Here is a 70601-nt window from a genome sequence, read left to right as displayed (position 1 = left end):
GCTTCATCGGAAGGGCAACAGAGTTGATGTAGAAGCCCTCCGTGATCGAATTCCCCTCCGGCAAGGTGCCGAAAAAGGTCCCTAGATGGAATCTCATGGGTACAGAAGGTTGCGGCGGTGGAAAAGTGTTTTCTTGGATACTTCTGGTAGTTTGGGAATATTTGGGAATATATAGGTGTAACGCCCCGTGACCGATGTGCCAGGTGTCTTCCAGTTATTTGTTGTTGTTGCCTTGTCGCTTGCGTGTCATGCATTGCATATCATGTCATCATGTGCATTTCATTTGCATACATGTTCGTCCCATGCATCCGAGCCTTTTTCCCGTTGTCCGTTTTGCAATCCGGCGCTCCTATGTCACCCGGTGTCCCTTTCTACCTATTTTTGTGTGCGGGTGTTAAATGTTATCGGATTGGACCGAGACTTGTCATGCGGCCTTGGTTTACTACCGGTAGACCGCCTGTCAAGTTTCGTGCCATTTGGACTTCGTTTGATACTCCAACGGTTAACCGAGGGACCGAAAAGGCCTCGTGTGTGTTGCAGCCCAACACCCCTCCAAAGTGGCCCAAAACCCACCTAAACCTCCTCCATCATCTCGGTCGTTCGATCACGATCGCGTGGCCGCAAACCGCACCTCATTTGGACTCTCCTAGCTCCCTCTACCTATAAATATGTGCTCTCCTTCGAAATTCTCGCGCAGATGAAACCCTAATTTTTCCCCTCGCGCCGCCAGACATTTCATCTCGCGCCGCACCGGACATGTTCGCTCACCACCGCCACCTCACTCCGGCCTATCAAAGGAGGCCACATCATCGCGCCGCCGGCCTCGCCCAATCGCCAAGCGCCACCTCAGCCCGTGCGCCGCCCCTCCACCGCGCCTGGCCCGCCGGCCCATCTCCGGCCCTCGCCCGAGCCGCTCCGGGCCCGAGCGCACGCGGCTCCGCGCACCGCCGCCCGCGCTCTCCTCCTCGCCGTGCCGCCGCATCGCCTTCGCCGGGCCGCCGCGACCTCGCCGGCGTCCGCCGCCCGCCGCCATCGCCACCTCCTCTCGCCGGCGCCACCCCATCGTCGCTCGCCGCCTCGGCTGCCGCGCCGCCCGGGGCACCGTGGCCACCTCGCCGCGACCTCGCCGGCGTCCTCTCCTCCGGCTGGCGACTCCATCTCCGGCCAACACCGGCGTCAAGTCCGACTCCGGCCGCCGTCGTCTACTGTTCCGGCGATGTCCTCGGTTCACGCGCTGGATCCAAATCTGGATCGTGTGGGTTGACTTTCCACCGAAACCCTAATCTCAGTATTTTTTTGCATACTTTGACGCATCATAACTCATCAACCGTTGCTCTGATTCGTGCGTGTAGCATATCAGAATGTCCATCTCAAAGAGTACATTATTTCATCTCATTGCATCATTTTCATTTGAGCTCATCTTGATGCCCGAAATGCTGTTGGAAGAGGGCTATGTGAGTAATTTGTCAGATCTGTTTCATCAAATAGCTTTTTTCATTTTTGCAATGATTAATGTGTGCATGCTATGATCCTGAGCTCTACATGTGTTTTGTTATATGCCATGCCATCTTTACAGTGGTGCTTACCATGTATTTTTGTGATATGTGTGGTGACTAGCACAAGCTTGCAAAGTAGCGTAATCGGTAATGCTGATTTCAGGGACTTAGTTTTTCACTAAGTCCTTGCGGCCGAGGAATATAAACTCGAGCGCCCCTCCAAGAGTTACCCAAAATGCAGGTTGCTACCCCGACTGGAGGAAGAAGCATATGACGCGGCCGATCGGCCACCTCGTGGCTGCGATAGAGAGGCATTCCAGCCAAAAACTCAGCCCACACCCCGACGCCATTCAAATAAAAAGGCATGGGGAGATACGCCAGACCTGCGAGACATATTGGAGGACAAAGCAAAGCATGCAAGATCGATCTACGAATCACGGGAGCGCGCCACTATGCGAGACGATAAACGTCATGCTAGATACAGTAAAAGTAAATCCGGCCGGGCCGAACACAGCGGGCAAGACCCATTCGAGCTGCGTCGCGATATAGCCCAATACAGAGGCGCCGCACACCCCTTATGCTTCACAGACGAAGTAATGGATCATCAAATCCCAGAAGGTTTCAAACCTGTAAATATTGAATCATATGACGGCACAACAGATCTCGCAGTATGGATCGAGGATTTCCTCCTCCACATCCACATGGCCCATGGTGATGACTTACACGCCATCAAATACCTCCCACTAAAGCTCAAGGGACCAGCGCGGCATTGGCTTAACAGCTTGCCAGCAGAGTCCATCAGCTGTTGGGAAGATCTGGAAGCCGCATTCCTCAACAACTTTCAGGGCACTTATGTGCGGCCACCAGATGCCGATGACTTGAGCCACATAATTCAGCAGACAGAAGAATCGGCCAGGCAATTCTGGACTCGGTTCCTAACAAAGAAAAATCAAATTGTCGACTGTCCGGATGCAGAGGCCCTGGCGGCTTTCAAACACAACATCCGCGAGGAATGGCTAGCCCGGCACCTTGGTCAGGAAAAGCCGAAATATATGGCAGCCCTCACGACACTCATGACCCGCTTTTGTGTGGGAGTAGACAGCTGGCTGGCTCGCAGTAATAACATATCAAAGAACCATGGTACTTCGCATACCAAGGACGGCAATAGCAGGTCACGTCACAACAAACATAAGCGCGGCATTAACAGTGATAATAACGAGGATACGGCAGTCAATGCCGGATTCAAAGGCTCTAAACTCGGTCAGCGGAAAAAGCCATTCAAACAAAGTACGCCGGGTCCGTCCAGCTTGGATCGTATACTCGATCGCTCGTGTCAAATACACGGCACCCCAGAAAAGCCAGCCAATCACACCAACAGGGATTGTTGGGTGTTCAAGCAGGCCGGCAAGTTAATTGCCAAAAACAAGGACAAGGGGCCACATAGCGATGACGAGGAGGAGCCCCGACAGCCACACACCAGAGGACAGAAGAGGTTTCCCCCACAAGTGCGGACGGTGACCATGATATACGCAACCCACATCCCCAAGAGGGAGTGGAAGCATGCGCTCAGGGACGTATATGCGTTGGAGCCAGTCGCCCCAAAGTTCAACCCATGGTCCTCCTATCCGATCACTTTCGGTCGCAGGGACCATCCCACTAGTATCCGTCATGGCGGATTCGCCGCACTGGTTCTGGACCCAATCATTGACGGATTTCACCTCACTCGAGTCCTTATGGATGGCGGCAGCAGCCTGAACCTGCTTTATCAGGACACAGTGCGCAGAATGGGTATAGATCCCTCAAGGATCGAACCCACAAAAACGACCTTTAAAGGCGTCATTCCAGACGTAGAGGCCCATTGCACAGGCTCAATTACACTGGAAGTGGTCTTCGGATCCCCGGATAACTTCCGAAGCGAAGAGTTAAACTTCGATATAGTCCCGTTCCGTAGTGGTTATCATGCACTGCTCAGGCGAACCGCATTTGCAAGATTCAATGCGGTACCGCATTATGCATACCTCAAGCTCAAGATGCCAGGACCTCGCGGGGTTATTACAGTCAATGGAAACACAGAGCGCTCTCTCCGAACGGAGGAGCACACTGCGGCCTTCGCAGCAGAAGCGCAAAATAGCCTCTCAAGGCAATCCACCAGTTCGGCGTTTCAAGACCCGGACACCTTCAAGCACGCTTGGAGAAATCGGCAACTAGACCGCCTGGCGCGATCTGAGCTCGCGTAGCAATGCGGCCCCCACCCCAATCCCAGCCAAACAGTGAAACTCGTGCCACGCGTACATAATTACGCATTAAAAATACCATGGGCACAGGTGGGGAGGGGGGCACAACTGTGGCACACCCCAAGACGCGGCTTAAACCGCACTAGGGGCTTCCCATTTGGTTATTTTTCTATTTTTCAGGACCTTAATCTCTGGAAACCCTGTCCGGCAGCACTATCGCGGAACACATGATGCAGCAACCAAGGAGGCAGAAAGCTACATCACACCATGGAATTCCCAGTTGGATTATAATAACGAGCGAAATATTTGATTTAATATTGTTCCTCAGCTTGCCCTTGGAAGGGAGATAGTCCTACTCTTTGCTTATCGCACCATCTGTATCATTCTTCTTTAACGCACCTTTTTGAATAAACAATGCATAACATTATGACTATTATTGCATTCTTGTTATATATATGTGTGTTCATTAACGACGCCTTGCAACCTTACACTTTGGTACGGCCAATACACTAGGGGCTTACGTACCCCACAATATGGTGTGAAAAGTCCGAACACTTTCACAAGTACGGCACCCCGAACTTATAGCATTATATGCATCAGCTCCGAATCATGTCTTTGGTCAAATGTTGGGTTTGCCCGGCTCCTATGTTTTGGTACCTTACGTTCCGCTCTATCGGCTAAGGTAGTGCTAGGAGAACTACTGCGATTGTGCCCCGGTTCTACCGAGCTTAGCACCTCAGTAGAGAAAGCTAAAACTGACTGTCATGATAAGGCGAGAGACTGGTCGCTGTTCGGCAAGGTTTTCGAGTCCCTCAAGACTTATGCCGCTTAGGGCGAGGGGCCGGCCCTGTCCGGCTTAAAGGCGTGTATCGTGCCCCGAATTCGGCCTTCCGAATACCAGGGGCTTCGCCAAAATTTAAAATTATAGAATTCTATGGCTAAGTGAGAGTGATAAAGCATTATTAGTCCGGTTGCCTTGTTCATTGTGCTGAGCACCTCCCTCGAAGGACCCAAACAAGGGAACAAGAGTGCTCAGGTTTATCCCGAACACCCCAGCACTCGTGGCATGGGGGCAGAAGCCGAGGACTAGCCATCTCTCAGATTGGATAAATGACCAAACAGAAGGCAATATTTTAAATTCACACAAGCGTTGCATAGCGCATATGAAACAAGTTTTCATCATACAGGATCACACGAGCAAGTTTACTCAAATATTACATCCTTGGAACATTCGTCCACTACAAGACGGGCACCCTTCAGGACACCCTCATAATAAATTTCGGGAGCGCGATGCTCCTTGCCCTGCAGCGGCCCTTCCTTGATCAGCTTCACAGCGTCTAGCTTGGCCCACTGCACCTTCACACGGGCGAAAGCCCGGCGTGCACCTTCGATGCAGACGGACCGCTTGACGACCTCCAGCCATGGGAAGGCATCCACAAGCCGCCTCACTAGGCCGAAGTAGCTGTTCGGAAGGGCATCGCCAGGCCACAGCCGGACTATAAGGCCCTTCATGGCCTGTTCGGCCGCCTTGTGCAGCTCGACCAGCTACTTTAGCTGGTCGCTCAGAGGCATCAGGTGTTCGGTCTTAGTATACTGAGACCAGAACAGCTTCTCTGTTGAGCTTCCCTCCTCGGCCTGGTAAAACTGTGTGGCATCCGACACGCTGTGGGGCAAATCTGCGAATGCTCCTGGAGAGCTCCGAATTCGGGTAAGTAATCGGTAATTTACTTTTACATGCTTGCTTTGCATATAGAATGCCTTACTCGCCGCTATTTTCTTCATCGCATCAATATCCTGGAGGGCCTTTTGGGCTTCGGCCTTGGCACTTTTTGCGCTCTCGAGGGCTGCGGCAAGCTCAGACTCTCGCGTCTTCGAGTCAAGCTCCAACGCCTCGTGCTTCGTCACGAGAGCCTGGAGCTCTTGCTGCACCTCGCCCACACGAGCCTCTTGTTTTTCCCGCTCGGTGCGCTCCTTGGCCGCTTTACCTTCGGCCTTGGTTAGCGCTTGCTTCAGGGTTGCCACCTCGGTCGTGGCCCCTAGCAAATATACGATGATCCTGTCATTTTGCAATCGCGTCTTCTTTTATATATATATACATATCTATAGACAGGGTATTACTTACCCTTGTTCTCCTCAAGCTGCCTCTTGGCAAGGCCGAGCTCTTTCTTGGACCCCTTGAGGTCCTGCTTCAGTACGGCGACCTCCGCAGTCAGTGCGGCGGACGCCAGCAGTGAGGCCTGCATACGCATATTGACATACTTATATTAGACTCCTGCGATATTATTTGATCCTTTGTTCGGCTTTTCTTTGTGAACATCGAACAAAGCATCAGGGGCTACTGTCTATGCGGTAATATTTTTCCTATATTTTAAAACACTTACCTCAAAGCCTGTTAGAAGGCTGGCACAGGATTCAGTCAATCCGCTCTTGGCGGACTGAACCTTCTGGACCACCGCACTCATAATAGTATGGTGCTCCTTGTCGATGGAAGCGTTGCGAAGCGCTTCCAACAGATTGTCTGGCGCCTCTGGATGGACAGCGGTCACCGGCACAGGCGTCTTGCCCCTCCTAGAAGGAGGCCGCTTGCCCGAGCCCGGAACCGCTGGAGGTTCCGGCGCGGTGTTCGGCTGAGGGCCGAACTCGGAGCTCTCAGGGGCCTTGTCCCCCCGGCTCCCGGAGTCTGAGAGGCCGCCTTGAGGCGCCTCCGGGACTGTCTCCCCTCGACCCGGTGCCTCATGAGACAGCACCTCGGCGTTGTCCGCGGGATAGGGGGAGGTGGCGGTCGGGACTGGATCGCTATCCATGTCCAACGAGCCCAGGGAGCCGTCCGATGATACATCGATACGGGCTCAGGGCGGCCTGCATAATCATATTTCTGCGTTAGGTGAAGTAGTGTGGCAAAGGAATAATATGACTTACTCTGGTATCCGAATACTTACGACTTCCCCAGGGGCTTGGCCCTGGGTAGCCACTCGTCTTCGTCGTCGGCGGCGGTGGTAGAGTAGTCCGGAAGGAGAGTTCTCCCCTTCTTGGACCCTTCGGCCTCCCCAGTTGGGGCGGCCTTCCTTTTCTTGTCTCCCCCATCTGGAGGGGGAGCATCTTCTTCTGCCTCCTCGTCTTCGGGGGAGGATTGCGCCGTAGAGTCCTCGGACGGTGAGTCCGACGACGCCTGGCGTCGGGAACTCTTTCGGGTTCCTTGGCCTTCTTGGTCTTCTCCGGCACCGTATAAGGAGCCGGAGTCAACATCTTCGCCAGAAGAGCGTCTGCTGGGCCTTCGGGCAAAGAGCCGGACAGTCGATCTGTCCGGCCGTCTCCTGCCAGTCCTGTCAAAGGTACAGGAGTTTAGATCCGCATGGAGTCAATCTATAAAAAATAAGTATCCTGTGAAAGGTAAAGCAGCTTACCGCACTGGCTTGGCGCTTCACGCTGAATCCGCGATCCTTAGTAATGGGAGGGGGACCTCGACGCTTTTGAACAGCACCCTCCAGGCATCTTCGTGAGTTGTGTCGAAGAGCCTGTTTAGAGTTTGGTGCTGCGCCGGGTCGAACTCTCACAAGTTGAAGTCCCGTTGTTGGCACGGGAGGATCCGGCGGTGGAGCATGACCTAGACTACGTTGACGAGTTTGAGCTTCTTGTTCACCATGTTCTGAATACATGTTTGGAGTCCGGTCAGCTCTCCCGAACTATCCCAGGACAGGCTCTTCTCTTTCCAGGAGGTGAGCCGCGTGGGGATGACAGATCGGAACTTGGGGGCCGCTGCCCATGCAGGGTCGTGATGTAGAACCACCCCGATTGCCACCCCTTTATGGTTTCCACAAAGGAGCCCTCAAGCCATGTAACGTTGGGCATCTTGCCCACCATGGCGCCTCCACACTCTGCCTGGCAGCCGCCCACAACCTTCGGCTTGACATTAAAGGTCTTCAGCCATAAGCCGAAGTGGGGCTTGATGTGGAGGAAGGCCTCGCACACGACGATAAACGCCAAGATGTTGAGGATGAAGTTCGGGGCCAGATCGTGGAAATCCAGGCCGTAGTAGAACATGAGCCCCCGGACGAATGGGTGGAGAGGGAATCCCAGTCCGCGGAGGAAATGGGTAAGGAACACTACCCTCTCATGGGGCCCGGGGGTGGGGATGAGCTGCCCCTCATCTGGGAGCCGGTGCGCGATGTCGTCGGGCAGGTATCCAGCTCTCCTCAGCTTCTTGATGTCTCCCTCCGTGACGAAGGAGACCATCCACCTGCCTCCCGCTCCGGACATGGTTGGAGAAGGTTGAGGTGGGAAGTGCGGACTTGGGCGCTAGAGCTCGAGTGTGCGAAAAAGGATGAGCAAAGGAGGAAGAAGGTGTGGATGAAAAGGTGAATCATTATCCCTTTATATGGGCGGACGAAACTAAGCGTCCCCACTAGCCTGGTAAAACTCGCTTATCCCCCAAGCACCATAATCGATGGCGTGGTTGGGTTACCCACGCCCGTATTGATGAGAATCCCGTGATAAGGGGACACGATCTCTGCTTTGACAAGACGTGTCAAAAAACTGCCTCACGTTATGTGCGGGGCTAGTTGAAGGAAACGGTTCGAATAATCACCGGGCCATGGCATAATGTCGTGTTGCCAAAACAAGTTAGTAAATTAGATTTGCGGAAATATTATTCTCTCTACGGTGGTATGTGGAACTTATTTTGCAGGGTCGTACACTATCCTTGTATTCAAATTCTTTTGTGATGTATTCGGAGGAGGAACCCGCCTTGCAAAGACAATACTGCGCGCCGGACTCATCTTCATTGAAAGCCTGGTTCAGGGGCTACTGAGGGAGTCCTGGATTAGGGGGTCTTTGGTCAGCCGGATTATATCCTTTGGTCGGACTGTTGGACTATGAAGATACAAGATTGAAGACTTCGTCTCATGTCCGGATGGGACTCTACTTGGCGCGGAAGGCAAGCTAGGCAATATGGATATGGATATCTCCTCCTTTATAACCGACCTTGTGTAACCCTAACCCTCTCCGGTGTCTATATAAACCGGAGGGTTTTAGTCCGTAGGACAACAACAACTACAACATACAATCATACCATAGGCTAGCTTGTAGGGTTTAGCCTCTCTGATCTCATGGTAGATCTACTCTTGTACTACTCATATCATCAGTATTAATCAAGTAGGACGTAGGGTTTTACCTCCATCAAGAGGTCCCGAACCTGGGTAACACATTGTGTCCCCTGCCTCCTGTTACCATCCGCCTTAGACGCACAGTTTGGGACCCCCTACCCGAGATCCGCCGGTTTTGACACCGACAGGAGGCTTAAGTCAATGTTATATTCATGCCCCAATCATGAGCTCTCAAGAGAAATGATTATTCAAAAAATTTATGCTCGGCTTTCTAACAACAATCGCTCCATGCTCGATACTTCTTGTACTGGTTCCTTTATGATGAAGACTATTGAATAAAAATGGAATCTATTGGAGAGAATTAAACGCAACTCTGAAGATTGGGATCTTGACGAAGGTAAAGAGTCGGGTATAACACCTAAGTTTGATTGTGTTAAATCTTTTATGGATACCGATGTTTTCCGTAAATTTAGCACTAAGTATGGACTTGACTCTGAGATAGTAGCTTCTTTCTGTGAATCCTTTGCTACTCATGTTGATCTCCCTAAGGAGAAGTGGTTTAAATATAATCCTCCCATTGAAGTAAAAGTAGTTGCACCTATTAAAGTTGAATAAAATACTATCACTTATAATGATCCTATTGTTCCTACTGCTTATGTTGAGAAACCACCTTTCCCTGTTAGAATAAAGAATCATGCTAAAGCTTCACCCGTGGTCAACAAAAGTAATATTAAGACACCTAAACCACCTGAGCAAGTTAAATTTGAACCTAATGTTGCTATGGTTAAAGATCTCTTGGTCGATAATATTGATGGGCATGTTATTTACTTCTGTGATGAGACTTCTAGAATTGCTAAACCTGGTGATAAAGATAAACATAGACATGTCGTAGGCATGCCTGTTATTTCTATTAAAATAGGAGATCATTGTTATCATGGCTTGTGTGATATGGGCGCTAGTGCCAGTGCAATACCTATTTCCTTATACAACGAAATTATGCATGATATTGCACCAGCTGAAATAGAAGGTATTGATGGTACCATTAAGCTTGCTAATAGAGATACTATTTCACCAATTGGGATTGTTAGAGACGTTGAAGTCTTGCGTGGGAAGGCTAAATATCCTTCTGATTTTCTTGTTCTTGGTTCCCCTCAAGATAGTTTTTGTCCCATTATATTTGGTAGACCCTTCTTGAATATTGTCAATGCTAATATAGACTGCAATAAGGATATTGTTTCTGTTGGTTTAGGGGATATGTCTCATGAGTTTAATTTTGCTAAATTCCGTAGGCAACCCCATGATAAAGAATTGCCTAGTAAAGATGAAATTATTGGTCTTGCTTCTATTGTCGTGCCTCCTACTGATCCATTAGAACAATACTTGCTAGACCATGAAAATGATATGTTTATGAATGAAAGAAGGGAAATAGATGAAGTATACTTTAAACAGGGACCTATTCTGAAACACAACTTGCATGTTAAAATCCTAGGGGATCCTCCTCCACCCAAGGGAGACCCCGTGTTTGAGCTTAAACCATTACCTGATACTCTTAAATATGCTTATCTTGATGAAAAGAAAATATATCTTGTTATTATTAGTGCTAACCTTTCAGAGAAGGAGGAAGAGAAATTATTGAAAACTCTGAAGAAGCATTGTGTTGCTATTGGATATACTCTTGATGATCTTAAGGGCATTAGTCCCACTCTATGTCAACACAAAATAAATTTGGAGGAAGACGCCAAACCATTTATTGATCATCAACGACGGCTGAATCCTAAGATGAAAGAAGTGGTAAGAAAGGAAATACTAAAGCTCCTTGAGGCAGGTATAATTTATCCCGTTGCTAATAGTAAGTGGGTAAGTCCTGTTCATTGTGTCCCCAAGAAGGGAGGTATTACTGTTGTTCCTAATGATAAAGATGAATTGATCCCGCAAAGAATTATTATAGGTTATAGGATGGTAATTGATTTCTGCAAATTAAATAAGGCTACTAAAAAAGATCAATACCTTTTGCCTTTTAATGATCAAATTAATGCTAGAAATATTATCCAAACATACACATTTTTGCTTTCTAGATGGTTACTCTGGCTTCTCTCAAATACCTGTGTCAGCTGACGATCAATCAAAGACCACTTTCACTTGCCCTTTCGGTACTTTCTCTTATAGACGTATGCCTTTTGGTTTATTTAATGCACCTGCTACCTTTCAAAGATGCATGATGGCTATATTCTCTGACTTTTGTGAAAAGATATGTGAGGTTTTCATGGACGATTTCTCCGTTTATGGATCCTCTTTTGATGATTGCTTAAGCAACCTTGATCGAGTTTTGCAGAGATGTGAAGAAACTAATCTTGTCTTGAATTGCGAGAAATGCCACTTTTTTGTTAATGAAGGTATTGTCTTGGGACATAAAATTTCTGAAAGGGGTATTGAAGTAGACAAAGCTAAAGTTGATGCTATTGAAAATATGCCATGTCCCAAGGACATTAAAGGTATAAGAAGCTTCCTCGGTCACGCCAATTTTTATAGGAGGTTCATTAAGGACTTCGATGATGATTGTGTAGAAGCATTTGAAATACTTAAGAAAGCATTGACTTCTGCACCTATTGTTCGGCTACCTGATTGGAATTTACCCTTTGAAATTATGTGTGATGCTAGTGATTATGCTGTAGGTGATGTTCTAGGGCAAAGAGTTGATAAAAATTAAATGTTATTCAATATGCTAGTAAAACTCTAGACAATGCCCAGAGAAGTTATGCTACCACTGAAAAATAATTTTTAGCAGTTGTATTTGCTTGTGATAAGTTCAGACCTTATATTGTTGATCCTAAAGTAACTATTCACACTGATCATGCTGCCATTAAATACCTTATGGAAAAGAAAGATTCTAAACCTAGACTTATTAGATGGGTTCTTCTGCTACAATAATTTGATTTGCATATTATTAATAGAAAGGGAGCTAAGAACCCCGTTGCAGACAACTTGTCTAGGTTAGAGAATGTTCTTGATGACCCACTACCTATTGATGATAGCTTTCCTGATGAACAATTAAATGTCATAAATGCTTCTCGAACTGCTCCATGGTATGATGATTATGCTAATTATATTGTTGCTAAATTTATACCACCTAGTTTCACATACCAGCAAAAGAAAAAGTTCTTCTATGATTTAAGACATTACTTTTGGGATGACCCACATCTTTATAAACAAGGAGTAGATGGTGTTATTAGACATTGTGTACCTGAGCATGAACAGGAACAAATCCTACGCAAGTGTCACTTCGAGGCTTATGGAGGACACCATGCTGGAGATAGAACTGCACATAAGGTATTGCAATCCGGTTTTTATTGGCCTACTCTCTTCAAGGATGCCCGTAAGTTTGTCTTGTCTTGTGATGAATGTCCAAGAATTGGTAATATTAGTAGACATCAAGAAATGCCTATGATTATTCACTTGTTATTGAACCATTTGATGTTTGGGGCTTTGACTATATGGGACCTTTTGCTTCCTCTACTGGGTATACACATATTTTAGTTGTTGTTGATTATGTTACTAAGTGGGTAGAAGCTATTCCAACTAGTAGTGCTGATCATAACACCTCTATTAAGATGCTTAAAGAAGTTATTTTCTCGAGGTTTGGAGTCCCTAGATATTTAATGACTGATGGTGGTTCACATTTTATTCATGGTGCCTTTCGTAAAATGCTTGCTAAGTATGATGTTAATCATAGAATTGCATCTCCTTATCACCCACAGTATAGCGGTCAAGTAGAATTGAGTAACAGAGAGCTCAAATTAATTTTGTAAAAGACTGTTAATAGGTCCAGAAAGAATTGGTCCAAGAAACTTGATGATGCATTATGGGCCTATAGAATTGCATATAAAAATCCTATGGGTATGTCTCCGTATAAAATGGTTTATGGTAAAGCATGTCACTTACCTCTTAAACTAGAACATAAGGCATATTGGGCCATTAAAGAGCTCAATTATGATTTCAAACTTGCCGGTGAGAAGAGGTTATTTGACATTAGCTCACTTGATGAATGGAGAACCCAAGCTTATGAAAATGCCAAGCTGTTTAAAGAAAAAGTTAAAAGATGGCATGATAAAATCATACAAAAGCGTGAGTTCAATGTAGGTGATTATGTATTGCTATACAACTCTCGTTTAAGATTTTTTGGAGGCAAACTTCTCTCTAAATGGGAAGGTCCTTACGTTATCAAGGAGGTCTATCGTTCTGGTGCCATAAAAATCAACAACTTCGAAGGCACAAATCCGAGGGTGGTGAACGGTCAAAGAATCAAACACTATATCTCAGGTAATCCCATAAATGTTGAAACTAATATTATTGAAATCGTAACCCCGAAGGAATACATAAGGGACACTTTCCGGAACGTTTCAGACTCCGAAAAGGAATAGGTATGTGGTATGGTAAGTAAACCGACTCCAAAACAGTTCTAATAGCAATTTTTCTTCATTTTGGAATATTTAGAAAAATAGGAAAATAAGAAGCAGACTAGAAAGGACACGAGGCTTCCACGAGGATGGGAGGCACGCCCTACCCACCTGGGCGCGCCCCCTGCCTCGTGGGCACCTCGTGTGCTCTCCGGACTCCGTTTTCTTGCACAATACTTCTTTTGGTCAGTAAAAATTCATTATATAATCTCCCAAAGGTTTTGACCACCGTATCATACAAATATATCTTGTCTTTGTTTCGAGCTGTTTTTCTGACAGATCTAGGTCGTCATGTCGTTTTCAAGCCCCCCAAGGACAAGTTCTTTGAGAAGGTCATCAACCCCTACCTCGCGGAGGTGCTGCAACATCCTCAAACCATTGAGATGCGTGAGGGGTTGTTGCACATCTGTGATGTTGAGGGACCAAGGAGGACCGGAAGCACGGAGGCAAAGCTCGAGGCATTGGAGCAACAAGTTTTCAAGTGTCAGGAGCTGGTGGAGCATGGACTCGACTCCAATCACATTATGATCACGGAGTTCACCAACAAGTACAAGCTGGATGTCAAAGACATTGGGGAGGCCATCTTCAAGCTTCATGAGAAAATCGAGCACCTTCAAGCCCAGATCTATGACCTGCAAACCAAAACTGTGAGTATGAATATATATTCAAGAGGATGAGTTTGGCTGCAGATTTGAGGATTCAGGAGACTCGATCATCCTTCTATGATGGTGAGCCCATGCCTTGGAAGAGGGACGACAAGCCTACATCATCAACAAAACCATCACCTTCTTCACCAACAAAGAAGAACTGAGTATCTGGTATGGGCACTCCCCTTGGTAACTGCCAAGCTTGGGGGAGTGCCCTGGTATCGTATCACCATCACTTTTATCTTTACCGTTTTCCTTAGTTCGATCCTTTTGATAATATCTTGATCTAGTAGAATAAAGTTTTAGTATGATCTAGTTGTGAGTTTTGCTTTATGATCCTTCTATGTAATCGAGTCCATGAGCTATATATAATAAAGATTAGTGTTGAGTCAAGGGCTTGATTATTTTGCCATGATCTTGAGGGAATAAAATAAAAAGAGAAAGAATAAAAAGAAATAAATAGATCATATGGATCTTATGGAGAGTAATGACTTCACATATAAGAGTATGATGAATAAAAGTTGTTGAGAGTTGACAAACATAGTTTTGGTCATCGTTGCAATTAATAAGAAGTAATTCAGAAAGAGAGGTTCACATATAAATATACTATCTTGGACATCTTTTATGATTGTGAGCACTCATTAAAGTATGACACGCTAAGAGTTGATGTTGGACAAGGAAGACAACGTAATGGGTTATGTTTTCTTTCATCTGAGATAAATTATATTGTCATGGATCATCCAACATGTTGAGCTTGCCTTTCCCTCTCATGCTAGACAATTTCTTTGCACCAAGTAGAGTGATACATCTCCGTCGTATCTACTTTTCCAAACACTTTTGTCCTTGTTTTTGACTCTAACTTGCATGATTTGAATGAAACTAACCCGGATCGACGCTGTTTTCAGCAGAATTGCCATGGTGTTATTTATGTGCAGAAACAAAAGTTCTCGGAATGACCTGAAACTTCACGGAACATCTATTTGGAAATAATAATAAATCCTTGCAAAAGATGAAGACCAGGGGGCCCACACCCTAGCCACGAGGGTGGGGGCGTGCCTGCCCCCCTAGGGCGCGCCCTCCTACCTCGTGGGCCCCCTGGAGCTCCTCCGACCTCAACTCCAACTCTACATATTTGCTTTCGGGGAGAAAAAATCAGAGAGAAGGAATCATTGCATTTTACGATACGAAGCCGCCGCCAAGCCCTAAAACCTCTCGGGAGGGCTGATCTGGAGTCTGTTCGGGGCTCCGAAGAGGGGAATCCGTTGCCATCGTCATCATCAACCTTCCTCCATCACCAATTTCATGATGCTCACCGCCGTGTGTGAGTAATTCCATCGTAGGCTTGCTGGACGGTGATGGGTTGGATGAGATTTATCATGTAATCGAGTTAGTTTTGTTAGGGTTTGATCCCTAGTATCCACTATGTTCTGAGATTGATGTTGCTATGACTTTGCTATGCTTAATGCTTGTCACTAGGGCCCGAGTGCCATGATTTCAGATCTGAACCTATTATGTTTTCATCAATATATGAGAGTTCTTGATCCTATCTTGCAAGTCTATAGTCACCTATTATGAGTTATGATCTGTTAACCCCGAAGTGACAATAATCGGGATACTTACCGGTGATGACTGTAGTTTGAGGAGTTCATGTATTCACTATGTGTTAATGCTTTGGTCCGGTACTCTATTAAAAGGAGGCCTTAATATCCCTTAGTTTCCATTAGGACCCCGCTGCCATGGGAGGGTAGGACAAAAGATGTCATGCAAGTTCTTTTCCATAAGCACGTATGAATATATTCGGAATACATGCCTACATTACATTGATGAATTGGAGCTAGTTCTTTGTCACCCTAGGTTATGACTGTTACATGATGAACCGCATCCGGCATAATTCTCTATCACCGATCCATTGCCTCTGAGCTTTCCATATATTGTCCTTCGCTTATTTACTTTTCCGTTGCTATTGCTATCATCACTAAAAAATACCAAAAACATTACTTTTGCTACAGTTACCCTTTGCTATCTTTACCACTACTATCATATTACTTTGCTACTAAATACTTTGCTGCAGATATTAAGTTTCCAGGTGTGGTTGAATTGACAACTCATCTACTAATACTTGAGATATTCTTTGGATCCCCTTGTGTCGAATCAATAAATTTGGGTTGAATACTCTACCCTCGAAAACGGTTGCGATCGCCTATACTTGTGGGTTATCAAGACTATTTTCTGGCGCCGTTGCCGGGGAGCATAGCTCTATTCTTTGAGTCACTTGGGATTTATATCTGCTTATCATTATGAAGAACTTGAGAGATCCAAAAACCAAGATTTATCCCTCAACTACGAGGGGAGGTAAGGAACTGCCATCTAGCTCTGCACTTGATTCACCCTCTGTTTTGAGTAATCTTGCGACACCTAAACCTGCTTCTGCTATTCGTTCTGATATGTCGCATGTTATTGATGATGCCACTTCTGCTATGCATGATACTTATGATGAAACTACTTCTATGCTTGATACTACTGTGCCACTTGGTGAATTTATTGATGAACAACTTGCTAGGGTTAGAGAGAATGAAATTATTGAAACTGATAATATTGATGAAAGTGATGATGAAGACTCTTCCCCTAATAATGAATCGCCTGTTATTCCTGAGGGTTATGTTTTTGAAAAGGAAGCTGCTTTAGCTATTTTAGCTTGCAAAGATAGATACGAACTCAAGAGGTTATTAGCTAAATGGAAGCAGCAATCTCTTAATGCTAGAATGAAACCTGACCCTGCTTTTTCTACTTCACCTATCTGTGTTACCGATAAGGATTATGAATTCTCTGTTGATCCTGATATAATTACTTTAGTTGAATCTGATCCTTTTCATGGCTATGAATCTGAAACTGTTGTGGCACATCTTACTAAATTAAATGATATAGCCACCCTGCTCACTAATGATGAGAGAACTCGTTACTTTTATATCCTTAAAATATTTCCGTTCTCATTAAAGGGTGATGCTAAGATATGGTTTAATTCTCTTGATCCTGGTTGTGTGCGTAGTCCCCAGGATATGATTTATTACTTCTCTGCTAAATATTTCCCTGCTCATAAGAAACCAGCTGCTTTGAGGGATATATACAATTTTGTGAAAATTGAAGAAGAGAGTCTCCCACAAGCTTGGGGGAGGCTTCTCCAATTACTTAATGCTTTGCCTGATCATCCTCTTAAGAAAAATAAAATACTTGATATCTTTTATAATGGACTAACCGATGCTTCCAGAGATTACCTGGATAGTTGTGTTGGTTCTGTTTTCAGGGAAAGAACACCGGATGAAGCTGAAATTCTATTGAATAATATGTTGACAAATGAAAATAATTGGACACACTTCCTGAGCCAGCTCCTGAGCCTATTCCTAAACCAACTCCGAAGAAGAGGGGTATTCTATTTCTCAGTCCTGAAGATATGCAAGAGGCAAAGAAATCCATGAAAGAAAAGGGTATTAAAGCTGAAGATGTTAAGAATTTACCTCCTATTGAAGAAATACATGGTCTTAATTTACCACCTGTTGAAGAAACATATGATCTAGATCCACCACCTATTGAAGAAACTCGTGGTCTTGATAACCCGACACAGGTAGTAAAGGTAAATTCTCTCTATAGATTTGATGAGGGTGAAATCCCATTTACTAAGTTTGCTAGTCCATGCTTAGATGAGTTTGATAAATTTATGGTTAAGCAAGAAGACTTCAATGATTATTTTGGTAGACAATTGAAATATAATTCAAATATGCTTGAACACTTGGGTGATTATATGGCTAATGTCAAAGGTGAACTTAAACTTATTAGTAAACATGCTTCTATGGTTACCACTCAAGTAGAACAAGTACTTAAGGCTCAAAATGATTTGCTCAGTGAATTGAATAGTAAGAATAACGATAATGTCGTTAGAGTTATGACTAGAGGTGGTAGAATGACTCAGGAACCTTTGTATCCTGAAGGCCATCCTAAGAGAATTGAGCAAGATTCTCAGAGAAATAATATAGATGCACCTAATTCTTCTAAAAGGAAGAAAAAGAAAAATGATAGGACTTTGCATACTTCTAGTGAACCTATTGCTGAAACACCTGAGAATCCAAATGATATTTCTATTTCTGATGCTGAAACACAATCTAGTAATGAACCTGAAACTAGTGATAATGTTAATGAATGTTCATGATGATGCTCAACCTAGTAATGATAATGATATAGAAATTGAACCTGCAGTTGATCTTGATAACCCACAATCAAAGAATCAACGTTATGATAAGAGAGACTTTGTTGCTAGGAAAGATGGTAAAGAAAGAGAGCCTTGGGTTCAGAAACCCATGCCTTTTCCTCCCGAACCATCCAAGAAAAGGGATGATGAGGATTTTGAGCGCTTTGCTGAAATGATTAGACCTATCTTTTTGCGTATGTGATTAACTGATATGCTCAAAATGAATCCTTATGCTAAGTATATGAAAGAAATTGTTACTAATAAAAGAAAGATACCGGAAGCTGAAATTTCCACCATGCTTGGTAATTATACTTTTAAGGGTGGAATACCAAAGAAACTAGGAGATCCCGGAGTACCAACTATACCATGCTCCATTAAAAGGAATTATGTTAAAACTGCTTTATGTGATCTTGGAGCCGGTGTTAGTGTTATGCCTCTCTCTTTATATCGTAGACTTGATTTGAATAAGCTGATACCTACTAAAATATCTTTGCAAATGGCTGATAAATCAACTGCTATACCTGTCGGTATTTGTGCGGATGTGCCTGTTGTAGTTGCAAACGTTACTATTTTAACAGACTTTGTTATTCTTGATATTCCCGAGGACGATAGTATGTCTATTATTCTTGGAAGGCCCTTTTTGAATACTGCAGGGGCTGTTATTGATTGCACTAAAGGCAATGTCACTTTTCATGTTAATGGCAATGAGCATACGATACACTTTCTGAGGAAACAACCTCAAGTTCATAGTATCAACTCTATTGGAAAAATTCCATCGATTATATTTGGAGGTTTTGAATTTCCTCTTCCTGCTGTCAAGAAGAAATATGATATTCTTATTGTTGGGGATGTGCATATCCCCGTTGAGGTAACATAGTGTTATTCGAAATTTCTCCGGTTCCATGTTATTCGGAATGAGTTCGTTAACAAGACTTGATCAACCTTGTTAGTGGATTCCTTTTGATGAGCATGAGATGGATGAAACTAGAAGGCACAACCTTCTGTACCTTCCTTTTACTTTCTGTTATTTATATTAAATAAAATAAAAATAAGTATTTTCCGTCTGTTATCTGATTTATCCGTGCAATATAAAAATACCTCGAAAATAAAAGTTCTCCAAATGCCCTGAAATTTAAATATGATTTTTTCTGGAATATTTGAGAATATTTGGCGCCGAGAACACAGCAGGAGGGGCATCCACCTGGCCACGAGGGTGGAGGGCGCGCCCTACCCCCTGGACGCGCCCCCTGCCTCGTGGGCCCATGGTGGCCCTCCTCCACTTATTCCTGCACCCACACACTTCTTCTTCCTCCCACAAACACGAATATCCAGGTCAAGCACGAGTTCTAGATCATTTTGCTGCGATTTTCGATCTCCTTGCTCAAAGCACCTCTCACAAAACTGCTTGGGGAGATTGTTCCTTGGTATGTGACTCCTCCATTGGTCCAATTAGTTTTTGTTCTAGTGCTTTATTCATTGCAAATTTGTGCTGCCTAGGTGACCCTGTTCTTGAGCTTGCATGTCAAATTTATATGGTCCCAAGTAGTTCTAATGCATGATATAGGCTCTAGGCACTTGTAGGAGTTGTTGCTATCAATTTTGTTGAGCTTTGCTCACTTTTATTTTGAAGTTACTAAAAATTTCAGAATTTTTCAGAAAATAATGAAGAGATTTTTGAGGGGCTCATCGAGCCGAAGCTCAAAGGAAAAGCAAAATGAAGAAGCAAAGAAGCCCAAGTATAATCTGCCTCGCACCGTGGAGGTTAGGCCGTGTGAATGGCCTTCTGATGAGTTCTTGAGAGCAGTCGGGATTTATGATGATTTTTATGAATTGGCTAAGAATGCAGGCCTCACCGCCTTCCTCCGCGACCAATGCGCACAGTATCTCTTACTAACCAATATCTTTGTGCAAAACTTTCATTTCCATGCTAGGAGCTCACCACCTATGGTGGAGTTTTATTTATATGATGAGCATAAGAAGATATCACTTTATGATTTTTGTCGGGTTTGTTTGATCCCTTTCGAGGGCACGATAGAGGAACCACATCGTGGTGATGTGGATGGGTTTATTGATACCATCACTGTAGGGGAAAGGAGGAAGGTTTCCGATGCATGAATCACTAGCATACATTTTCCTGTTTTACGCTACTTTGCAATATTTGCTAGTCATTGCTTAATTGGTCGCGGAAACTGTGGAAACCTTAGTGTTCCTGATATTATTATTTTGTTCCATGGTTTATTCTATGATAACTCTGTTAGTATGGGCGGTATTACTGCTAAACGGTTAAGTCTGAACCGTACAAAGGGCCCCATCATTGGAGGCATCTATGCTTCACGCCTAGCTGCACATTTTAACATACCTATTAGGCATTATGAGAAGGAAGAAAAATTGCTGCCCACTATTTATCTAGATTATAAGAGTATGGTGGCACACGATTTTATTGTTAAGAATAGGAAAGGGGAGCTTAAATACAAATTGTTCTTTCATAAACATCATCCTGAGACTATTACCCTGCCTGCTCCTTCCTTGTTTGATTTATCTGCAGGCCAGTACCTTGTTCCGTTAGAGGCTATTCACGCCTACCGGAACCCTACATCAGCCCCAGAGCCAGAGTCGAAACCACAAGTTGATCCTCCACGATAGTCTAATTACCATTGGGATCCGGAAATGATTGCCAACCAGTGGCAGTCAGAGTATTCTTCTTCGCAGTACGACCCCAACTATTACTATGGATATTCGACAGGCCAGCCGTGGCCATAGACCAACTTAGGCCAAAAGCCTAAGCTTGGGGGAGTACGTATTTCTCACCGACATTACATTCATGTCCACACACTCATTGCTAGATGTCGGTGCTCATACTTTTTCATTGTATCATCCATGCTAGTTTATTTTTCCTTTTTATGCTTTCTTCTTGTGTGTTTAATAAACCTTAAGAAAAACCAAAAAAATAGTTGTAGCTTTTAATTAGTTTACTTTCCATGCTCGTAGTAGTAATTAAAAAGAAAACCCAAAAAGATTTCATGTTCTTCTTTTGCTTGTTGGGAGCTTTCCCGTGTAAATAGTTTTATTTCTTTTCTTTTCTTTGGGGGTCGATAGGAGAAGACCATGATTAAATTGTTGAAGTGGCTCTTATATGCATTATTGTTGAACTGACAAAAGAGCCCATATTGCCTTGTCTTCTCCTGTTTATTGAATGCTTGCAGATTCCAGCTTAGTCCAATGCACGTGCACTATTATTATTATTCACATCGTTCGGTCGTGCAAGTGAAAGGCAATTATGACGATATATGATGGACTGACTGAGATGAGAAAAGCTGGTATGAACTCGACCTCTCTTGTTTTTGTAAATATGATTAGTTCATCGTTCCTGATTCAGCCTATTATGAATAAACATGTTTGCAATGACAACTAGAGATCATAGTTTCTTGTGCCATGCTTAATTAGCTAGGAGCTTATAATGGTTTACCTTGCGTGCCAACATGCTATTAAAATGGTTGTGATGTGGTATGATAGGGTGGTATCCTCCTCTGAATGATTTAAGTGACTTAACTTGGCACATGTTCACGCATGTAGTTGAAACAAAATCAACATAGCCTTCACGATATTTATGTTCATGGTGGATTATATCCTACTCATGCTTGCATTCGGTGTTGATTAACTTTAATGCATGTTCATGACTGTTGTCGCTCTCTAGCTGGTCGCTTCCTAGTCTTTTGCTAGCCTTCACCTGTACTAAGCGGGAATACTGCTTGTGCATCCAACTCCATAAACCCCAAAGTTGTTCCATATGAGTCCACCATACCTACCTATATACGGTATCTACCTACCGTTCCAAGTAAATTTGTATGTGCCAAACTCTAAACCTTCAACTAAATATCCTGTTTTGTATGCTCGAATAGCTCATGTATCAACTAGGGATGTCTGTATCTTCCATGTTAGGTGGGTTATTCTCAAGAGGAGTGGACTCCGCTCCTCACTCACGAGAAAATGGATGGTCATCGGGATGCCCAGTCCCATGCTTTATGCAAATCAAATCAAAATAATTGCAAACAAAACTCCCCCTGGGACTCTTGTTAGTTGGAGGCACTCGTTGCTTCGAGCAAGCCATGGATTGATGCTTGTTGGTGGAGGGGGGGTATAAAATTTACCATTCTGTTTGGGAACCGCTTATAATGTGTGTAGCATGGAAGATATCGCCATCTCTTGGTTGTTATATTGACAATGAAAGTATACCGCTCAAAATATTATTCATCTCTATTTCAAAACCGAGCTCTGGCACCTCTACAAATCCCTGCTTCCCTCTGCGAAGGGCCTATCTATTTACTTCCATGATGAGTCATCATCCTCTTATTAAAAAGCACCAGTTGGAGAGCACCGCTGGCATTTGCATTCATTACTATTAGTTTACATTGAGTATGACTTGACTGTATCTCTTTTACCATGAATTACAATGTCTAGTCAGTCCTTGATCTTTAAAGGTGCTCTGCATTTATGTTTTGCGGTCTCAGAAAGGGCCATCGAGATACCATCTTGTTATATCATATTATGATTTTTTTGAGAAAGTATTGTCATCCGAGATTTATTATTATTGCTCGCTAGTTGATTATGCCATTGATATGAGTAAACATGAGACCTATGTGTTATTGTGAATATGGTTAGTTTATAATCTTTGCTGAAAACTTGAATGCTGGCTTTACATATTTACAACAACAAGAGCAAACAGAGTTTGTAAAAGTTTTTCTTTATCACTTTCAGTTTGTCAACTGAATTGCTTGAGGACAAGCAAAGGTTTAAGCTTGGGGGAGTTGATACGTCTCTGTCGTATCTACTTTTCCAAACACTTTTGCCCTTGTTTTGGACTCTAACTTGCATGATTTGAATGAAACTAACCCGGACTGACGCTGTTTTCAGCAGAATTGCCACGGTGTTATTTATGTGCAGAAACAAAAGTTCTCGGAATGACCTGAAACTTCACGGAACGTCTATTTGGAAATAATAAAAAAATCCTTGCAAAAGATGAAGACTAGGGGGCCCACACCCTAGCCATGAGGGTGGGGGTGTGCCTGCCCCCCTAGAGCGCGCCCCCTACCTCGTGGGCCCCCTGGAGCTCCTCCGACCTCAACTCCAACTCTATATATTTGCTTTCGGGGAGAAAAAAATCAGAGAGAAGGATTCATCATGTTTTATGGTATGGAGCCACCGCCAAGCCCTAAAACCTCTCGGGAGGGCTGATATGGAGTCCGTTCAGGGCTCCGGAGAGGGTAATCCGTCGCCATCGTCATCATCAACCTTCCTCCATCACTAATTTCATGATGCTCACCGCCGTGCGTGAGTAATTCCATCGTAGGCTTGCTGGACGGTGATGGGTTGGATGAGATTTATCATGTAATCGAGTTAGTTTTGTTAGGGTTTGATCCCTAGTATCCATTATGTTCTGAGATTGATGTTGCTATGACTTTGCTATGCTTAATGGTTGTCACTAGGGCCCGAGTGCCATGATTTCAGATCTGAACCTATTATGTTTTCATCAATATATGAGATTTCTTGATCCTATCTTGCAAGTCTATAGTCACCTATTATGAGTTATGATCCGTTAACCCCGAAGTGACAATAATCGGGATACTTACCGGTGATGACCGTAGTTTGAGGAGTTCATGTATTCCCTATGTGTTAATGCTTTGGTCTGGTACTCTACTAAAAGGATGCCTTAATATCCCTTAGTTTCCATTAGGACCCCGCTGCCACGGGAGGGTAGGACAAAAGATGTCATGCAAGTTCTTTTCCATAAGCACGTATGACTATATTCGGAATACATGCCTACATTACATTGATGAATTGGAGCTAGTTCTTTGTCACCCTAGGTTATGACGGTTACATGATGAACCACATCCGGCATAATTCTCTATCACCGATCCATTGCCTACGAGCTTTCCATATATTGTCCTTCGCTTATTTACTTTTCCGTTGCTATTGCTATCATCACTACAAAATACCAAAATAATTACTTTTGCTACCGTTACCCTTCGCTATTGTTACCACTACTATCATATTACTGTGCTACTAAATACTTTGTTGCAGATATTAAGTTTACAAGTGTGGTTGAATTGACAACTCAGCTGCTAATACTTGAGAATATTCTTTGGCTCCCCTTGTGTCGAATCAATAAATTTGGGTTGAATACTCTACCCTCGAAAACTGTTGCGATCCCCTATACTTGTGGGTTATCATAGAGATACTACATGTGCTTCCAAATATCCTTAAACCCAGTTTTGCCATGAGAGTCCACCATATCTACCTATGGATTGAGTAAGATCCTTCAAGTAAGTTGTCATCGGTGCAAGAAATAAAAATTGCTCTCTAAATATGTATGACTTATTAGTGCGGAGAAAATAAGCTTTATACGATCTTGTGATATGGAAGAAATAAAAGCGACGCACTGCATAATAAAGGTCCATATCACAAGTGGCAATATAAAGTGACGTTATTTTGCATTAAGATTTTGTGCATCAAACCATAAAAGCGCATGACAACCTCTGCTTCCGTCTGCGAAGGGCCTATCTTTCACTTTTATCTTCTACCTTACATTAGAGTCGTGGTGATCTTCACCTTTCCTTTTTACATTTTATCCTTTGGCAAGCACAATGTGTTGGAAAGATCCTAATATATATAGCTAATTGGATGTGAGTCTTCATGAACTATTATTGTTGACATTACCCTTGAGGTAAAACGTTGGGAGGCAAAACTACAAGCCCCTATCTTTCTCTGTGTCTGATTAAAACTTCATACCCATAAATATTGAGTGAGTGTTAGCAATTGTGAAAGACTAAAAGATGGTTGAGTATGTGGACTTGCTGAAAAGCTCTTATATTGACTCTTTCCTATGTTATGATAAATTGCAATTGCCTCAATGACTGAGATTAGAGTTTGTTGGTTCTCAATGAAGTTTATGATTCATACTTGAAAGTGTGATTGAATTGTTACTTTAGCATAAGAGATCATATGACAATATAAATATATGTTGTTGTTCTAAGAATGATCATGATTCCCTCATGTCCGTATTTTATTTTTATCGACACCTCTATCTCTAAACATGTGGACATATTTTTCGATTTCGGCTTTTGCTTGAGGACAAGCGAGGTCTAAGCTTGGGGGAGTTGATACGTCCATTTTGCATCATGCTTTTATATCGATATTTATTGCATTATGGGCTGTTATTACACATTATGTCACAATACTTATGCCTATTCTCTCTTATTTTACAAGGTTTACATAAAGAGGGAGAATACTGGCAGCTGGGATTCTGGGCTGGAAAAGGAGCAAATATTAGAGACCTATTTTGCACATCTCCAAAAGTCCTGAAACTCCACGGGAGCACTTTTCAGAATATATAAAAAATACTGAGCGCAAGAAATACCAAAGGGGGCCACACCCTGGCCACGAGGGTGGGGGCGCGCCCTACCCCCCTGGGCGCGCCCCCTGCCTCGTGGGCCCCCTGGTGGCCCTCCGATGCCCATCTTCTGCTATATGGAGTCTTTCGTTGAGAAAAAAATTATAAGCAAGCTTTCGGGACGAGACTCCGCCGCCACGAGGCGGAACCTTGACGGAACCAATCTAGGGCTCTGGCAGAGCTGTTCTGCCGGGGAAACTTCCCTCTGGGAGGGGGAAATCATCGCCATCGTCATCACCAACGATCCTCTCATTGGGAGGGGGTCAATCTCCATCAACATATTCACCAGCACCATCTCATCTCAAACCCTAGTTCATCTCTTGTATCCAATCTTTGTATCCAAACCTCAGATTGGTACCTGTGGGTTGCTAGTAGTGTTGATTACTCCTTGTAGTTGATGCTAGTTGGTTTACTTGGTGGAAGATCATATGTTCAGATCCATTATGCATATTAATACCCCTCTGATTATGAACATGAATATGCTTTGTGAGTAGTTATGTTTGTTCCTGAGGACATGGGAGAAGTCTTTCTATTAGTAGTCATGTGAATTTGGTATTCGTTTGATATTTTGATGAGATGTATGTTGTCATCCCTCTAGTGGTGTCATGTGAACGTCGACTACATGACACTTCACCATTGTTTGGGCCTAGAGGGAGGCATTGGAAAGTAATAAGTAGATGATGGGTTGCTAGAGTGACAGAAGCTTAAACCCTAGTTTATGCGTTGCTTCGTAAGGGGCTGATTTGGATCCATATGTTTCATGGTATGGTTAGGTTTACCTTAATACTTTTGTTTTAGTTGCGGATGCTTGCAATAGGAGTTAATCATAAGTGGGATGCTTGTCCAAGTAAGGACAGCACCCAAGCACCGGTCCACCCACATATCAAATTATCAAAGTACCGAACGTGAATCATATGATCGTGATGAAAACTAGCTTGATGATAATTCCCATGTGTCCTTGGGAGCGCTTTACATCGTATAAGAGTTTGTCCAGGCTTGTCCTTTGCTACAAAAAGGATTGGGCCATCTTGCTACACCTTATTTACTTTTATTACTTGCTACTCGTTACCAATGACCTTATCACAAAACTATCTGTTACCGATAATTTCAGTGATTGCAGAGAATACCTTGCTGAAAACTTCTTATCGTTTCCTTCTGCTCCTCGTTGGGTTCGACACTCTTACTTATCGAAAGGACTACGATAGATCCCCTATACTTGTGGGTCATCAGTGCCTTGCTACCCCTACTATCACTGGAAAAGGACACTGCAAGATTGAACCCAAAGCTAAGCACTTCTCCCATTGCAAGAAAAACCAACCTAGTTGGCCAAACCAAACCGATAATTCAAAGAGAATTACAACAATATCAAATCATGCATAAAAGAATTCAGAGAAGATTCAAATAATATTAATAGATAAGCTGATCATAAATCCAGAATTCATCAGATCTCGACAAACACACCGCAAAAGAAGATTACATCGGATAGATGTAGGATCAAAAGTAGGTCTAGAGGGGGGTGATTAGACTACTTGACCAAATAAAAATCTAGCCTTTTCCCAATTTTAAGTCTTAGCAGACTTTAACAACTTAGCACAAGTCAAGCAATCAACCTACACATGCAAGTCTAAGAGTATAGTAGCGGAATGTAAAACATTGCACATGAAGGTAAAGGGAGGAGTTTGGATGGAGAAAACGCAATGTAGACACGGAGATTTTTGGCATGGTTCCGATAGGTGGTGCTATCATACATCCACGTTGATGGAGACTTCAACCCATGAAGGGTAACGGTTGCGTGAGTCCACGAAGGGTCCACGAAGAAGCAACCTTGTCTATCCCACCATGGCCATCACCCACGAAGGACTTGCCTCACTAGGGTATATCTTCACAAAGTAGGCGATCTCCTTGCCCGTACAAACTCCTTGGTTCAACTCCACAATCTTGACGAAGGCTCCCAAGTGACACCTAACCAATCTAGGAGGCACCACTCTCCAAAAGGTAATAAATGGTGTGTTGATGATGAACTCCTTGCTGTTGTGCTTCTAATGATAGTCTCCCCAACACTCAACTCTCTCTCTCTCACTGATTTGGATTTGGTGGAAATATGATTTGAGTGGAAAGCAACTTGAGGATGGCTAGAGATCAAGATTCATATGGTTGGAATGGAATATCTTGGTCTCAACACATGAGTAGGTGGTTCTCTCTCAGAAAATGAATGTTGGAAGTGTAGGCATGTTCTGATGACTCTCTCCACGAGTGAAGAGTGGGTGGAGGGTTATTTATAGCCTCCACACAAAATCTAACCGTTACACACAATTCACTAAACTCGGTAGGACCGAATCAGAAAACTCGGTGGGACCGATTCAGTTCAAAATATGAACGTTAGGCTTTTTGGTGGGACCGACATGTCAACTCGGTGGGACTGATTTGATTAGGTTTAGGGCATAACATAATCTCGGTGAGACCAATTACACAAACTCGGTGGGACCGATTTTGGTAATAAGCTAACCAGAGAGTTGGTCAGGCAAACTCGGTGGGACCGAATCGCTCATTTCGGTGAGGCCGAAACGTTACGAAAGGGAAACAGAGAGTTTGCATTGCGAACTCGGTGGGACCGATCACTCATCTCGGTTGGACCAAAACGTTACAAAGGGAAACAGAGAGTTTGCATTGCGAACTCGGTGGGACCGATCGCTCATCTCGGTTGGACCAAAACGTTACAAAGGGAAACAGAGAGTTTGCAATCCCATCTCGATGAGACCGAGATCCCTATCGGTACGACCGATATGACTAGGGTTTCTGGCAGTGGCTATGTCAAGTGAACTCGGTGGCGCCGGATAGAACATTCCGGTGGGGCCGAGTTTGACTTTTTGGTTTGGGACATGTGTGGATATGAGAAAGTGGTTGAGGGTTTTTGGAGCATATCACTAAGCATTTTGAGCAAGTAAGCCATTAAGCAACACCTCATCCACTTTTAATAGTATTGGCTTTTCCTATGGACTCAATGTGATCTTGGATCACTAAAATGAAAAAGGTAGAGTCTTGAGAGCCAATATGTGTCCTTCGCATTTTGAGGGGTCCACATTCTTAATCCATGCCATGCCAATCATTGAACTTTCTGAAATGATCATCTTGAAATAGTATTAGTTCAATGAGCTATATGTTGTTAATAATTACCAAAACCACCCAGGGATAGTTGCACTTTCAATAGATCTCCAAGAACATCAAGGGGAACATGGTATTGAGAATCAAAGAGAGAGAAGAAGCCATCTAGCTACTAGCTATGGACCTGTAGGTCTGTAGTAAACTACTCACGCTTCATCGGAAGGGCAACAGAGTTGATGTAGAAGCCCTCCGTGATCGAATTCCCCTCTGGCAAGGTGCCAAAAAAGGTCCCTAGATGGAATCTCATGGGTACAGAAGGTTGCGGCGGTGGAAAAGTGTTTTCTTGGATACTTCTGGTAGTTTGGGAATATTTGGGAATATATAGGCGTAACGCCCCGTGACCGATGTGCCAGGTGTCTTCCAGTTATTCGTTGTTGTTGCCTTGTCATTGCTTGCGTGTCATGCATTGCATATCATGTCATCATGTGCATTTCATTTGCATACATGTTCGTCCCATGCATCCGAGCCTTTTTCCCGTTGTCCATTTTGCAATCCGGCGCTCCTATGTCACCCGGTGTCCCTTTCTACCTCTTTTCGTGTGCGGGTGTTAAATGTTATCGGATTGGACCGATACTTGTCATGCGGCCTTGGTTTACTACCGGTAGACCGCCTGTCAAGTTTCGTGCCATTTGGACTTCGTTTGATACTCCAACGGTTAACCGAGGGACCGAAAAGGCCTCGTGTGTGTTGCAGCCCAACACCCCTCCAAAGTGGCCCAAAACCCACCTAAACCTCCTCCATCATCTCGGTCGTTCGATCAGGATCGTGTGGCCGCAAACCGCACCTCATTTGGACTCTCCTAGCTCCCTCTACCTATAAATATGTGCTCTCCTTCGAAATTCTCGCGCAGATGAAACCCTAATTTTTCCCCTCGCGCCGCCGGACATTTCATCCCGCGCCGCGCCGGACATGTCCGCTCGCCACCGCCACCTCAGTCCGGCCTATGAAAGGAGGCCACGTCATCGCGTCGCCGGCCTCGCCCAATCGCCGAGCGCCACCTTAGCCCGCGCGCCGCCCCTCCACCGCGCCTAGCCCGCCGGCCCGTCTCCGGCCCTCACCCGAGCCGCTCCGTGCCCGAGCGCCCGCGGCTCCGCGCGCCGCCGCCCGCGCTCTCCTCCTCACCGCGCCGCCGCATCGCCTTCGCCAGGCCGCCGCCATCTCGCCCCGACCTCGTCGGCGTCCGCCGCCCGCCGCCATCGCCACCTCCTCTCGCCGGCGCCACCCCGTCGCCGCTCACCGCCTCGGCTGCCGCGCCGCACGGGGCACCGTGGCCACCTCGCCGCGACCTCGCCGGCGTCCTCTCCTCCGGACGACGACTCCATCTCCGGCCAACACCAGCGTCAAGTCCGACTCCGGCCGTCGTCGTCTACTGTTCCGGCGATGTCCTCGGTTCACGCGCTGGATCCAGATCTGGATCGTGTGGGTTGACTTTCCCCCGAAACCCTAATCTCAGTATTTTTTGCATACTTTGACGCATCATAACTCATCAACCGTTGCTCCGATTCGTGCGTGTAGCATATCAAAATGTCCGTCTCAACGAGTACATCATTTCATCTCATTGCATCATTTTCATTTGAGCTCATCTTGATGCCCGAAATGCTGTTGGAAGAGGGCTATGTGAGTAATTTGTCAGATCTGTTTCATCAAATAGCTTTTTTTCATTTTTGCCATGATTAATGTGTGCATGCTATGATCCTGAGCTCTACATGTGTTTTGTTATATGCCATGCCATCTTTACAGTGGTGCTTACCATGTATTTTGGTGATATGTGTGGTGACTAGCACAAGCTTGCAAAGTAGCGTAATCGGTAATGCTGATTTCAGGGACTTAGTTTTTCACTAAGTCCTTGTTCTGTTTTTGTCGGTATGCCATATGTTCATGTTGTTTACTAGTGATTTGTGTCTCTTTTGAGGATGATCAGTAAGGATGTTTTGTTAATATTGTGGTGCTCTACCCATCCATGTCTTTGTTTGCATTTATGGAGCACCCTAGCTTGAGTCAATCGAGCTCTACTTTTGCTATATCGTGAATCCTGGCAGATTGTTGACTTGTTAGCGATTTTGCCGAGGACGTTGCTATTGATCCGTGCATGCTATGTTGTTGTTCTTGCCATGTCTAGCTCCTATGCCATGTCTTCTTGTTGGGTGTATGCTTAGTTTGTCATTCCATGCTCTGTAGTGAGTGCATCGAGCTCGTAAACATGCCTACCCGTTAACTGTTTTGCATGCTCTAGTTTTTCTCTAATTCTGAGATCTGTTTATGTTTTTGCCATGTTCACATGCTTGCAATTGTATTTTCTGATCCCTTTTGGCTCAAGTTCACTAAGGGACTTTTGTTAAGTGCTTTGAGTAGCTTCATGACATGCCTTGACTTGCCATGATAAGTTCCTGTAGCATGTAGTTTTCATGCTCTAAAGTGTGCTTCCCGATGATAAATTTCAGACTTGTGTTAATTTCACTAAGTCTGTAACTTGTTATCATTTGCACTTTTGCCATGCTTGTTTGAACCTGTTTATGGATGTATTAGTCGTAGCTCAGTGTTCATCTTTTGTCAAGATTCATGAGTGGATCCCTGCCATGTATTTTGTTGCTATGTTTGAGTGCTGTAGCATATTTATCTTGATGCATTTAGATGGCTACTTGCTGATTATCGCAGACCGGTGCCATATTTGTTTTGCTTGCCATTTCCAAACCGTGCATTCGATTCCGGTGATCTTTATATCGATTTCAACCGAAATCACCTCACCTTTCTAGTGGCACTCTTGGATTTCCAAGTTGAGGCCAGGTTCAATCATTCCTTTGTAAATCATGCATATGCATCGCATACCGCATCCCGCATACCATACCATGTTCATGTGTTGGTTGTTTACTATGTTGTGTGCTTCTTTCCGGTGTTGCTTCTTCGGGTTGGTTCCGGTAACGTTGCGTTTGTGAGGACCCGTTCGACTACGTCCGTTTGTCTTCTTCATGGACTTGTTCTTCTTCCTTGCGGGATTTCAGGCAAGATGAACATACCCTCGAAATCACTTCTATCTTTGCTTGCTAGATGCTCGCTCTTTTGCTATGCCTATGTTGCGATACCTACCACTTGCTTATCATGCCTCCCATATTGTCGAATGAAGCCTCTAACCCACCTTGTCCTAGCAAATCGTTGTTTGGCTATGTTACCGCTTTGCTCAGCCCCTCTTATAGCGTTGTTAGTTGCAGGTGAAGATTGGAGCTTGTTCCATGTTTGGAACATGGATATCTTGTTGGGATATCACAATATCTCTTATTTAATTAATGCATCTATATACTTGGTAAAGGGTGGAAGGCTCGGCCTTATGCCTGGTGTTTTGTTCCACTCTTGCCGCCCTAGTTTCCGTCATATCGGTGTTATGCTCCCGGATTTTGCGTTCCTTACGCGGTTGGGTTATAATGGGAACCCCTTGACAGTTCGCTTTGAATAAAACTCCTCCAGCAAGGCCCAACCTTGGTTTTACCATTCGCCACCTAGCCTATTTTTCCCTTGGGTTAGGCTAGCCCAAGGGTCATCTTTATTTTAACCCACCCCCCGGGCCAATGCTTGTCTAAGTGTTGGTCCGAAATGGGCAGCCTGCGGGGCCACCTCGGGGAAACTTGAGGGCTGGTTTTACTCGTAGCTTGACCTATCCAGTGTTGCCCTGAGAACGAGATATGTGCAGCTCCCATCAGGATGTCGGCGCATCGGGCGGCTTTACTGGACTTGTTTTACCATTTTCGAGGATGTCTTGTAACCGGGATTCCGAGCCTGATCGGGTCTTCCCGCTAGAAGGAATATCCTTCATTGACCGTGAGAGCTTGTGATGGGCTAAGTTGGGACACCCCTGCAGGGTTTTGAACTTTCAAAAGTCGTGCCCGCGGTTATGGGCAGATGGGAATTTGTTAACGTCCGGTTGTAGAAAACCTGATGTTGACCTTAATTAAAATACATCAACCGCGTGTGTAACCGTGATGGTCTCTTTCCGGCGGAGTCCGGGAAGTGAACACGGTGTTGGAGTAATGCTTGACGTAGATTGTTCTAGGATCACTTCTTGATCATAGTTTCTCGATCGTGATTTGCCTTCTCTTCTCGCTCTCTTTTGCGAATAGGTTAGCCACCATATATGCTGGTCGCTTGCTGCAGCTCCACCTCATACCTTTTGCCCTCCCTATAAGCTTAAATAGTCTTGATCGCGAGGGTGTGAAATTGCTGAGTCCCCGTGGCTCACAGATACTTCCAAAACCAGCTTATAGGTGCCGTTGAACCGTGCAGATGACGCAACCAAGCTCAAGGAGGAGTTCGATGAAGATCTTGTCCTTTGTGTTGTTTCGTTCTAGTTGATCAGTAGTGGAGCCCAGTTGGGGTCGATCAGGGATCTGTGTAGCTTTTGGGGTAGTCTTCTTTTATTTGGGTTCCGTAGTCGGACCTTGATTGTATTTGGATGAATGTAATGCTTTATTCATGTATTTGTGTGAAGTGGCGATTGTAAGCCAACTATGTAACTCTTTCCCTTATGTATTACATGAGTTGTGTGAAGATTACCTCACTTGCGACATTGCTTTCAATGCGGTTATGCCTCTAAGTCCTGCTTCGACACGTGGGAGATATGGCCGCATCGAGGGTGTTACAATAGGATGAAGAATTAGGTTATGGGGGTCACGAGGGCCCCACAAGACAAGGGGCATGCCCTCCACCCTTGTGGCCACCACGTGGCTCCTCCAACTTGATCTCCAAGTCTTCTGAGTGTCTTCTGGTCCAAGAAAAATCATCGCGAAGGTTTCATTACGTTTGGACTCCATTTGGTATTCCTTTTCTACGAAACTCTAAAACAAGGAAAAAACAGGAACTGGCACTAGGCCCTAGGTAAATAGGTTAGTCCCAAAAATAATATAAAATAGCATATTAATGCATATAAAACATCCAAAACAGATAATATAATAGCATGGAACAATCAAAAATTATAGATACGTTGGAGACGTATCAGATGTCATTATGATCACCATGTGACAAGTGACGTTTGAGCAACCCCAAAGCTCACCGTATGGTAAGAAGTGACTATGATACTCTCGTGGTCTAAGGAGAAAATCACACATTAACACTTTGTGTTATTACAATTGATTATAGACAATATTGCTCAATTCATAATAGACAAATTTGGGTCGATTCAATATGATCGTTCTTTCGACATCATAATCTCAGTGTTGTTTTAGGACTATCTTTTAACACTTAAACAATATTCTAAGATCCGGAAAACATGATCACCAACAACACTTGAGCTTGCCCTAGAGGCAAGACTAGGAATCTTTTATTTAACCGTTTATCATTCCACACATGCATATGAATTTTTCACTGAATCACATATTCGAGGATCATAACTGTTATAGCATGAAATATAAACTTTTAATTATGAACATGAAAAATATAATAATACTATATTATTGTCTCTAGGACATATTTCCAACAAGTTGTAGGACCACACATGATGATGGTGTCCCAGCTAGGGGCCTCTCACCATGACGATTCCCGACCTAATGGGCCGGGTCGAGGACCCCTGTGTCAGTCCGTCCTGGGCCACTTCGGGCAGCCCATGACAATTACAAGGAAGATCCAAAAGGCTTCACACATACTCCAAGATGTTGGATCCGTGAGGAACCCTGTCTCCTTGTACATAGCCGACTAGGATCCTATAGCCCTAGGACCCCCGGTACCTATATAAACCGATGGGCCAGGCTCGTAGAATACACATTACAATCTCCTGGTAGATACATGTACTCTATACAAAGGAGGTAACAAGAGCTCCGGAGGTTCTAAATGGAGGTGTCTAGGAGGTTCGATTAACTAGGGTTTTACAATGGCTATCTTTTGATCGAGTTCGAAGGATCAAAGTGGAAGAGCTCAGAGGCTCCAGGCAGTGGGAAAACATAGACATAGTGAAAAAAAACAAAAAACCTTTTTAAGGCTTAGAGATCAGTCTTTAATCACATGAGAAAGAAGTTCATGTTAGAAACTTTGATCCCATTTTGATACTATATGCATACCTATGGACTCAGTGTGATCTTGCATCACTAAAATGAAAAGGCTAAGTCCTTGGGTTGGCCAGAGTTTGTTGTTTAAGAAAACGAGGGTTCTTGACTCATTTATATTGTTGCACTTTGGGGGAGCTAATCTTCAATGGACTTGGTAATCATTAGTCCCTTAAGATATGTTTACATTAATTACCAAAACCCATGTACGTAGGGGATTAGGTTGCTCTTTCACGCATATTATTTCACCATATTGTGTTAAGTATATTTATATGACAGCTGAGAGAAACCACATAGGTAGATCATTGAGATTTTCCTGACGCGTGCACAAACGGTGGCAACGACGACGGCTAGAGTTTTCGTTCAAGCCATCCGTGAAGCGATGTGGGGGAGATACGGGTATGGTAAGTAATAGGTAGTAGTTGTACATGGACCATTGGGACTTCTTTAATGTGCCATCAGACATGAAATGTGTCACATGTCTACAAAGCGCATATCTCAATGTGAGGGTAAATGCACAAACAAGCAGGAGAGCGCTAGCACCTGTAGACACTTGCAATAGAGCTTTTACCCTTTAGGCTTCACGTCACAAGCGTCACATAATGCATCCCTCACCTACCATATCGTTCATCAGTACCAATTTATTTCTTCTTGGTATATACATATCCCGATATCACAAATTAATGAAGCAGGTAACAGTTATGCGTGGAACATTGGAACTTCTTCAATGTATATGAATGTATCACAACATCTATAAAGCTCATATCTCAATGTTCAGATATATGCGTAGACAAGGTGGAGCGTCAACACCCGTCGATACTTGACAAAGAAGAGCTTTCGACCCTTCAGACTTTAACATCACAAAAGTCGTATACCACATCCCCTACCTACCACATCGTTTATCTCCCATTTTGTTTCTTCTTTCTATATAAGTATCATTGCATTGCGTATTGGCATAGATTTAAATGGATCATATCCTAGTTGTGTATAGAACATTGGAACTTTTTAATGCATCATTAGATCGAGGAATGTGTCACAACGTCTACAAAGTTCATCAGGGTCAAAAAATGTCTACAAAACTCTAAAAAACGTCTACAAAGCTCATATCTCAATGTTAGGATATATGTGCGCAGGGGCGGAGACAGGCCACAGGCCCCCAGGGCCTGGGCCCGGGGCGTGAGGCCCTACTCCTTTGGTGACTGGAGCATTACTAAGACGTGAGGCCCAAATCCAATAACAGTTCTTCAACGCAGCCCAAGGCCTGCTACTGGCCTGGCTCCACCCATGTATTGTGCGGACAAGGGGCGAGCGTCGTGACCCACCGACGCTTGCTAGAAGAGCTTTGACCATTTGGGGTTCATCATCACAAGCGTCAAGTAACGCATCCCTCACCTACCATATCATTTACTGCCCTAATTTATTCTTGTCGCTATATACATGTTACCGCTCACAAATTGCCTAGGTTTAATGGATGAAATACAAGTTATGCATGGAACGTTGGTACTCCTTCAATGCACCATCAGAGATGAACGCGCCACAGGTCTACAAAGCTCATTCCTAACGTTAGGATATAATGTAGGCGTGACAAAAGGGGGAGCGTCAGCGCTGACAGGCACTTGCAAGAAGAGGTTTGACCCGTTAGACCTTAGCATGCATGACAAGTGTCGTATAACAAATCCCCCACGTATCACGTCGTTAATTGCTTCCAATTTATTTTCTTGCTATATAAGTAAGTACCGTCGTATTGCAAATCGCAAGACACTTGAAAGTACTCACATTTCAAAGAGAAGAAGAAGGAAGAACAAGGTCGATGGAGCCCATTCCTCTCATGACTCCCTACCAAATGGGCCCATTCGAGTTTTCCCACAGGTGAGTAACACGGCAAACTTCCCAAGCATCAATTCGCATCTGATTTGTCTCAAAAAATAAATAAATCAATTCGCATCTGAAAGTAGCAGTGAACATCATGGACCCAGATCTTGGTAATTTCTTCTTCTTCTTTTTTGAATGTTAGCAGAAAAAACTGCTAAATTCGTTGAATAGATAGAAGGTTGGTCTAGTTTATAAGAGAAACCGGACGGAAAAAACTGCTAAATTCGTTGAAGATCTCGCTAATTTCACTTCCTTCATTCAGGGTCGTGCTGGCGCCGATGACGAGGTCGAGATCGTACGGCAACTTCCCGCAGCCGCACGCCATGCAGTACTACGCGCAGAGGGCCACGGAGGGTGGGCTCCTCATCTCGGAGGCCACCGGCGTGTCGGCCGACGCGCAGGGGATGAGCGCCATCCCGCACACCCCTGGGATCTGGACCAAGGATCAGGTCCAGGCATGGAGGCCCATCGTGGACACCGTGCACGCCAAGGGCGGCATTTTCTTCTGCCAGATCTGGCACGTTGGGCGAGCGTCCGACATGCGTAAGATTTCTGTTGTCGCTGTCCATTGCACTGTAGCTGCTGCTGTCAGTTTCTTTTTCTTTTTTTTGCGGTTGAGCTGCTGCTATCAGTAAAAAGAAATAGTTTAGCATGTTCTCAGCTCTGATCTTCTGTCTGTGTTGACCGTCAGAGCAAGAACCCATCTCCAGCACCGATAAGCCGATAGAGAGGACTCCAGAGAACTACTCCATGGACTTCTCCACCCCCAGGAGCCTAACCGAGGAAGAGATTCCCGATATCGTCAATCAGTTCAGAATTGCTGCCCGCAATGCTCTTGAAGCCGGTAAGTTCGTTCGCTAATCCAATTCGCAGATGGTTTATGCTCCTGCTTGAGATCGAGGTTCTAATGCATGCGGCATGCGTGCATGCATGCAGGGTTCGACGGGGTGGAGCTGCACGCCGGGAACGGCTACCTGCTGGACCAGTTCATGAAAGACAGCGTCAACGACCGCGCCGACGGCTACGGGGGCAGCCTTGAGAACCGCTGCCGCTTCACCCTCGAGGTGGTGGACGCCGTGTCGAACCAGATCGGGCCCTACTGCGTCGGCGTGCGCCTCTCGCCCTACTCCAGCTGCCTCGGCTGCCGCGACTCGGACCCGGACGAGCTGGCCGTGTACATGGCCCGGGAGCTGAACCGACGAGACATCCTGTACCTCAACGTGGTGGAGCCCGAGATGTCGTGGGAGGGCGACGCCGGGGCGCTTGGGGCGGGGCATCACAGGCTGCAGGCGATGAGGGACACCTTCGACGGGACGCTGATGGTCGGCGGAGGGTACGGCAGGGAGGAGGGGAACTGCGCCATCGCCGAAGAGTACGCCGACCTGGTCGCCTACGGCCGCCTCTTCCTCGCCAACCCCGACCTGCCGGAGAGGTTCCGGCGGAACGCGCCGCTGAACAAGTACAACCGGGCGACGTTCTACACCGACGACCCCGTCGTCGGGTACACGGACTACCCGTTTCTCGGCCAGACGTCCAAGGGGAATGGCATGATGTAGCAAAGATGCATGCATGATACCTAAGGAACTGTGTTGCCGTTCCATCAGTGTGGCTTCTTCTTTTATTATTTCTACTAGTACCGTCGTATCAACTATCAAGAGAACAATTACCGTGCTTAATAAAAGGCAACACCAGTTGGATGTTTTCGATGATTACACTCGTTTCTTTTACTGCCGTTGCGTCTTTTTGCTTAGCATTTTTTTTTGTAGACTGACTTCTCTGCTTACCTGATTTGCACAAGAGGGAAACATTTGGGGGGACTTTTTTAGCAGATTTTTCTCAAAAAAAAAATGGGCAGAAATTAAGCGCGCAAATTAATATTTTTGTCCTTTACTCCTTTTTTAAGGGGTGCTTGTCTTTTACGCCTTTTTTTTAGCAACGTTTTTTTTTAGAAGAGCCTGTCTTTTACGCCTATGAGATTTTTTTTTGAAGGAAATAGCCAAGCTTTATTCATCGAAAGCCACATGAAGTGGGATACAGGTCAGGTCATGGGATTGGCCAAACCAAACGTGGCGTCCCGGACCCAAGGAAAGAGAATGCTTAGCTAACTTATGAGCTTCTAAGTTGTTCAAACGACCTTCAAAACAAAAATTACATAAAAAGGAGATTAGAGTTACGCCTATGAGATAGATAATCGAAGCCATCTGGGCCAAGGTGGCGGATGAGCCTGGTCGCCGCTTGGGCTTGCGCACGACAGCTTAGTAACATAACCTAGCCCGTGGGCCGTCGCGCTTATTATACTCCTAAAAAAGCTAAATGGTACTCACCCCTCTCAAAAAAAGCCCAATGGTCCTCCGCTGGATCTGGATGACTGCAGCAGTGATGTCGAAGAAGTGTGTAGTAGTTTTTTTTTCTCTTAACTCGAAATAGTGTGTGGCCAGCTCTTCCTCCTGTGATCTTGCAAGCAAAACGTGCGTCAACAATCGTGGCAGGTTCACTGAACCAAGTTTTTTGAAAAGGACATGTCACCGCGCCCAGAGTAGTACTACTAGTAGGAAAAGTCTTCTTTCCCTAGTCCACAGTAGAGAGCAGTACGCCCGGCCGCCACAGCTTTCATCAACATAAAGGCCCACCCCCACGAACGGGCGGAGGAAGGGCGGAAGGGGGCAAGGAGCAGACCAAGGAAGATGAGCAAGACTGCCCTCCTCACCCCCTACAAGATGGGAAGGTTTGATCTTTCCCACAGGTCCGTCTTTTCTTCTTCCGATCCCACTCGATCTCTCTTTTCTTGGTACGGAAAACCCCAACCGGCCGCCGATGTTTGTTAGTAATCGCCCAAGAATCGATTCTTTTAGGTCTTCTATTTAGGCGATTCCTGCAACAGGGAAACCAATTCGGGTGCTAAAGCTCCCAACCGCACTAGTTTTTTCAGTAAGGAGGGTTTTTCTAATCCCGGACATGACTCGCGAAGGATCTTTATTGTCATGTGGATGTTATGCACTCCTGCTTTTTATCAGAGGCTCTTCTTGTCTGGATACTGCTGTCCTGCTGTTGTTCATATCTTGTTTTATTTTACCATCAAGAACCGAATTTAGCCCAGTGTTTTAACCCCCCATGATAATTGAGGAAGGAAGCATCTATGCTGAAATCTTTTATTTAGCATGCATTTTGTATTTATTTACAAGGGAAGTGTCGATCCGAAATTTTGATGTTTCTGAATGAACATGTGGGATGATATTTGTCAAGTCAAATCATCTGTCATTACTGGACAATTATTCCATCAATAGACCCTAACTTTTAGGAGTTATTTAATACCAATGAGTACGCACCATCTAGAAAGTGTGGTCAACAATCAATTTTCGTCTGATGAATTGCTGTCGAATATGGGAAGGAGTGTGTCCCTGAAATTTCTTCGACTGTGCATATGGACTTGTCCCTGAAAAAGGAGTCCAACACATTCTGCCACTCAGCTTTACCTGATGATCCACTTGCCTGAGGTCTTTCCTTTTTTCTGTTTAGGGTAGTTCTTGCACCACTGACAAGGGAGCGGTCCTTCGGAAATGTTCCTCAGCCTCATGCCATACTGTATTATCAACAGAGAACAACCAAAGGAGGCCTTTTGATTGCTGAGGCCACTGGAGTTTCAGACACTGCTCAAGGGTGTGTACAACATATCGTTAGGCTGTGGCTTTTGATATCTTAGTAGTCATAGTTTCAGTTTCCTCTTTGCAGTTGTATTACTTTTAAAGGTGATATGTTTCTTGTTACACTGTATGAATGCTAGGTACAAAGACACTCCTGGCATTTGGACAAAGGAGCAAGTAGAAGCATGGAAACCGATCGTGAATGGGGTTCACACAAAAGGAGGAATATTTTTCTGTCAGATTTGGCATGTAGGAAGAGTCTCCAATCACAGTAAGTTTACTAACTCTAATATAAGGTTGTCTGAATTGTCATCAAACCAAATGTAAGCACAATTATGTCGCAAGCAATAATATCTCAAATGGATTTTAGATTTTTGGTTCAATTTTTTTATGAACATTCTGTACGATTATTCACCATTTTATGACACCATGAGTTGCCTCATGTTTTTTTGTTAATAAAAATACATTAGCAACCCCATAGTCATCCTTGTAGCCCTGCTTGTATTTCACTTACACATGTTCGTTATCTCTATGCAGCTTTTCAGCCTAACGGGCAGGCTCCAATTTCGAGCACTGATAAGCCACTCAAACCTGTAGTTAGAGCCAATGGCATAGATGTGCCTACAATTTCAACTCCTAGGCGGCTACAGACTAATGAGATTCCTTTGGTAATCAACGATTTTAGGGCTGCTGCTAGAAATGCAATTGAAGCCGGTAAGTACCTTTTGGTTGGTAATGAACCCCCTTTAGTAATCTTTATCTCTCACATTTGTGCTCCAAATGTTATGCTGAAATTATATATCATACAAAGTTCAGACTTCTCATTCAACCAAATTAGTATCAGGAGAAAATTAGCATACACTTGTTCTCGTTAATGTTCTGCCTAGTGCCTAACAGATACCTACTGAATTCTTCGACATCGCCCTGACTGTTGAAGAAGAGGGATCACTAACCTCAATGCCTTGTATGGTGTGTAGGATTTGATGGTGTTGAAATCCATGGAGCTCATGGTTATTTGATTGATCAGTTCTTAAAGGACCAAGTCAATGATCGCACTGACAAATATGGTGGGAGCTTAGAGAATCGCTGCCGCTTTGCATTGGAAGTAGTTCAAGCTGTAGTTGATGAAGTTGGAGCTGATAAGGTTGGGATAAGGCTCTCTCCGTTTGCAAACTATTCAGAGGCATCCGACTCAAACCCAGAAGCTCTAGGCCTATACATGGCACATGCACTAAACAAATTTGGAATTCTCTATTGTCACATGGTGGAACCACGGATGGTGAATATTGGTGAGAAGTTTGAAACTCCCCATAGTCTTCGCCCCATAAGGGATGCTTTTAAAGGAACATTTATTGTAGCTGGGGGATACGACAGGGATGATGGAAATAAAGCAATCGCCGATGACTATGCTGATTTGGTAGCATATGGGCGCTTGTTTTTATCCAATCCTGACTTGCCTCGGAGGTTTGAAATAGGTGCTCCTCTCAACAAGTACATAAGAGATACTTTCTACCTCTCTGATCCAGTTATTGGATACACTGATTACCCATTTCTGCCGTCCGATGTCTAGATGGGCCTTTCAGGAATGAATCCCCACCCCATCAGATCATCTACCTCATGTATCAGTACTATGTTAAAGGAATAAGGTCATTGATTTCAATGCTCATGTGTATCGGCACGGTATGGATAAAATATGTAATCATCATTGCAATTTAAGAAGTGCAAGCTGGAAAGCAAATTAAGAAGTCTGATTTCTTGCCAATCCCACACACTCAATACTTAAATTGGTGCAACAGAAATTCCTGATTATGCAGGAAACTGGAAAAAAATGCTATTAGGTTACCTTGTGAATCCAGCATAATCATTAGAACTTTGGTTTTGGCATGTTCCCATTATAAACCCGCCATCTCTTGTAAATACTTTGGTTTCTCTTCTCTCTTAATGAAAGGCAGCATCCTGCCAGTTGCTTGCAAAAAAAAAATCAGCAGAACTATGATTTTTTGCACCTAGCCCAATACATTCAATAGCTAAATTGGTGCAACAGAAAACTTCAGTTGTTGTTTAATTTAGAACTTAGCAAGATTTTCATGATTTAAACCCTTTAAGTGGTTAGATCTAAATTTCACTGTTCAGTTAAATGTAGATCTTCAGTTTCTGTTCTAATCTGACAAAGTTGAACCTTGGTCTCCTTCAAATTCTTTAAGTGAAAAAAGAGAAGAGGATCTACTACACTCTCAAGCTTATCATAAAAGTACTTGTGCAATAATGTTTTGGAATGATTATCCCTGATATTACCTGACATTGTCTCAAGTAAATATCAGGCTCACAGATTAGGGAATCTTATTCTGAGCTTTAATTGTTGATATCGCCACCTACAGAATAGTGAAAAGCAGCATTATTAGTATGTATATAAAAATGAAAGCTATGTGATGGCCAATACTTGTGGTTCCTTTGGCATCACAGACATGTTAGAAATCTTCCTTTGGAACTTTATCGCCTGTGTTGATTTTTTAATGTAGTTTTAATAGAATTATAGCTGTCACATTCATTTTGTGGATGATGTATCATGTTCAAGGAAGAGCTTTCAATACCCTTCTGTATCAAAAGTGAGGTTCAGATGCACTACAGCACACAATCTTATTGGTTGTTTGTTTATTCGTGAACAAATCTTAGTTATTCTCTTCAGAGGCCTGTTATTTAGTGCAAATTTATGGTTTTGTTAGTGAAGACTAATATTAGGTGCCTCACGGCTGGAATAGTTTTCAAAGAGATTGCTAGATAAGCACGAATTTCGGCTATGCCTTTTACGGTTTTCTTTCATGTAAAGAAATTTCTTAAGATCAGGCAACCAAGACTTCTCTTCTCTCTCACAAAGTAAAGAATGCAAGTAATGTTATTATTTGAAAGATTAAAAAAATATCTAGCTTGAAGATCCTGCTAGTTTTTGCTAAATCAAATTGTTTTCTCAACTGATATAGGGAGGCAACTGCAATATTTGAAAATCCTATCAAACTAGTGATAGGAGTTCCAGAATGAACTTTCTGTGACAGAGAGCTGAAAACTTAGCAACTGTTCACTTTTTTTAAATCTAAATATGTAGCAATCATGGTACAGGTGAGCAGGCATGCCTAAAAAATACATTTGCATTGAGAAGTAATAGAATATGAACTTGTGAAGCTCGATATTGTGCAAAGTTACAGTATTCCGGCAAGATACAACAAAGGAACATCACTAGACTTATGTTGAAATTTAACTATTGTTCCATCATGTGATGAGCCTGGTGGCACCTTTCTTTTTCAAACACTTCAATTGAAAGGAAGCGGCTAGTTGACACTCTTTCCTACCTGTTATCTATCAACATAGCCACATCGGTTTGTGCCTCTTCAGTGGATGGTATAACCTAAAGAACATTTGCTAGACTCGAAAAAAGCGACAAACAAAAAATCATCAGCTTTGCATTTGTTCCTTTGTCGGGGAGTAATTATTCTCTATGCTTCTTTTAATTTTTATATGTTGTTACATTTTAATTATATCTGGTCTATATCTATGGCATTACCTAATGAATTAGTTTGGATAATGGCAGAGTCACCCTTCTACCTTGTATATTATCTGCTTATTGATTTGAGTATTCTATGAAATTCCATGTCGTAAAAAAAATCATAACGTGTAGGATTCATGTACTTGGTTCACCGCTGTTTCTTCATCCCTCATATGTAAGTGATGCATGAAACCTATCTATTTCTGAAAATGCTGTGTCTCGTACTGTTACAACTTGTCTTAACAGTACTCAAAGGGGCACCTTCCTTGCTAAGCAAAACATGTTTTCATAAGATGTACCTATTTTGGCCAGGGAATCCTGATACTTAACATTCACAATATCAAATAAAAACAAAAAGTAATAGATCCAATCAACACAGAAGTTGATGATAAAGGAAGATACTTCATTTTGGAGAACCGATTCGGGTTCAGTTGGCTAATGGCGTCACACCGAGCCCACCCACATTCGACTCTCACCTCCGTGGATGCTCATATTTTGAAATGCTCAAAAATGCAGTTTTAGGTTCTTAACTAAAGTTCTTGATTTCATTGGACTTCCCGAGATTTGATGAATGATAGAGATAGAAATATACTGCACTGCTGTGCCTCTGTAATGTGACTGACCACCTTGACTTTGACAATACTTGAGGACAACTGGTCTGGAATCTGGATCTAAAGCCATTTTAAAGTGTTCATGAAAGGGGTGGTCCTGGTGAACTGCCATCATGATTTCATATGAGCTAGCCATCATAACTTTGGTCAATTAAGATTTCGCTCCAGTTGTGCATGTATAAATATGTTATTTGTTCCTACTGCAAGTTTCTTGCTTTATTCTTCTTGTATTTGCTACTTCTGGAGTGGCAGACATGTCATGTTTGGATCTACTAAGTGCACTAAGCAACCTCTTCTCAACTGAACATAATGGTACAAGAACCAGCTAACTGTGATTAGATTATCAGCAGGTACTTCTTTTTATTGGACATTATTTTCAATTGTTCCAAGTAAACTTGCAGATAGGATGGAGTATACCAGACTCTTTTGGTTGGTGTTGGAATTCTATAAAAGACAGAGTCATGAAAACCAAGTGAACAAAACAAAATAGGTTGCATGACACTTAACAGTAACATGTAGTGTTGGCTTCACACTTCGAATTGTACGGTACGCATTTCTTTTAAAACTCTTCAGAGGATTGTAGAATATATCGTGTGTCATTCCTATTTTTATCATTCTTTAGTCAGATGGCGGCAAATTGAATATGAGCGTACAAGAAAGGAAATTGTAGAATACTAGAGTTTAAAATGTTATTCTGACCTTTCAAACTAGAACAAAGCCTTAACAGTGTAAAGTGTAAATGCCTTTACATCAGACATATTCCTCACTAAATATTCATTGTAATCATGGGCCACTAGATTATCTAGCATGGGGCAGTACAAGCAACATGGATTTTATATATTACAAGGAATTCAATACACTTTGAACAAGCTGTAACATATGCCCTTGTACAAGGTAGCTATTTAGTCTACTTTGTGAATTGCAACAGTGATGTGTTGTTTGACTCTTCCACAACCTGCAAGGACTGGCCTACCAATTATTCCTTGTCCTCAGGAGCCACAATAAAATGCTCACATCCATGACAGGTCTAAATCACCATTTGCCTCAAGTGCGAGAGGAGGATCCAGAGTCCAGTTGCAACAACCTCAGAAGCTAGTCCAAACTAGTGGGAGGTTGTGTGCACAAACCAGAAGGTAGACTGAAGAATAGTAATGGCTCGTGGTAAGGTTCAGATGAGAAGGATAGAAAACCCAGTGCACAGGCAGGTCACCTTCTGCAAGCGGCGAATGGGCCTTCTGAAGAAGGCAAAGGAGTTGTCCGTTTTATGTGATGCTGATATCGGTGTCATGGTGTTTTCTCCTCATGGAAAGGTTTATGAGCTAGCTACCAACGGGTATGCATCCCTCTCTTGTTAAGTGATTTAAAGCCAACTCCAGAAAATATATATGTTTTAATTTGTTCATATGTTTTATGTCTGAGATGTATTAGGAACATGCAAGGCTTAATTGAGAGGTACAAGGGTAGCAACACAGAAGCACATGGTGAAAGTAGCGAGCAGAACAAACCCGAGGTCAGGAGAAGAAATCACATGGTTTATCTCATAATGACAATTGACAAATAGCACTGCAAAGCTATGCATTCGAAATACATTATTTGTATTAAATACTGCATGGTCATTTAGTAAGAGACCTTTGGTTTGGCGCACTGCCCACGATTTGTTCATCAGCGCGCATGAATCTTGAGTTACATTATCTTCGACATAATTACTAATATGTAAAGTTACTTCTACATCTAGTTCTATTGAGGTGCTGGCATTCTTCTCTCATTGCAGGTAATACAGCAAGAGGTACTACTCTTAAGGCAAGAAATTGACTTGCTTCAAAAGGGCTTAAGGTAATCAGCTGTGTTATATTTATATGTAAACGGTGAAGCAATTTCATGTCTTCTGTCTGAGCAACTGGCATAACTTCGTTAACTTGTGCTTGAATGACGACATACCTACCCTTTGTGCTATGCTGATTCGGAAGAGTCCATTAAAAAGGACAATCATCTTTCGTGATACACCAACCGTTTACTATTGGCATCAAATTTAGTTTTTTAAGAGGTGTTATAAAATATAATAAAATGAGAAGCAGTAGCACGTGGTTTAGTAATACAGGCTGATGGTCCATATTAAACTGGCAAGATTCCATTAGAAAGATTTCAAATACTATGGAGGTGCAAGATAGAAGTATAGTATTGGGCACAAGACTGATTGACAGAAGTAAGCACATCCATGCAGGTACATGTATGGAGAGAATGATATAAACCACATGAATCTCAATGAGCTGCAAGCCCTGGAGAGTAACCTTGAAATTTGGGTACACAATATCCGCTATACAAAAGTAAGCTATATCCCCTTCTCCGCACAAACTAAAATCTTTTCAGAAATGATTATTTTTAATATACTGCCCCTTTCTGCTGAGCAGATGCAGATCATATCTAGGGAGATTGAGATGCTCAAGACCAAGGTTGGCTCCGCACGAAATTTTATTCCTCGAATGAGATTTTTTAAACTTGCTTGTAGAAAGATGAGCACAGCAATTCCCTTCACCGGTGTCTTTTTGTGCCTCTGTTTTGCAGGAAGGTATACTGAAGGCTGCAAACGACATACTTCAAGAAAGGGTACTACACTCTAACCCAGATTCATTTAAAAGAAACTGCACTATTTGAGATGTTACCTTTTGATTTTAGGATAGCGTTCAGATCAGTTTAAGCGTTTAGAATCAACCAGAGCACGGTAAAAAAAAGCGGGGAAATCGACTATATGAATAGTATTACCTCCGTCCCAAAAAGCTTGTCTTAGATTTGTCTAGATACGGATGTATCTAGATATATCCGTATCTAGACTAATCTAAGACAAGCTTTTTGGGATGGAGGGAGTCTTTTATATTTTATAACTATGGACCTAAATATTTGTTGGCAAAAGGTAGTTTTGCATATGCTTCAGGGATGCAAGTGGTTCAGCACTTTGCATCCCTCTACGCTGGTATTCTAATTAGTGCAGCCCTGCTGCAGCAAGAGGGACCTAACATAACAACATTTTTAAACAGACCAACATTATTTTTAATGTCTTGATCTTGTTTCTGCAGATAATTGAGCAGAGCGGGATTCTGGACACCGGCAGCAACATGATGATGCCACAATTTCCCTTCCAGCGAACCATGGAGGGTGGATACTACTTCTAGCCTAAACAACCAACCTATCAAGCTATCTCGCCTGTTCGGGTTTGAGTTCAACAAGGCTACCCTTTATGGAACTCACATAACCTTATGTGTGCCACTTCATGTTGTAAAAAGGAGAAAGAAGATCAGCATCTGTCGATGTACATGCTTTTTCATATGTAGATTCGTCCTCTTTCAGATTGGACTGTTCGCAGATTGCATGATGTTACTGCAGTTTCCCCTCCAGCTAACCATGGAGAGGAGTACTCGTGTAGCCTGAATGACCGACCTATCCAAGTTATCTCCTAGTTCCGATTTGAGTTCGACAAGGCGACCTTGCAAGGACGTCTCATAGCCTTGTGTGATGTGTCTGCCACTTCATGATGTAAAAAAGTACAAACAAAACCTGCATCTGTATCTGTATCTGTATCTGTATCTGTACAAGCTTTTGCATATGTAAATTCACTGTCTTTCAGATTGTTCAGTTAGCAGATTGCAATATGGCTGATATGTTATAACTCTGGTTGCTGTGCTGATTAGAGAACCATCGAAATTACAGAATTTCCTGACATGATTTCGACATATGTTGCTCCACTGAAAGATCGATACGAACATGCGAATTCACTTACTGATACAGTTTGCAGCTAGCTAAAAAAGTGTTCCAAAAGGCAAGGAAGAAAGAGGTTCACATTTGGCAGATGCCATTTTCATCCTGATTCCTGGAAGGTAGCTGCGCCGCTGGGATGCTTTACCCTCCCTCGAGTCCGATCTCGAGTCATGTTGAACAGCAGCTGCTCTTCTGCTTGTGCTGCTGCTGCTGAATTGGCTGGCCTTTCATCTGGACCAGATTGGATGCCTTCCTCTCAAGGCCTCCAGCTTTGCTGTGGATCAGACACACAAGTTTAATCAGCATAAGCATTCCAAAAACAAAAACAAAAACTGAACATAATAATGCGAAAGCTCATTTGCTCTTCTACCTCTTCTTGATTGCTGCAGACATTGCCAAAAAGGCCTCTTCCACATTGATGGACTCTTTAGCACTTGTTTCTAGGAAAGGAATACCCATCTCATCAGCATAGGCCTGCACTGATTTGCATTGCCCATTTAGCTTAAGAAAATATGCAACAAAACAAGTTCAGCATCGACAGACGAGGAATTGATTCATTTTCCACAGGAACACGACGAATTCCCGTGCCACAAGTATACAGACAGAGCCTAGTTTATGATGAATCAGTATCTCGAATGCAAAAGGGTAGTTGGAACTGTGACCTGTGCCACCGCAGTATCGACGACCCTGCTCTCAGCCAGATCACACTTGTTACCGACAAGTAGCTTGCGCACGCTGTCGTTGGCGTACTTGTCGATCTCGCTCAGCCATTGCTTGACATTGTTGAAGCTCTCCATGTCCGTGATGTCATAGACAATCTGGATACAACGAAACCAAAAGTTTGCTGAACTGTGGTGGGTAAAAGTTGCAGTTTTTGTTGTTGTTTACGGTTGGGGAGATGAGACTTACGATGATCCCGTGAGCTCCTCGGTAGTAGCTGCTTGTGATGGTTCTGAACCGCTCCTGTCCTGCTGTGTCCCACTGTTGTAAATGCAAGAGATACTGATATGAGATGAGATTGTGAGCATTACGGTTTCTGCTTTGCGCAATTGTTTCCGCCGGCAGTAGAATGCAGTTTGTATGTTTGTGATGCAGGAGTTTGATGGGGAATCAGTTCATTTCCAAAACACAAAAAGTTGATGGTTGCAAGTGACAACATATCCCTTACGTGATAAGTAGCAAACTTTGAAGGAGATGCAAACTTGTGAAGAAGAATAGGGATTAATCACTTACAATCTGCAATTTGATGGTCTTCCCATCCATCTCGAGAGTGCGGATTTTCTGCACACGTGCGTCAATCAATGGATCAGAGAAGAACCAAACATAGGATGAGAAATAACCAGCGAGAGAATCATGCTCCAAGAACACAGCTGCACTGCGAGGAGAAGCCACTCACAAAGTCAACGCCGATGGTGCTAATGTAGCTGTCCACATACGAATCGTCCTGGATGAAGAAGAAAAATCAGGACCATGTTTTTATGTGTGATGTTGAGAAGGAAGATGGCGCCATTGGTCAGTCCATCCACCCGCATTGCAAGGAGTAGTAGTAGTAGTAAGAAACTCACGGAGAAACGGAGGAGGAAGCAGGACTTGCCGACCGAGGAGTCGCCGATCAAGAGGAGCTTGAACAGGTAGTCGCTGCACCCAGGACAAGAGCGGCATTTCTCAGTTCACCAGAGCAGAACAGCCACGCAATTAACGGGAGATGTACATACACGGAAACAGAACGGGAGGAACTCACAACTCGTTGCCCATGATGCTTCCTCCCTCCTCCTCCCGAAAGGAAGATGACCAAGAACGGAGCAGGAAGTCGGAGACGGAGAGATTTGGCCTGTGGGCTAGAGGTGGAGAAGAGGCTTCTCAAGGGTAGAAAAAGGTTACGACTCTGAGTGCACTAGGGCAAACTGATCTCCCGGCGCACTTGTTTTTTGTTTTTCCATCATTGATCCCCACGCACGCAGGCAGGCAGGATCATGACGTGGAACTGCTCCCTCCCTGCACATGACCCTGATTCAGTTGACTCCCCCATTTCTTTAAGATTCATGATGACAAAGCATCCATCACGGGCGCGTCGCGTGCCTTTGTTGGTACTCAGACCTAGTACAATCAATATTGATTCTTTTTTTTTCCTTTTCTTGTAGCGTCATGTAAAGAAGACAACCGAAAGATGCGGACAATGGCAATGGCATGATACATCGCCGTTGAACCGCTGCAGTGCAGTGCCATCTCTCTCATGTGCCGCGAGTCTTGTTCGGTTGCGCAACCAAAGGCTGCTCCGCTTTAGCTCACTGTGCGTGCGTGCGCAACCGCCGTGCATACCGTTTTTTTTCTTTCTGTTTTTCTGATATCGTGAGAGCCATGCCAGTGCCACGCACCGAGATCTTCCCATACCATTACCATATACTGTATGTTGAGAATTCTAAAACCCACTGATACTTCAGAGCCAAGCTCCGTATCACGGCAAATATACACGCTTGCTCTCTTTCTACCGGAAAAAAACAGCCTATCTGACAGGTGTCTGCATATTTGCCGAGATTTGAGGGACAAGCTAGCCGCCCAAAGAGTACTGCTGAAACAAGTAGGACAGTATCGTCTTGTGATCGCCCGACCGGAACCCGGTGTTTGGATCCATCAGATACGGGACCTGAAACACAAACGGATATCAAGCGCGTTATCACATAGTAGCATTACTTTTGCAAATCAGCCTCTTTCGATGCTGGCAAATTCTTTTATACCATTGCACTTCAGCATCGCTCTCAATTTACCTGCTTAGAACCTGCTAAGCTCAGCAGCGAACTCATCTTCGACGACCCCTCTCCCACGTTCTGGAGAACGTAAGGGAGCTCCAATTCACACAGAGCCTCACGGACAATCCTTGCGTACTGAATCACCCACGTATATCAGAAGAAAATATAGCTGACTCCTTGCAAAAAGTACATCGAGGAGAGAAGGGTTCCTACAGTGTTGTTCTCAAATGAGAAGAGTTCCAGCTTCTCTGCAGGTATCACGCCGGCTTTGCTCCACATTGTCATCCCTCTTCCAGCTCGAAGAAGAGTAGGCACCCATCCTGTGAAAATTGTACTGCAAAAAGCTTGATGATATCATAGGATGACTGGAATCGACAAGTGAAGGAAAAGATATTCAAACAAGCAAAGTTGGATACCTCTCAAGGAGGCCAAAAGAAGGGCTCTTTCCTTGTCCATACTGTTTGAACAGGTACTTCACAATGTCTCCTGCACATTCAGGGCACATATCAGTATCTAACTATACAAACACGAAGGAAGTCAAGTTAAACATAGTAATGGAAACTATTGTTTTGTATGCCAACAAATAAAGAGACCTTGCATGGTACTACCCACTGTCACCGCCACCCAAAGGAAGGACTAGCGAGCAATTGGATCTTACCACTTTCATACATTGTGACACCAGTACTTGCATCAACAAGAAGTGGAAACCTGTATAAGTAGGAACAAAAATTCACTTCCATGGCCGTAACGGGAACATGAGAAGAAATGGTCCATATTAATGTAAAAAATGTTAACCATGAATGCAGATTTTATGAAGTTTCCAATCTGCATTTCTGTTCAACTGAAGCTATAAGTAAATGCAGAATTGATGAAGACATACTGCTCGTTCCCTCCAATTTTCCTGACCACATCTCTATGCCTCAGTGATCCTTTTGGGCAAGGATAAACCTGCACTTTTTTAGTATTTGGGGTAAAGTTATCAAGTAGCAAAAATACCAAATTACAATATCATGTTAATAGTCCAAAGGAAAAGCAATTTAATCCTTGACATATATTGCCACGCAACTATAATTCAATTCCCATCAAGGAGAACTGTGATTTTCCTAAACATTGATTTATAATCACACAATACGGTTGTAGGAACGAATGAAGAGGCACTATAAAGAGATGGTTGAACACCTCCGCAGAAAGATCAAGCTCAGTCATGGCCTCCCTGACTCTCCTACAGAAGGGACATGCTTCTATCGGAAAGGTAATAAAAGATGCGATCAGTACATTCTGAAATTACTAGTTTGACATGCCACGAGGCAGAACCAACAGAAAGAAAGAACAATTACCAAACTCATACAGTTGAAGAGTCGGAGCACTCGTTGGTGTACCAACTCTTTCTGTACTACTAGCTGCAACACTTGATCCCCATGGCAGTCTAGCTAAACTTGAAAGGGAAGATGTGGCCACCTGGCAAACAATAAAGAGTCAATTACACCGGTGGTGCTAGAACTTGACGTAAACGGTCACTTTAGTGCTAGAACTTGTGGTGTACATCAAAATGGTGCAAAAACTTGGCTTGGGCATGCAAATACGGTGCTAATCACGTTTGTATACGGCAGCGACGCTGACGAGGCTTGCCATGTGGCGCGGGGCCTGCTGTCAGTGACAGCACAATGCTTTTTTGCGAAATCACCTCGATTTTTTTAATTTTTTCCACAGAAAAACCCCGGACAAAAAATCACCTCGCCTTTTTTATTTCTTCCATAGAAAAGCCCCCAACAAAAATGGCAAGGTCAGCAATCGACCTGACAACCTCTAGTAGCCTGCGTGTGCAGCCCATCCAAGTCGTCATTTGTGTACACTAAAGAAAGAATCTTTATATATCAACATAAATTAAGAATTTTATTTTTTCGAAAAAAAGTATGCAGACGCTGAAATTCAAACATACAAGCACAAAATGAGAAAAGCCAAACATGTTCAAAATGGGCCGCACTAAGTTCTGTCCGTTTTAGCCGACGAGCACATTCTATTGTAGACATAAAGAGTGACTACCCCTAAAAAAATATAAAGAGTGATAAGCCTTTATTTAGCCTGCTTGTTTACCTCAACTGCATCTCTTTTCTGGAATTCAAACATTAATTTATGTTGTTTAACTATTGGATATAAACCGTGTGTATCCTGAACTGACATCCGGCGAGATTCGGATCAGTGGCTACATGCACACTCATTTAGCCCGGTGTCACAGGTTTGAGGCCTGAGCAGATCGTTTTTTTGCTCAATTAAAATGTGTTCTGCTGATGGCTGGGACCTGTTTGTCAGGTGCTTTTGCGAAAAAAACGAGGCGGTTTTCGAAAAAAGAGCACGCACAGACCTCTTCTTCACTGTTTGGTCGATGACAGCGGGCCCCGCGCCACGCGGTCGTATATAAACGCGATTAGCATCGTATTTGCACGCCCGAGTCAAGTTTTTGCACCACTTCGATGTACGCCACAAGTTCTAGCACTAAAGTGATCGTTTGCGCCAAGTTCTAACACCATAAGTGTAATTGACTCAACAATAAATTAACAGCAGATGGTCGCTGAGAGGCAGGTGGACAACTTTTGCACCAATTACAGTATTAGAATAGAAGTTTGCTCCCACAGGGTATTCATATGGTAACAATTTCACCTGTTGCTACCATTTCAGTAAACTCTAGGTTATAATCCAAGTCGTCTATTTTTCAGTGCTTTTTGTTTTGTTTTGTTTTCCTTGTGATGCTCTCATGTAATGAGTTCCTGTGCTGGTCATTTTTCTTCCCTTCTACTAGTGTCGATGTAGGATTTTGCGAATACAGTACCATTCAGTCTGAATGTGCCAAAAAGTTATACGAAGTTTACCTCCACGATGTCATTCCGCTCTTGAGAAGGATCCCCGCCCTGCATTTCAGTTCACAAAAACCACACATTTTTAGCAAACAAATCCAAGTTCAGTGGAGAAACTGTAGCAGTTAGTTTTTTATTTATAAAGAAAACCAACTGCAGCAGGCAGCAGCTAGTTACCCCGAAGAACTTGAGAAGCGGGCACAAGAACGACAAGACGCTGGTGGTGGCGGGGGCGGAGGTGGTTTCAGTATTCTCGCCCGGTTCCGCGCTCGGAGGCTGCGCTCGGGTAAGGGTGAGCGCATGGGACTGCGGGCGCCGGTGGGGAAGGCGAGGTCGAGTTCGGGCTCGGGCAGGAGAGCGCTTCGGAGGTGGGGCTCGAGATGCAGGGCGGGGGTGGGGATGGCGGGTGGAGTGCGCGAGGGGCAGCATGCTGCGGCCTGCGGGCGCGAGCGGGGGCGTGAGGCGAGAGGCGACTCGGGAGCTTGGCGGGCGTCACCGGCGTGTGGTCGTCGTCGCGGTTCGGGGGACTGAAGCTCTGGTTGGGATTAGTCCTGGCCATGGGCAGCCCAGCCCGAACAGCCCGACCCGACCCGGCCCGAAAAAGCCCGGCCCGACGCTGCTCACGGGCCAGGCCTGGGCCTAGATTTCAAGCCTGAAGGCAAGGCCGGGCTGGGCCCAGGCCCGCCGTATTTGCGTTTTCTCGAAGAGGCCCGGCCCAAGGCCCGTCGGGCTTTTACACGGTCAGGCCGGGTTTGGGCCTGATTTTCTAGGCCCGATGTCCGGGCTGGGCCGGGCCCAGGCCTGGGTTTTTTTGTTGGACTTGGCTAGGCCCGGCGCGAGGGCTGGCCAGATATAAAGTTGGGATGGTTGTGTCGCGATTTACGGACCTGCATACGAGGTGGCCAGTGCTAGCAGCCGGTCGGTCGATCTAAACTCTCGATCAATCACCTGCCTAACACCATTGGATGAGTATACGACCATTGGATTATGTTTCCTTCCTGCGCTTCATCTTCTCCTACAGTCAACGCATGAGGAAAAATCTTTTTCCGCCTACGGTAGGCTAGACGTCAGCATAGCAGGCTCATGCGTCTGTACCCCGTTTCACCGCCCCTCGGTCGTTGCGGTCACCCTTGCAGCCGACTGCCATGCTACGCAGGTGGTGTAGGTCGCAACACCCCGTTGTCGTTGCCGTAGCACTAGCGCCCCCTCCGCCTCGTGCATGTAGCAGCCACCGTTGTCGGTCCCAACACTAGGGTTTGTCAGTTACAATATCAAACGACACTCTACTCCGAGCTTGTAGTAATCAACATCGCCGGTTCCAACAACAGGGGTCATTAGTTCCAGCATCCGGGATCACCGTCCACAGCACCATGTCGCCATAGTGACCACACCGGCTTTCCCTCCACCCCGAGCTTGTAGCAGCCAACATCCATGGTTCCAACATCGAGGGTCACTAGTTCCAGTATTTAGGGTCGCCGACCGCAGCACCATGTCATTGTCGCCGCACCATCCAGCCCTCCACCCTGAGCTTGTAGCAGCAAACGTCATCGGTTCCAACATCTGGGATCGTCGGTCATAGCACCCTATCGCCGCACCGGCCGCGTCTCCACCCCGAGCTTGTAGCATCCAACATCGTCGGTTCTAGAACCAGGGGTCACCTATTCCGACATCTAGGATCGTCAGTCATAGCACCATGTCGCTGCATCGGCCGCCCTTCCACCCCGAGCTTGTAGAGCCAACATCGTTGGTTGCAAATACCTTCTTAAAGGAGGATTCAGGGACAAATGGCCAGTCATATTCCTCCCTAAGGTGTTTCCCAACATGAATTATGTCATGACATCCTATTAGTTATACATCATATATGTGAATTATGTCATGCCATCCTTTTTTCTCCCACTACCTATTACATTTGTGATAGGTGGGAACCCGATGAACGAGTTCACGCCCGAGGGTGGCCTGATCTTCACGTCGTAGGATCGAATCGGGAGGGATAACTAGCTGCAAGTAGCTGGGATAACCAGCTGCAAGTAGCTGGGATAACTAGCTCTATACCTGCCAAGGTTGGATGCAACTCGTACGTTGGGAAAGGCTGACCGAAGCTACAAGAACTCCAACCCGCTGTCCGAAGAATTGCAGAACCACAAACCGGGACTAACCCACACAAAATGGCTGAAAGCGTAGAGCACGAACTAGGGGAACTAGAGGCTCCTTCTAGCGAATCTGAATGAACTCACAAGAGGAAAGGTAGCAAGATCTCTCGGATCTCTCTAGCAGTCTTGCTGCATAAGCTTGTAGTTGAATGGTTTGACAAAAGGTTCTTCTAGAGGGTGGGGGAGATGGGGTTTTATAGCAGGGACAACCCTCCTTAGCTAGGTGTGAAAATGGTTTCAAAAGTAAGCAAGTTTGCATGGCTTTCTTGGTTGAATAAGCAGTCAACTTTGGAAGTTGTTGGAGAGCTCCTCAGAAATTCACGAAGCCTTGGCAGCTTGGACACCTTCCACGAGATTGGCTAAAACTTTTGACTCACAACTCCAAATGATGTGAGGTTTTTTTGCATTGGAAGGATAATTTGATGTAGCTCCTGGTGATGTACCACTATGGCCCGTCTCTCCACCACATGGGTGTGGCACAATGAAACATCAGAGGTAAAAACTGACAGCATCAGCTTCACTTGAAACTTGTTTTCTCCAAACTTCTTTCTCCAAATCAGTTGCTTCAAGTGCTCAATGGTTGTTGGATTTCTTCCATGTGATACCTAGATTCAACCAACAACAATGGAGATGAAAGTGCAGCCATGTGTTCAAGATTGTGGTATAAACTTAAGTTAGCATTCACCTAGTGATAACCCACAAGTATAGGGGATAGCAACAGTTTTCGAGGATAGAGTATTCAACCCAAATTTATAGATTTGACACAAGGGGAGCCAAAGAATATTTGAAGGTATTAGCAGCTAAGTTGTCAATTCAACCACACCTGGAGATTAATTATCTGCAGCAAAGTGATCAGTAGCAAAGTAGTTTGATAGTAGTAACAGCAATAGTAACAGTAACAGTGATGGCAGTAATTTTGTAGCAAGTGTAACAGTGATGATAGTAGTACTAACTTAGCAGAAACAATATAAGATAAATTCGTAGGAATTGGATCGGTGACTTGTTGGATGATAGTCATCATGTGACAGTTATAACCTAGGGCGATACGGCACTAGCTCTAGTTCATCGATATAATGTAGGCATGTATTCCGTAAATAGTCAGACGTGCTTTATTAAAAGAACTTGCATGACATCTTTTGTCCTACCCTCCCGTCGCAGCGGGGTCCATATTGGAAACTAAGGGATAGTAAGGCCTCCTTTTAGTAGAGAACCAGAACAAAGCATTAACACATAGTGAATACATGAACTCCTCAAACTACGGTCATCACCGGGAGAAGTCCCGATTATTGTCACTCTGGGGTTGCCGGAACATAACACGTAGTAGGTGACTATAACTTGCAAGATCGAATCTAGAATATGGATATAATGGTGATAACATAAACGGTTCCGATCTGAAATCATGGCACCCAGGCCCAAAGTGACAAGCATTAAGCATGGCAAATTCATAGCAACATCAATCTAAGAACATAGTGGATACTGGGGATCAATCCCTAACAAAACTAACTTGATTACATGATGAATCTCATCCAACTCCTCACTGACCAGCGAGCCTACGAAGGAATTACTCACTCCCGGTGGGGAGCATCATGGAATTGGCGATGGAGAAGGGTTGGTGATGACGAAGAATGAAGATACCCCTCTCCGGAGCCCAAAACGGACTCCAGATCTGCCCTCTCGAGGAAGAATAAGGCTTGGCGATGGCTTCATCTAGTGGATCGCGATAATTCTTTTTCCTTGATTTTTTTCTCCAAAAATAGGATTTTATAGCGTCGGTTTCGGGGTCTGTGGGGGCCACCGGGTGGGGACAACCCACCTAGGCACGCCAGGAGAGGGGGGCGTGCCCTAGTGGGCTATGCCCACCCAGGGGCCCCTCTCCGGTAGGTCTTGGCTCCAGAAATTCTTATATATTATATAAAAATTCCTCACAAAGTTTCGTTTCATTCCGAAAACTTTTATTTCTGCACAAAAACAACACCATGATAGTTTTGCTGAAAACAACGTCTGTCCGGAGTTAGTTTCATTCAAATCATGCAAATTAGGGTCCAAAACAAGAGGAAAAGCATTAGAAAAAGTAGATATGTTGAAGACATATCAACCCCCCAAGCTTAAACCTTTACTTGTCCTCAAGCAATTCAGTTGATAAACTAAAAGTGAAAAAGAAAAACTTTTACGAACTATTTTGTTCTTGTTTGCATAAATAAGCTTAAACAGCACCCAGGTTTTCAGCCAACATTATAACTAACCATGTCGACAATAACTCTTAAATATTATAATGACTCATACCAATGACATAATCAGCTAGCGAGCAATAATGAGGCATCTCAAACAATAACATATTGTCAAAACAACCATGATATAATATGACAATAGTGGTATCTTGCTAGCCCTTTCTGAGACCGCAAAACATAAATGCAGAGCACCTCCAAAGTCCAAGCAGTGACTAAACATTGTAATTCATGGTAGAAAAGATCCAGTCATGATGCACCCAACATTAGCTCACACAATGCATAAATCATGACAGTTGTGCTCTCTCAGTTTCTAGCGCTTGTATAAGAAAGTGATGACACACCATACAAGTAAATAGATAGTCCCTTTGTAGAGGGAAGCAGTGATTTGTAGAGGTGCCAGAGCTCAAGTTTTAAAACAGAGATAAATGATTATTTTGAGACATGCACCCTTCTCATTTACTTCACGACTATCAGTTATCAATATCTTTCATGCTAAACAGGCTAGTGGCGGTTCCCAAGCGATAAAAGTAAAGGTTTGACTTCATTAGGAGTTTTTGTTTGATTATTCGAGCAATTAACTCTTTTTGTATTTTGCAGTTTGGGACTGGGCATCCCTATTACCGCTCTTTTCTCGTGTGATGGCGAGTGAATATACACTCGACCTGAGAATAACCGTTTAGCATGGAAGATACTGATTACCTCCTGTCACTACTAGGAAAATGCTTATATATAGAAGTTTACCAGTAGCGTTTGTTTGTGTCCCCATGCTACTGGTAATTACCAGTAGCGCTGGGTACAAAGCGCGCTACTGGTATGGCTTAGCAGCAGCGTTGGTTTCTTTTGATCACACTGCTGATAAGTGTGCCACACCACACTACCAAATCAAAAAATATTAGTAGTGCGGGTTGTAAATCCTGCGCTACTACTAAGTGAATAGCTATAGCGCAGGTGATACACCCACGCTACTACTCAGCGTGTCCACTGCTTCCACATGCCAAGTGACCAGATAAAAAAAACTCTCTCACACAAATCTCACCCCCACCGTAACCCTGCCTCTCGGCCGAGCTCCTCTCCCCCACGATCTCGTCGCCGCCGCCACCACCCACGCCAGCCAGTTCCGGCGATCTCCGGCCGCATGCAACATGCCCCCAAGCTCCGCCCCACCCTCCCCTCCATCCAGATCCATGCCTCAAGGCCCGCACCCTTGCCCGTGGCTAGGGATTCGGGCGCCCCCGTGTTCTTGCCGCTGAGTGGACAGGTCGGCCCGCTAGCCAATGAGCAGCACCCCGCACCTGCGCGTGCCCAGGCCAACGAGCAGTACAGGGATTGGCCGCGGATGGAGACGAGTGCAGGCGCCGCAGCAGGACAAGCTGTGGCGGCGGCGGATCTGGTGACTGCAGGGTCGGCTTGTCGTTCGTGGCCGGCCGGAGTCGGGGTGAGGCGTTGTCATCCGTGGATTCCGGTGGCTAGCTGACGGGCAATTGCTCTTGGGCGCCGCTGCAGCTGCTCGTTTCTGAATTTTAAGTAATGCAGCTAGCTATGCCAAGTGCGTTTTCTGGATTTTCATAAGTGCAACAGCCAAGTTCAGTTTTAGTTAAGTGTAGTACTAGTGTAGGCTTTGGAATATCGGTTATAATTCGGTGTAGTACTAGTGTATGACAAACAAATTAGGTGTTTGCAGATAGATGCACGATTAGTTCAGGAATGTCAAGTTCAGTTTTCGTTCATTGTAGTGCTGCTCAAGTTTAGTTCAGGTATACAATTTTCTATTCATGCCTATGTTGCAGCAGTCCGCACGATTGTGATTCTCGTGTCGCTGATAGTTTGGAGCAGTCGGTTCCGGTCCGTTTACTACTCGTGACTGGGAAGGAAGGATCATGTCGCTGATAGTTCAGGTATAAAACTGTATCTTCTCATATAGCATTATTTCTAACGGCAAGTGTATTTTGGTCTACAATATATCAATCCACAGAAAGGATGTTATGCGATTCAGCTTCCCAGTAAGGCCTTACTGCAAAGAAATAATACCAACTACAATGCTGCAGTCCTACATTTTTATCCATCAAACTTTGTTTCTATGATATTTTTATTATTTCAACAACTGGTAGTGAAGTTAAGGCGAGCGTTGGAACATTGGTTGTTGATAGCTTAGTCTTTTTGGATGGTCCTCTACCTGTATAGCATTACAAGCAACAACCACTGAGCCATGAGAGTCTTTCTAGATGGTACTCTATCTACATACTCTTACAAGAAACAACCAACGAGTTATGGTATATATTTCCATTCTCAAAATAACTATATTTGATGCTTCTGAATATTTAGCTTTCAAAATGACTTTATCGAATATGTAAGATTCTATCCCTATAATTTTACTTTTTCACTCTTAATTTTTGCAACAGTATGATACTCTATGTAGTTCCTCAAGATATTGTTCTTTCTTACGAGGAATCAAGGATTAGATTTACTGGAATAGTCTATTTTACACACACACACACACACACACACACACACATTATTACTTAATACATCCATGTGAGATAAAAAAACGTACTGATATTTATATTTTTGATATAATATAAGTGCACCTGCTCATACTTTTCAATAAAATCACTACATTGGTTTGAAAGAAGAGACTCCCCATTTCCTTCCAATTTAAGACCGCACTAGAGAATATACATAACACATCTATTTGATTGGTGTTACAAATTTGCAAGTGCAGCAGCTTAATTGTCACTAATATATGAAATGTTGCTCTAAGTCTCTTATGTCACATGAATGAATGTTATTACAAAATTTCCTTATAAATATAGTAATAAATGGGAAGTTGTCATGTCGACTATAATGACCAGTGATATTTATAATGACCAAGTGCTATTACTGCTGATGATTACTAGTAATACAACAATAATACATCTGCAACCAAGAGTTAAATTGAAATGACCTAACAGTAAAGGGTACAATGTTGGTAATAATCTGTTGTTGCTGATGCCTTCTTGCTTGCGAATGACCTGGGAATTACTCCTACTTGGTGCACAAACTTTGCTTGTTGTAATTTGCCTCAGAAGCTTGGATTCAGAATCTATGATAAGATTTGGTCATGCCTAGCACTGTATCCTTCTTAAGTTGGGTTTTCCCCAATTTCTAGGATTGGTCTGTTAGGTACTGCTTATAATTCATATATACTATGCTGCTGCTATATGCTTTTGTTTCTGCTATTGTTACTTAGTGCTCTATATGTTACTGTTATACTGTACTAATGCTCCAGGTTCTTTTGAGTTCCTAGTAGTGGTCTTGGTTCATTGTTTAATTCCAGGATTTGTGAGTTCCTAGTAGGGAACACATGGACATGAAGCTACGGTGGCGACGAAGACGATATCGACATGGGGCTGCGGCGATGATGATGGACGACATCAACATCGACACAGGGCTACGGCGGCGACAACGACATCGTCATGGTGCTGCGGTGGCGACGACGACGACATCAACGCCATCAACACGGCCTTGTGGAGGTGCCGGCCGCCGACGGCATAGATGCGTGGCATATATTGTGTGCGTGTGTGCATGTGCGTGTGTTAATTATCTACATCAGATATGTATGATTGATGATTGACTGTATGCATAACATGTACGTATTGTGAAATGCATGTCTAAACTGAAATAGGTAGACTTTTTTTAAAATCCTAATTTGTTACTAGTAGCGTGGGTGTGTCATAGAAGGGCTACTGCTATTCCTTTACTAGTAGCGTGGGTGTGGAATACTAGTAGCGTGGGGCACCAGCGCTACTGGTATGTCTGTTTACCAGTAGTTGGGGTAAAACACACACTACTGCTAAAAAATATATGTAGCGTCATAGCAGTAGCGTGGGAACCGATGCTACTGGTGGTCCAAAAACCCACGCCACTGGTAAGGTTTTTCCTAATAGTGTGTCATTCCATGTACGATCCAGGCACACAAAACGGATAATTTTTCTAGAAGTTTTTTAAAGGTGGCACATGCAAATTTACTTAGGACGGCAGGGTAATACCACATATAGGTAGGTATGGTGAACTCATCTGGAATAACTTTGGGTTCAAGGTTTTTGATGTACAAGCAGAGTTCCCACTTAGTACAGGCGAAGACTGGCAATTTAGATTGAGAAGCGGCCAGCTAGAGAGCAACAATGATCATAACCATGCATTATGCATAAGTAACATTGGACACTAGCATGAGTAGGATATGAACACCATGAACATAAATATCATAGAGGCTATGTTGGTTTTGATTCAACTACATGCATGAACATGTACCAAGTCAAGCCACTTGAACATTCGGAGGAGGATACCATACATCATACTATATCATAATTATTTTAACGCTATGTTGATATCCAAGATAAATCATTATTCAGTCCCAGCTACTTATGCATGGCATGAGAAACTATAATCTTTAATTGTCATTGCAAACATGTTTAGTCATAACACTACTAGAAAAAACACTACCAGTAGCGTTGGTTTTTTGCATACCAGTAGCGTGGGTTCCCACGCTGCTACTAAGGCACTACAGCTAAATTTTAGCAGTAATGCATTTTTTACCCCGCACTACAGCTAAAAAGTTAGTAGTAACGTGGTGCCACCCATGCTACCACTATTCCACACCTACGCTACTGCTATCCTAAGCACTAGTAGTGTGCCACCCCCCCCACGCTATAGCTATCTAATTAGAAATAATAAAAAATAAAAGTCATATGCGGTATTCATGGATGGAAACCAAGACATGTCCAGTGCAAAATAAACTAAGCTCACAGAATCATCTTAGGAATTGCAACATTCATGGATGAAACATTGAACATCTCAACTCAAAGAGATCACGAGATCCCATTTAACATCAGACACAAACAACCAGACCACTTATCTAGATGTATCTACCAAGACTCGGAGTGCAGATGCCGATGGACCCGAATCCTCCCTCCCTCCCGAACGATGGCATCAAGGTCCTCCACCTCGGCGACCTCCGGCGTCGCGATCATCTGTGTGACGCGGTCGCCGAGCTTCCCAGTGAAGTCCACCTTCGAGTGGTTGAAGAGCACGACGCCCACCGGGCTGCGATACTTTGTGTCGATCACCCCTGCGGCCAAGTCGAGAAAGTAAAAACTTGTTAGTATGTGTTAGCGTCCAAATCTGGCTTGCTCAAATAGAGATACAGTGAATAGAGATACAGGGAAGCAGTACACCTACCAGGTTGAAACGAGCTTGCTCAAATGATGATCTGGCATTGTGGAGCTAGTTAGTGATCATGACTTCTAACAGAAGTTCAATAATATGAAATAAATAAAGGAACTTACATCCTCAACTGCAGTTGCTTTGTCTGTCATTGTTTGTTTCTTCAAGGATAAATACCTTTCATGAGCCTAGGTGAGAACACAAATCAGTCAGCGAGATCCTTTTTAAAAATAAACTCGACTTTTGTCAAAAATGCAATAATAGCTACAAATGATAGCATGCTGATCAACAACAGAAATAGAATAAAGCTATCATGTTGGTGCCACGATGCAGTAAAATGCAGCAAAAAGTAGATTCTGCTTATACTAGATTAATTTTTACCATGGGTCACTGTTTTAGCAACAAGGAGTTAGTAGACAGAAAAATAACATAGAAATAACATGTACACATTACGGCAAGCAGACTCCTTGTGATTATAATGAAAGTTGGCTATCATATTGGCAGGTTGACAGGAACAGCGTAAACAAACACCAAAACAAAAATAGGAGAATATACAACTCTATCGTTTTGTTCACAATAAGCCAACATATTGAACTTTGGTATTGCTGCCACAAGATTGAACCCATGGCACAAGCTTCAAAATCACCTTGAAGACATGTTTAATATTGTAACTTTGAAATGACCTGAGAACATCATTACCTGGTCATACAGAAGGCTAGCCTTGTCAAAATGCTTTTGGGCATCCTGATCACCACCTACTATACTCTGCTTGTCCTAATAGCAATTTCCCCTTGACCGGTTCCAACTACTACTACTCATCCCCATATGTACTTGATACCATCAACAGGCGTTGTACCTGGTCTAATTGGAATTCTACTGAACTAATCTAGTCTGCAAAATAACACAAGAAGCCTTAGTAGTTGACAGAAGATGTGTAATTAATCTTCCTCTCTACTAGTTACACCCGATCTTTATGTAACCATTAATGTACTTGGGACCATTAATAATAGGTGATGTACTATGCAGTATGAATTCTACTGAACTAATCTAGTCTGCGAAATAACATGCCTGGCCTTAGTTGATTATTAGTGAGGAAGAAGTACTACTAGGATAATCATGAAATCTTAGCACATTTTGTTATTGACGCCTACATCTACGTTTCATAAAGGAAAACTAATTTTGTAGCTCCGATCCCTCTCAAGAGTAGAGGACATTATAGACTATGTCATGGTCTCTGTTGTGGTTGTATATTCAGTCTGTCCCTTTTCTGTTTGATGTGTATAAATTTAGAAAAATCTGGCCGATGTTCCTAGGTAGTACTACTTCTACATAACTAGTTGAGGCTCCTAAATTTCTTTGGTTTTCAATTACTTCAGTTTCTTTTGTCACTAACTTTAGCTTTTTGACAGAAAATTATTGTGCAATACTGTAAACCCCCACAGTAATCATCCTCATCTTTTGCTGGTTAATTCCTTCAGTATTGATTTTCTTCTTCTTCAGTATTGTTTTTCTGAGACCCTCAAGATTGTTTTCAGTTATAAATGAATGAATCGGGTACCTAACACATGGTACTACTATGAAGTACTGCAATGTTTATCACATATAAGCACCAATCAAACTGCTTCGACGATTACTACCTGTGCTTACCCCAAGAGTTCATGGAGCATGGGCTTGTGCTCACTGTTTGGTCAATGCGATGTGTGACAGCAATACAAGATGATAGTGTCCAACAGTGCTGCCAAGACCATGCATCTGAACATCTAATAAAACACCAATCATACAGAGATCCAAATGTGAGTCCATGTGTATTATCAGGACTGGCAGAGTACCAGCTTTTAGATGCAGCAAAAGGATAAAGTTATGGCATCCATGAACAAATCAATGGAGCAGCAAGAACATGATGCAAAAGGAGGAAGAAAGTGAAACGACCATGGTGATGGGGGTGCTTACCCAAGCTAGGAGCCGTGGAGGTGGAGGTCGTTGGCCCAGCACCGCACAGGAGCAGACGACGGCAAGCTCGATCATGTGCGTGCTGTTGTGGTCGTCCTCGCCCATGGAGGAGGGTGGTTGCAGCACCGAATTGAAGAAACTAGTGAGGGGGCGGGGAGAGAAGAAATAAGGGAAGAGAGGATGTCATGGATCGAGGGAAGAAGAGAGCTCACCATGCCGGAGTTGGAGGCAGCCAAAACCCTAGCCGCGGGAAGGGGTCGCGCGAGAGCGCTTGCGACCGGGAGGAGAGGATCTGGCCGGAGGGATGGAAGCGCCGTCGCCAGGAGAACTCATGAATGTGCTTTGCTCTGGCGAGTGCTGTGGGAAGTAGCCAGAATCGCCCGTCGTTGGTGGCGGTGGCGAGGGTTCACGGGAGGAAGAGGAGGAATATGAGAGAACGATGGAGAGGTTGTTCGTTGGGCTGGGTTGCTTGTCTCGCTGGGCTAGGTTAGTTGTAGCGCATGTGGCGACCCGCGCTACGACTATGTTTCTAGTCCTAGCGCGTCCTAGAAAACCCGCGCTAGTAGTATGACCTGTCCGCGGGGCAACGATCGAAGATATATACTAGTAGTGTGCCCAAAAAAACAAGTGATGCTGCTAATTTATATCACTAGCGTTCTTTGTGCCCAATGCTACTGATAATTACCAGTAGCGTGGGGGCACAAACAAACGCTACTGGTGAACTTCTATATATAAGAATTTTCCTAGTAGTGTAATGGGGTGAATCATGGATACTCGGTTAAACATATTTACATAAAAAGAACAAGTTGGGTTCATACCAGTTTCTCTCTGCCATGGCCAGTTCATCGAATATCGTCATTATTGCCTTTCACTTGCACGACCGAACGATATGAAAATAATAATAGTGCAAGAGTGCCATGGACTAAGCTGGAATCTGCAAAACATTTTATTCAACAGGAGAAGACAAGGTAAAATGTGCTCTTTATTAGTTCAACAGTTATTCATGTGAGAGCCACTCAACATTTTCATCGTGGTCTTCTCCTCCGTACAACTCGAATAAAAGGAAAAGAAATTCAGAGAAACACACCGAAATATTTTTGGAATTTTTGGTTTTCTTCAACAAGCAAATAAAAAGCAAAAACGAGAAAAACTATTTACACAGGAAAGCTCCCAACAAGCAAAAGAAGAACAAGGAAATCTTTTTGGATTTTCTTTTTAATACTACAGCTAAGCATGCATAGAAAGTAAACTAGCTACAACTAACTTCTTGGTTTTTCTAAAGTTTTTCAAACACACAAGAAGAAAGCAAGAAAATAAATCTAAGCATGGATGATACAATGAAAAAGTGTGAACACCGAGAAATAGAATGATATGTAGACATAAATGTAATATCGGTGAGAAATACGTACTCCCCTGAGTTTAGGCTTTTGGCCTAAGTTGGTAATCGGTCAGTAGCCTGGAGGGTAGTAGTCGGCGTGGTAGCTCATGGAGGCTCTTGGTGCGGATGTCTCGGCCTGCAGTGCTGCCTCCACTGCTGCGTTGTGCGCTCGGGCCTCGCTCTCAAGAACAAAATATCTTCCTTTGCTGTGACAATCAAAAAGAGCAGGCGCATGCAAATATGTATGCATTACAGATTTTTGGTTGAACAATAGATTATAAGTGAAGTTATCAACCTTTTCCTTGAGAATTTTATGCTCTTTTAAGGTGTTAAAATCTAAATACTGCATGGGTAGGATAGGATCAAAGAGCAAAGGTGAAACACCCAGCCCTCGTGCTAAACGCGTGGCATAAATTCCACCATAGAACCAGCCACTGTTAGCGTTATGCTGAAGTCTACATGCAAACAATCGCTCCAAGGTTATAATTCCTTTCACTAGTGAGAGCGGTGAGAATGAGGCTCATGTCTCGCGCACAAAGTATGCTACAGTCTTGCTTGCCTACTATGCATTTCCCGTTAAATAATGTAAAATACTGAATTGCAGGAAAAAGAATGCTCTTCATTCTTCCTTGTGGCACTCCCCTATTTTCACCGTAACAAAGGCTGGTCAAGAAAGACTCGAACTCAGCCTTTGGTGGTTCGTCAAGCGAGCCCCAATATGGAAGTTTGCAATGGTAAGAAAAATTCTCCAGTGAGATGGTAAATGGATTATCATAAAGCATAAAAGACACCCTAGACTCAAGAAGAAAGAATTTAAATCCTTTGACAAATGACTCAGTGAGAAGGTGGCGTTGCTCGCACTTATCTGAAATGTAGGGACCGAGATCGGCATTGTGCACATATTGCTCAAATTCCTCCTCAATGCCCACACACATTATATATTCATCGCAAGGCCATAAACATGTTTTGATGGCGGCATCTCGTGTGGAAGTTTCACTTTGTTCAACATAAGACCAGCGAGCAGAACTGTCACTAGAAGATGCTCCCGAGGATCGCCTCCTCGAGGAACTCCTTCCAAATAGGTTCATCATGTCCGCGTACAATTTTCTGAAAATAGAAAAAATTGGGGTGACAAAAGTTTATCAACAAAACTTTGTAAGATTGATAGCAACTACTCATAGGGATACATAGAGGCCAAAGCAAGCATTCAAACTACTTAGAGCATCTCCAGCCGCGCCCCCAACAAGGCCCCCCAGGCGACTTTTTGACCGCCGGCGCCGAAAAATCGGCCCAGTTGCGCCCCCAAGGGCGCTTTTTCGCCAGCTCGGGTTGAAATTGGCGCGGGCGGACCCAACCCGAACCCGGCGCGCTGGGGGCGCTCGGGGGCGCAGGGCGAATCATTTTTGGCGCGAAACAGCCGCGGGCCCTCCTTGCCAGCGACTCGTCTCTCTTCTCGCCGTTTCGTCGTCCTCATCGCATCGTTTCCCGCGGCGAATCAATGCCAAAGCTGCTGCGTGCTGCCGCGCCGGTCAGCCTCCTCCATTGATGCCTCACGGGAGGCCCAGTGACCGGACGACGCGCATCCCCTCGCCCGCCATGCGTACGCGCGGCGGCCACGCGTACGAGCGGCGCCTCTGCCTATATAAGCCGAACCCCAGCGCGCCGATGACACACACAGAATCTCCACCGCCATAGCGCCATTTCTCCCCCTTTCCTCCCTCTCCTCTCGCCGTCTCTAGTTCAAAGCATGGCCGAGCACTTCCCAGGCGACGGTGCGGCGGCGAACGGCTTCGGCCGCCACACCTTCACGAGGACGAAGCTCGGCTCCTCTTCGAGGCCGAGTACCCGGTCCCGCCGGACATGCGGGTGCCGGGGGCATGGAGGATCAGCGCCGGCGGGGTCCCGGTGCCACCACCGCCCACCGGGGCGGCGCGGCATGCGGAGATCGCGCGTATCCGCGCCTCTCTACCGCAGGCGGCGAGGGAAGGTCTGCGGTATGTCCCCGACAGCTCGCTCTGGGAGCCCTACTTCCGCCGTCGCCACGCCGAGCAACTAGAGGTCACCAACGGCGTCGTGCCCTCCGGAAGGCTCAACTCCGAAGGCCGGCGCCTATGGTGGGGCGTGCCCGGCTACACGCTGGAGGCCGTCCTCAAGTACATCGAGGGCGGCAACACGCCGAGGCTGGAGTACCCCGCTCCCCCGTCCATCTCTCGCCGGCATGGGAGCTCGTGGACGCCGAGGTGCATGGACATGGGGGCATCCTCCTCCTTGTCCGGCCGCTCGTCCGACTCTTCCTGCCTCCGCCCCATCAAGGTGGAGCCCCAGGACACGCCTGTCAGCACGCACACCCGCAGCTATGGCGTCCGCATCGACGACTCCGCCCCCGCCTCTGGCCGCCTCGTCCTCATCAGGCCGAAGCCCGAGCCCGGCCTCCCCGTGGAGTATGAGGAGATAGCCTGGCGTGGCTTCTCCGACGAGGATGCCCTACGGTGGGCGCGGGACGACTACCTCCGTGATGAGATGGTCCGGCAGCGCCGGACCCTGGAGGAGATAGCTGCCCGCAAATGTGGTCACGAGGATGAGCACGGCGTCGTGATCCTCGACAGCGACGGTGACGAGGACACCCCCGGACCGTCCAACCCGCTGCGCCAACCGGGGAAGGGTTGCAGCAGGGATGGCGGCCGCGGAGGAGGCGATAGCGGCAACGACGACGACGACGGCGACTACACGCGGTTCTACCACCTCCTCGGCATGTAGAACCGCAAGGGCGGCAGGCGGCGAGGAGCGGCGAGGGAGACGGCGAGGAGCAGCCTAGTAGCGTTTTTTTTCTTTTTTGTAAAATATTTTAAATATGTACGAACTCGCCGAAGTTTGGTTGAATTTGCGTCGTGTTTGTGCCGAAATTAAATTTTTCAAAAAACATGGGCACCGCGATTGGGGGGCATCACGCCCCCAGCACACGGTTTGCGCCGGTGCGCCCCCAAGGGGCGATTTTTAGCGCCTCCTGGGGGGGGGCCAACGGCTGGAGATGCTCTTAGAACACTTAGAATTTAACATGCAAGCTTATCTACAGCAGCACCAAGAGTAGCTAATTATTCAAAATATAAACCACTAAAACAAAAAATAATTGGACAAATGGTGGAGTCACATACCAAGCAACAATCCCCCGAAACAGTTTCGGAAATGGAGCTTCGAGCAAAGAGATCGAAATCCGCGGGTTTGAGAGCAAGAACACGGGAGAGAGAGCAATGGAGATTTTTTTCTAGAGGTAGGTGATGATGTGGTATAAAGAGATAAGTGAGAGGGCCCACGTGGGGACCACAACCCACTAGGGCGCGCCTGGGGGTGCTGGCACGCCCAGGTGGGTTGTGCCCACCTAGTGCACCTTCCTCTGATGTTTATTGCACCAAAAATTCTCAAATATCCAGAAAAATCGTATTAAATTTTCAGTGCATTATGAGAACTTTTATTTTTGGTTCATTTTTATTGCACGGGAAATTCAGAAAACAGACAAAACATGGCATTTTATTTTATTTAACTAATAAAAACAGAGAATAAAAAGTAGGGACAGAAGGTAGTGTTTAATAAATTCATCAACTTCATACCGCTCAAAAATGATTCATTAATAAGGTTGATCAAGTCTTATTAACAACCACTTTCGATTAGCATGAAACCGAAGAACTTTCGTAAATCACTAAGTTACCTCAATGGGGATATGAATGTCCCCAACAATAAGCGTTTCATATTTCTTTTTGATTGTAGGTAGAGGTATTTGAAAACTTCCAATAGTGATTGTCGGAGACTTTTCAATAACATTAATATCATTCACTTGGAATTGTTTCTTCGGAAAGTGCACTGTATGCTCATTACCATTGATATG

At 44.4% G+C, this 70601-nt stretch overlaps 5 protein-coding genes across 7 annotated transcripts; 3 read left to right on the top strand and 2 right to left on the bottom strand.

Annotated features, from left to right (window-relative positions):
- Nucleotides 1-36568: 36568 nt before the first annotated feature.
- LOC125541746 (putative 12-oxophytodienoate reductase 12) lies at nucleotides 36569-38389 on the top strand. The gene is made up of 4 exons (XM_048705087.1): nucleotides 36569-36674; nucleotides 36940-37220; nucleotides 37369-37521; nucleotides 37614-38389. Exons 1-4 carry the CDS (start codon nucleotides 36616-36618, stop codon nucleotides 38231-38233), a joined length of 1113 nt encoding a protein of 370 aa, XP_048561044.1. The 5' UTR covers nucleotides 36569-36615; the 3' UTR covers nucleotides 38234-38389.
- Nucleotides 38390-39238: 849 nt separating this feature from the next.
- Nucleotides 39239-42066, top strand: LOC125538394 (putative 12-oxophytodienoate reductase 11). Its single transcript, XM_048701648.1, has 5 exons — nucleotides 39239-39420; nucleotides 40194-40334; nucleotides 40459-40589; nucleotides 40856-41032; nucleotides 41296-42066. Exons 1-5 carry the CDS (start codon nucleotides 39362-39364, stop codon nucleotides 41886-41888), a joined length of 1101 nt encoding a protein of 366 aa, XP_048557605.1. The 5' UTR covers nucleotides 39239-39361; the 3' UTR covers nucleotides 41889-42066.
- Nucleotides 42067-42220: 154 nt separating this feature from the next.
- LOC125538397 (MADS-box transcription factor 26-like) lies at nucleotides 42221-48094 on the top strand. Of its 2 annotated transcripts, XM_048701654.1 has the most exons (8): nucleotides 42221-45013; nucleotides 45493-45800; nucleotides 45896-45977; nucleotides 46239-46300; nucleotides 46689-46791; nucleotides 46876-46917; nucleotides 47030-47071; nucleotides 47539-48094. In XM_048701654.1, exons 2-8 carry the CDS (start codon nucleotides 45619-45621, stop codon nucleotides 47632-47634), a joined length of 609 nt encoding a protein of 202 aa, XP_048557611.1. In that variant the 5' UTR covers nucleotides 42221-45013; nucleotides 45493-45618; the 3' UTR covers nucleotides 47635-48094. The 2 variants fall into 2 exon arrangements, with proteins under 2 accessions (XP_048557611.1, XP_048557610.1); XM_048701653.1 differs by having other exon boundaries at nucleotides 42221-45800.
- Nucleotides 48095-48118: 24 nt separating this feature from the next.
- Nucleotides 48119-50447, bottom strand: LOC125538396 (GTP-binding protein YPTM1). Its single transcript, XM_048701652.1, has 8 exons — nucleotides 49959-50447; nucleotides 49783-49855; nucleotides 49614-49661; nucleotides 49451-49498; nucleotides 49127-49198; nucleotides 48880-49035; nucleotides 48588-48691; nucleotides 48119-48491 (listed from the first exon to the last, which is right to left on the bottom strand). The coding sequence occupies exons 1-8, from the start codon at nucleotides 49970-49972 to the stop codon at nucleotides 48386-48388; spliced, it is 621 nt and encodes a 206-aa protein (XP_048557609.1). The 5' UTR covers nucleotides 49973-50447; the 3' UTR covers nucleotides 48119-48385.
- Nucleotides 50448-50582: 135 nt separating this feature from the next.
- LOC125538395 lies at nucleotides 50583-54346 on the bottom strand. 2 transcript variants are annotated; one of them, XM_048701649.1, is made up of 10 exons: nucleotides 53994-54345; nucleotides 53832-53870; nucleotides 52302-52422; nucleotides 52144-52205; nucleotides 51845-51912; nucleotides 51623-51672; nucleotides 51381-51450; nucleotides 51178-51298; nucleotides 50983-51099; nucleotides 50583-50861 (listed from the first exon to the last, which is right to left on the bottom strand). In XM_048701649.1, exons 1-10 carry the CDS (start codon nucleotides 54243-54245, stop codon nucleotides 50766-50768), a joined length of 996 nt encoding a protein of 331 aa, XP_048557606.1. In that variant the 5' UTR covers nucleotides 54246-54345; the 3' UTR covers nucleotides 50583-50765. The 2 variants fall into 2 exon arrangements, with proteins under 2 accessions (XP_048557606.1, XP_048557607.1); XM_048701650.1 differs by lacking the exons at nucleotides 52144-52205; nucleotides 52302-52422 and having other exon boundaries at nucleotides 53994-54346.
- Between the last annotated feature and the right edge of the window lie 16255 nt (nucleotides 54347-70601).

The sequence above is a fragment of the Triticum urartu genome, chromosome 2 (assembly GCF_003073215.2).
Source record: "Triticum urartu cultivar G1812 chromosome 2, Tu2.1, whole genome shotgun sequence".
Classification (NCBI taxonomy): domain Eukaryota; kingdom Viridiplantae; phylum Streptophyta; class Magnoliopsida; order Poales; family Poaceae; genus Triticum; species Triticum urartu.
This window is presented reverse-complemented; position numbering and strand designations above follow the sequence as displayed.

Bases quoted from the DNA above. Each gene is read 5' to 3' on its own strand.
- LOC125538397 (XM_048701654.1), top strand. From the start codon at position 45,619: ATGGCTCGTGGTAAGGTTCAGATGAGAAGGATAGAAAACCCAGTGCAC. The intron at 46,792-46,875 runs GTAAGCTATATC...TCTGCTGAGCAG, and splicing joins ACAATATCCGCTATACAAAA to ATGCAGATCATATCTAGGGA. The intron at 46,918-47,029 runs GTTGGCTCCGCA...TCTGTTTTGCAG, and splicing joins TTGAGATGCTCAAGACCAAG to GAAGGTATACTGAAGGCTGC.
- LOC125538395 (XM_048701649.1), bottom strand. From the start codon at position 54,245: ATGCTGCCCCTCGCGCACTCCACCCGCCATCCCCACCCCCGCCCTGCA. The intron at 53,871-53,993 runs GTAACTAGCTGC...ACTGAAATGCAG, and splicing joins CGCTTCTCAAGTTCTTCGGG to GGCGGGGATCCTTCTCAAGA. The intron at 51,299-51,380 runs GTATCCAACTTT...AGCTTTTTGCAG, and splicing joins TCTTTTGGCCTCCTTGAGAG to TACAATTTTCACAGGATGGG.
- LOC125538394 (XM_048701648.1), top strand. From the start codon at position 39,362: ATGAGCAAGACTGCCCTCCTCACCCCCTACAAGATGGGAAGGTTTGAT. The intron at 39,421-40,193 runs GTCCGTCTTTTC...TTTTCTGTTTAG, and splicing joins AGGTTTGATCTTTCCCACAG to GGTAGTTCTTGCACCACTGA. The intron at 41,033-41,295 runs GTAAGTACCTTT...TATGGTGTGTAG, and splicing joins TAGAAATGCAATTGAAGCCG to GATTTGATGGTGTTGAAATC.
- LOC125541746 (XM_048705087.1), top strand. From the start codon at position 36,616: ATGGAGCCCATTCCTCTCATGACTCCCTACCAAATGGGCCCATTCGAG. The intron at 36,675-36,939 runs GTGAGTAACACG...TCCTTCATTCAG, and splicing joins CCATTCGAGTTTTCCCACAG to GGTCGTGCTGGCGCCGATGA. The intron at 37,522-37,613 runs GTAAGTTCGTTC...GCATGCATGCAG, and splicing joins CCGCAATGCTCTTGAAGCCG to GGTTCGACGGGGTGGAGCTG.
- LOC125538396 (XM_048701652.1), bottom strand. The intron at 48,692-48,879 runs GTCACAGTTCCA...AAATCAGTGCAG, and splicing joins TCGATACTGCGGTGGCACAG to GCCTATGCTGATGAGATGGG. The intron at 48,492-48,587 runs GTAGAAGAGCAA...TCTGATCCACAG, and splicing joins TCTGCAGCAATCAAGAAGAG to CAAAGCTGGAGGCCTTGAGA.